Source organism: Saccopteryx bilineata, chromosome X, assembly GCF_036850765.1.
Source record: "Saccopteryx bilineata isolate mSacBil1 chromosome X, mSacBil1_pri_phased_curated, whole genome shotgun sequence".
Taxonomy (NCBI): domain Eukaryota; kingdom Metazoa; phylum Chordata; class Mammalia; order Chiroptera; family Emballonuridae; genus Saccopteryx; species Saccopteryx bilineata.
Window position 1 is genome coordinate 5,251,373 of NC_089502.1, and position 72,089 is coordinate 5,323,461.

The following is a 72,089-nucleotide window of genomic DNA, read 5'->3' on the forward strand; positions in this document are numbered from 1 at the left end:
TTCTTCTTTGATCTCATTCTTTTTTTTTAAATAAATTTTTATTAATGTTAATGGGATGACATTAATAAATCAGGGTACATATATTCAAAGAAAACATGTCTAGGTTATCTTGTCGTTAAATTATGTTGCATACCCCTCGACCATAGTCAGATTTTCCTCTGTCACCCTCTATCTAGTTCTCTGTGCCCCTCCCCCTCCCCCTAAATCTCTCCCTCCCTCCTTCCTATGTCCTCCCTCCCCCCACCCCTGGTAACCACCACACTCTTGTCCATGTCTCTTAGTCTCGTTTTTATGTTCCACCAATGTATGGAATCATGTACTTCTTGTTTTTTTTTCTGATTTACTTATTTCACTCCGTATAATGTTATCAAGATTCCACCATTTTGCTGTAAATGATCTGATGTCATCATTTCTTATGGCTGAGTAGTATTCCATAGTGTATATGTGCTATATCTTCTTTATCCAGTCTTCTATTGAAGGGCTTTTTGGTTGTTTCCATGTTTGATCTCATTCTTAATCCATTCATTATTTAACAACCTGCTATTTAGTTTCCATATATTTGAGAATTTTTGAGCTTTTCTTTTGTGGTTCATTTCTAGTTTCATGCCATTGTGATCGGAGAAAGTGTTTGATATGATTTCAATCTTCTTAAATTTATTGAGACTACTTTTGTGCCCTAACATGTGGTCTATCCTAGAGAATGTACCATGAGCACTTGAAAAGAATGTATATTCTTCTGCTTTAGTGTGAAGGTTCTGTAGATATCAATTAAATTGAGTTGATCTAGTGTGTCCTTTAAGTCTGCTGTTTCTTTGTTAATTTTCTTTCTTGAGGATCTATCTAGTGATGTTAGTGGGGTATTAAAATCCCCTACTATTATAGTGTTGCTGTTGATCTCACTCTTTATATCCATCAAAGTCTTCTTTATATATTTAGGTGCTCCTATATTAGGTGCATAGATATTTATAATAGTTATATCTTCCTGTTGGATTGCTCCCTTTATCATTATGTAGTGGCCTTCTTTATCTCTTACTATATTCTTTGTTTTAAAGTTCATTTTTTCTGATATAAGTATTGCTACCCCAGCTTTTTTTTCATTTCCATTTGCCTGAAATGTTTTTTTCCGTCCTTTTACCTTCAACCTATGTGCATCTATTGTTTTAAGGTGTGTCTCTTGTAGACAGCATATGTACGGGTCCTGTTTTCTTATCCATGCAGCTACCCTATGTCTTTTGATTGGATCATTTAAGCCATTTACATTTAGGGTTATTATTAACATGTAGTTGTTTATTGCCATTTTATTTTTTAAACCTGTATTCCTCTTTTGCTATAAAGAATTTCCCACTTTGATCTGTTTACACCATGCCCCTTAACATTTTCTGCAGCATTGGTTTTGTTGTAATGAATTCCTTGAGGTTTTGTTTTTGTTTTTTTTTTTTGTCTGGGAAACTTTTTATTTCTCTTTCAATTTTAAATGGCAACCTTGCTGGATAAAGTAGTCTTGGTTGTAGGTTCTTGTTCTGCATTACTTTGAATATTTCTTTCCATTCCCTTCTGGCTTCAAGTGTTTCTGTTGAGAAGTCTGATGTCATCCTTATGAGGGCTCCTTTGTAGGTGATAGTCTTTTTTTTCTCTCACAGCTTTTAATATTTCCTCTTTATCACTTAATTTTGGTATTTTAATTATGATGTATCTTGGTGTAAGTTTCTTTGGGTTTCTTTTTAGTGGAGTTCTCTGTTCTTCTTGAATTTGTGAGCATTTCTCTTGCATTAATTTAGGGAAGTTTTCAGCTATGATATGATTGAACAAAGCCTCTATCCATTGTTCTTTCTCTTCTTCTTTAGGAACCCCTATTATGTGGATGTTATTTCTCTTTATGTTGTCACAGAGCTCTCTAAGAGTTTCCTCAGACTTTTTGAGTCTCTTTTCTTTTTTCTTCTCTGCTTTCATGCCTTCATTCCAGTTGTCCTTCAACTCGCTGATTTGATCCTTAGCTGTATCCATCCTGTTTTTAATTCCTTCCATTGTGGTCTTCATTTCTGATATTGTATTTGTCATCTCCAACTGATTCTTTTTTAATATTACAATATCCTTTTTTATACTTGCTATTTCCTTATTTAGGTGTTTGTGATGACCATCTATTGTTGTTCTAAGATCCCTAAGCATCTTTACAATCATTATTTTAAACTCTGCATCTGGAAGTTTGATTATTTCCATATCACTCAGTTCATGTCCTAAAGATCTCTCTTGTCGTTTCATTTGGATTGTACTCCTTTGTCTTCTCATTGTGCCTACCCAGGGTGTTTTCTTTGTAGAGCTGGTTGAGTCTAGGCTTGGTGTGTTCTGCCTCTAGTTTTTACTTGTGTTGTTTCTAAGTCTTCTTGGGTTGGCATCCGCTATTATTTGTAATCCACTTTAAGATTTGGGCCACGTTGAAGTCTTGATTTGTTGTTTTCTTAACAGGTGATTGTCTTTTTTGCTGATCTCAGCAGGGGGCTTATTTGAAACTGTATGCAGGAATGCGGTGGGTATGACCTGAGGTTCTGAAGTCCTCTTCTGCCAGTTAATCTCACTGGGGGCGGGTTGCTTTCTCAGCTTCAGTAGGGGGAGGTGTATCTCAGATCTCCAAGGAGACCTGAGTTACTGCCCCTCCTCCCCACTTCTTGTTTTCAGCTGTGTCTTGTGGTGCTGATTGGAGCTGGAGAGATGCCTGTATCTCTGTGACCTGGAAGTACTTTTGTATTTTGCTTTGTGGAAGGATCAGCCCCTCCCCCAGTTATGGCCACCTCCAGAACTGAATGAGTCAGCTTTTTGTACCATCACCTATATTCCTCTCCCCCTCACCATCTGTCTTTCTCTTTCTCCTCTTTTTGGAAGACAAACAGGCCCTTTCAAAACATCTCATTCCCTGGTCACCAGGTAAGTGGCTGTGAGCAGTACTTACTGCTCTGCTCCTTGGAACTGAGATCCCAGCGTCACCCCCCCCCCGTTCCTATAAGCAAGGGAGATTCAGGCGCTCCCTACCAGGTTTGTTGTGGCTTCTTCTTTGGTCCTTGATTTTTGAAAGCTGTTCTTGTTGTCTAGATTTGGTTTTTCACGCTGATTGTTCATAAATTAGTTTATAATCCAGTTTGGTGGTGTGAGCTGGGAGTCTGTGCATCTGCCTACTCCACTGCCATCTTCAGGTCTGTAATGCAACTATTTATATGTCAAATGATAACAACAGTTTTCATGAGTTGATTTAAATTCTATTTTTTTAGATTTTATTTATTCATTTTTGGAGAGAGAGGAGACAGAGAGAAAAGGGGGGAGGAGCAGGAAGCATCAACTCCCACATGTGCCTTGACCAGGCAAGCCCAGGGTTTCAAACTGGTGACCTCAGCATTCCAGATTGACATTTTATCCACTGTGCCACCATAGGTCAGGCTGATTTAATTTCATAGGAAATATTGACCTAAAAATATAATGAGAAAAGTAAGATATTTCACACACTGTTATATTTATTTCTAAAGAACAAAATAAGGGCTAAATAATAAGTGCTCAATAAAATTTGAATAAATAGTCAAAAGGTAAACAAAAGAAGGATGAAAGAAGGAAAGTCAGAAGAAAGAAAAAAATGAAGGAAAGGCAAAAGTGGAAAATAAGTAGAGAAGAGGAAGAGAAAATAATTTTTATAACTGATACGGCTATGGCACCATGATGACAAAGCAAAATGCTTCACCTTGATTTGGCTGTTACTGCTTCTTTGTTTTGCTTTTACTAATTCGACCTTTTTAGCTTTTGTAAACCCACTTTAGCAACCTGCATACCTAGGTACCCCACGCAATCATGTGACCTTAAAACAGCAAAGACCATGCCATTCTGCTCAGATTTCAGAGAATTAACTCCTCTGAGCTTGCTGGTGTAGTAAACTGGTTCTCCAATTCTTTGAGTATCATTTGGCTTCTTGGACATTCCAGTCTGCTGCAACATAACTATGGATCTGGACTTTCTTTAAACTATTTCAAAAGATTGTTTCAAATTTAAAAGTTTTATTTTACCAGTGTTGAATTCAATCTTAATTTATAGATACATACCATGTAAAAACGTACTACACATATCCAAAAAGTAGATGCTAGTAAAAATAGCTTACTTTTACTCAGAGGGTCTATATCAAATTCTATAGATTATAAATGTGAATTATTTCCTCCTACTTCCACTTAATTATTTCTAGGTCTCACTTAGCTAATTCAGAAGTTTAATCTATCTGTCCCAGATTGGAAGACCAAGGAGATATAACAATGTCAAGGAAGAAAGTTTTTCTATGTCCTTTTAAGTTACTACTTGGAGGCCTGTGAATTAAATTAACAAAAGACAGAATAACAAGATCAAATGTATACAATTTTTATTAATATTTTACATGCATGGGAGTTCCCAAAAAATAGTGAAACTCAAAGTGACTTGACCAAGGAGATCATATATACCATTTTAACAAAAGAAAACAAGTTTGGGCTTCAAGGAGCAATAAATTGTAAGAGCTTAAGAATTATATGGGAGGATCTAATGAAAGATAAAGATTATTTTAGTAAGGTTTGTTTATGCAGATTCATCTCAGTGATGAGGTGAATCTCAGTGCCAACTTTTTATCTCTGGTGATGAGTTATTCTCCTCCTACTAATACAGGAGAGGAGGACACCTTCCAAAATGAAATATATGCCATGCTTTTAAGCAGGTAAAGGGAAAGCAGAGAACTCTATACTTGTTGTCTTCAACTCAAAATAATCTTAATGCCAAAGTAGCATAATTTGAAGTGGTATATCCTGATCTCCTTCACCAACCAAATGCTATGTGGTTTCTAAAATTGGATTATGGAACAGAAAAGTGATATTAGTGAGACAACTAACAAAATTTGAATTTTGTATCTGCATGGTGCAATATAGCCATTACCAACCACAAATGACTGTTGAACATTTGAAATGTGGATAGTTAAAATGGAGATATGCACTAAGGGGAAAGTATACACTGGATTTTGAAGATATAGCATTAAAAAGGAATGTAAATACATGATTAACATTAATTTTATTTGTTTCCTTTTTTAGTTAAAATATGACTGCTAGAAAATTTAAGGTTACATAGATAGTTTACCTTATATAACTATTGGACAGAGATGGTCTAGAAATTCATGCCAAAGAGTTTGTATTTCATCTTGCACATCCATTGGTAGGTCCTTGAGCAGAAATCTGAGATTGGTGTTTTGAGAAAATAGTCTGGCTGTGTCTTGGAAGATGCACTGGAGGGAAAGCCATATTTACTGGCAGTGCATTATGGAACTATAAGAGGGAGGTGATTTAGATCTGGGCTAATGACACTGCTGTGGGGATAGAGAAAATAGATATAATTCAAAAGACACCTAGCTTCTCATGGACCCCTGTTCCCTTTAAGAAAACAGAAGAATGATCCCAAATGTAATCTAGAGATCTTCATGACTACCATTTCCACCACCAGTTAAGGAACAAGGCTGGTTCTCCTTAGGTTTCAAAGAGTCAGGCTCTCTCTCCAAATTGATAGGCCATAATGACCCTGTTCAGTGTCTCAGGGGCCAAGGTCCCTACAGAGATCTTCAATGTGAACAGTGCTCCACTGAGCTTTAGGAGTAATGTTGACACCACAGTAGTCTTAAGGAGCAAAACATTTGACCAAAGAAGCTTAAGATTTCATGAAATTTGCCTTACTTCATTGTAGACTTGTTTGACCTCAATCAACACTTTCTTCCTTTCAATGTCTACCTTTGGGAATGTGAGTGTCTATCCTATGCTTGTTCTACCTTAGATTTTTGAAGCATACAGCTCGTGTAGTTTCATAGATTCATGGGTGGAGAACAATTTTGCCCAGTCTCACTTATATCTGATATAGATTTAGGTATTTAGATGAGACTTTTGACTTTTGACATGAAAGTTGATGCTTCAACAAGTTAATATTTAAGAGGTTATTCAGGTGGAGTGGATGTATTTTATGTACAAGAAAGACATGCATGACTGACAAGTCAGTGGCACAGTAGATAGAGTGTCAACCTGGGACAGTGAGGATCCAGATTCAAAATCTCAATGTCGCCAGCTTGAGTGTGTGTTCATCCGGTTTGATTGTAGCTCACTAGCTTAAGTGTGTGGTCACCAGCTTCAACATGGGATCATAGGCATGATCTCATGGTCACTGGCTTGAACCCAAGGTCACTGGTTTGAGCAATGAGTCACTGGCTCAGCTGGAGCCTCCAAGTCAAGGCACATATAAGAAAGCAATCAATGAACAACTAAGGTGCCACAATTATGAGTTAATGCTTCTCATCTCTTTCCCTTCTAGCCTGTATGTCATGCATTTTAAGGAGCCAAAGATGAAATGTTAAGAGTTAAATATCTGTGCCCCCCCTTAAAATTCATATATTGAAACCCAAGCTTCCGTTGTGATGATATTTGGAGGCAGGCTCCTTTAAGAGTTAATTAGTTTTAAATAAAACAAAGTGGTATGTTTTTTGTCAAGATGATGGTGTAGGTAAACACTGTCTTCACCTCCATCTACAATAACATCAAAATTTGACCTAAATTAACAGAATAACCATCACTGAGAACCACTGGAAATCTAGCTGAACAGAAGTCTTAAATCTAAGGCTATAGAGAAGTCACATCAAGACTTGTAAGGAGGGCAGAGACTCAAAATGGGCTGTTTCTACACTCACATGTGGTATTAAAAATTTGGATGATTATCTCAGTTGCAGAGGTACCCCCAGGGGAGCCAAAGGTCTCAGTCTAACACCAGGCTTCTCAGCCCAGAATTCCAGTACCATGAAGAGAAATCTCCATGACTTCTGGCTATGAAAACCAGCAGAGGTTGTGTCTAGATGAGACAAAGGACTGCTGGCATCCCAAACACTCTTCTTAAAGGGCCTGTGCACAAATTTAGTCACTGATAGACTAATTTGTTCTGAGAGCCATTGCTGGGGCAACATCTCAAAAAGCACCAGGGACATATGGGGAAGCACTGAATTGTCTGGTTTCAGAATGAAGACTTGAGGGGCAGCTTTTTCCAAGACAAAAGTGCTGACAGAAACATTGTTTCTTTGTTGATCTCTCACCTCAATAATCCTTCAGGGGTGTGTCATATATGAGTCTCCACCAACATACCCAGTACTGTTTTCCCACCTTGGTCATTCCCTATGACCACATCTCACCCAACTTTTGGGTTTAGCCAAACCACTTCCAGTGATTTTTCCATAGAAGCAGCATATATTTGCTCATGCTGCAGATTTTCATAAATTTTTCAAAGTTCAAACCCCAAACAAGCACCATCCAGCCTCACCATACCCTGTAAATTTTGTTAAGGAGGCCCAAGACCAGATTTAGGAGAAGTCAACATCAGTTGCAGCTTAATTTCTGACAGGTACCTTCAAGTCTAGCACAAGGGGCAATCATCTCCAGATCATTTTGTAGTTCATGCCAAGTTACCCTGAGCATGACACTAGCAGCATCTGATCTTGGCCTGCATCAGAGTCTCTCCCAAAAGGCCCCAAAATCAACTCATTGAGTGCTCAGATTCATATCACACCACCCAAACAACACCCAAGCACCTCCAGATATAACACCCAAAGGGCAGACTTGGCAGGCACCAGAGTCCAGCTAAAACAAATCTTGATCTGTAATCTTAACCCCTACACAACAGCTCCTCTACTATAGTTATGGCCAGTTTTGATAGCCAATAACCCTTAGAGTGAATCCTTCCCATTGACATGTCAGCTGCAATCAAAGCTCAACTACAACAAAAGGACACATACAACGCACACATGGGATACATCTATGGTACCCAGCTCAAGAAACCAGGGAGATTTCACCACTGGACATCACAGAGCATCTATTGCATAAGGCCACTTTATCAAGACCAGAAAACATAAAAGCACTACTAATACAGACAAATACAGGGAGGCAGCCAAAGAAACATATCCCAAATGAAAGAACAGAACAAACTCCAGAAAAGGAACTAAACAAGATGGAGACAAATAATCTATCAGATGCAGAATTCAAAATATCAGTTATAATGTTGTTCAATAATTTTTAGTGAGAAATTCAACACAGATAGGAAACATAAAAGTGGAGATAGAAAACATAAAATAAACAACCAGTTACAAATGAAGAAATCAATAATTAAAATAAAGACTACATTAGAAGAGCCTGGCCTGTGGTGGCGCAGTGGATAAAGCGTCGACCTGGAAATGCTGAGGTCGCCGGTTTGAAACCCAGGGTTTGGCTGGTCAAGGCACATATGAGAGTTGATGCTTCCAGCTCCTCCCCCATTCTCTCTCTCTGTCTCTCCTCTCTCTCTCTCTCTCTCTCTCTCTCTCTCTCTCTCTCCCTCTCCTTTCTAAAATGAATAAATAAATAAAAAATTTTTAAAAAGACTACATTAGAGGAAATCAACAGTAGATTAGATGAAGCTGAGGATCGAATCAGAAAATTTAAAGATAAGTTAGCAGAAAGTGCCTGACAGAGTGTAGACCTAGCATGCTAAGGACCCAGGTTTGAAATCCTGATGTCACTGGGTTGAGCACAGGCTTATCTGGCTTGAGCACAAGCTAAACAGCTTGAACACGGGATCAGAGACAACCCTGTCTTGTTCCTGATTTAAGGGGGAAAGCCTTCAGTTTTGTGCCATTTAGTATGATGTTAGCTGATGGTTTATCATATATGGCCTTGATCATGTTGAGATATTTTCCTTCTATACCCATTTTGATGAGAGTCTTAAACATAAAATTGTGTTGTATTTTATCAAAAGCCTTTTCTGCATCTATTGATAATATCATGTGGTTCTTGTTCTTTGTTTTGTTGATATGGTGTATTATGTTAATCGTTTTACGTATGTTGAACCATCCTTGAGATTCTGGGATGAATCCCACTTGATCATGATGTATTATTTTTTTTTGATATGTTGTTGTATTCGATTTGCTAGTATTTTGTTTAGTATTTTAGCATCTGTATTCATTAGAGATATTGGTCTGTAGTTTTCTTATTTTGTGCCATCCTTGCCTGGTTTTGGTATAAGGGTTATGTTTGCCTCATAAAATGTGTTTGGAAGTATTGCTTCTTCTTCAATTTTTTGGAAGACTTTCTGTAGAATAGGAACCAAGTCTTCTTTGAAGGTTTGATAAAATTCGCTGGTATAGCCATCTGGGCCTGGACTTTTTGGGGAGGTTTTTAATGGTTTTTTCTATTTCTTCTCTACTAATAGGTCTGTTTAGGCTTTCTGCTTCTTCTTGACTCAGTCTAGGAAGGTTGTATTGTTCTAGGAATTTATCCATTTCTTCTAGGTTGTTGAATTTAGTGGCATAAAGTTTTTCATAGTATTCTACAATAATTCTTTGTATATCTATGATGTTCGTGGTGATTTCTCCTCTTTCATTTTGGATTTTGTTTATATGAGTTCTTTCTCTTTTTTCCCTGGTAAGTCTTGCCAAGGGTTTGTCAATTTTGTTGATCTTTTCAAAGAACCAGCTCCTTGTTCTATTAATTTTTTCTATAGTTTTTCTGTTCTCTATTTCATTTATTTCTGCTCTGATTTTTATTATCTCCTTTCTTCAGCTGGATTTGGGTTGTCTTTGTTCTTCATTTTCTAGTTCCTTAAGGTGTGAAGTTAAGTGGTTCACTTGGGCTCTCTCTTGTTTGTTCATATAGGCCTGAAGTGATATGAACTTCCCTCTTACAACTGCTTTTGCTGCATCCCATAGATTCTGATATGTCGTATTGTCATTTTCATTTGTCTGTATATATCTTTTGATCTCTGCACTTATTTCTTCCTTGACCCATTCATTCTTTAAAAGTATGTTGTTTAGTTTCCACATTTTTGTGGGATTTTTTTTTCTCTTTTTTGCAGTTGAATTCTAGTTTCAAGGCTTTATGATCAGAAAATATGCTTGGAAAAACTTTGATTTTTCTGAATTTGCTGATGTTGTTTTTGTGGCCCAACATATGGTCATTTCTTGAGAATGATCCATGTACATTGGAGAAAAATGTATACTCAGTCACTTTGGGATGAAATGTCCTGTAGATGTCTATCATATCCAGGTGCTCTAGTGTTTTGTTTAAGGCCGCTATATCTTTGTTGATTCTCTGTTTGGATGACCGATCTAGAGCCGTCAGCGGTGTATTGAGGTCTCCAAGTATGATTGTATTTTTGTCAGTTTTTGTTTTAAGGTCAATAAGTAGCTGTCTTATATATTTTGGTGCTCCTTGGTTTGGTGCATATATATTAAGAATTGTTATGTCTTCTTGATTCAGTGTCCCCTTAGCCATTATGAAATGGCCATTTTTGTCTCTGAGTATTTTCGCTGTCTTGTAGTCAGCATCATCAGATATGAGTATTGCTACACCTGCTTTTTTGTGGATGTTATTTGCTTTGAGTATTGTTTTCCAGCCTTTCACTTTGATTTTGTTTTTATCCTTGTTACTTAGATGAGTTTCTTGTAGGCAGCATACAGTTGGATTTTCTTTTTTGATCCATTTGGCTACTCTGTGCCTTTTTATTGGTGAGTTTAATCCATTTACATTTAGTGTAATTATTGACACTTGTGAGTTCCTTATTTCCATTTTATAGATTGCTTTCTGTTAGTTTTGTGCCTTGTTTGATTCTTCTCTTTCGTTTTTCTATCTTTTCTTTTATTTCGTTGTGTTCCATACATCTTTCCTCTGTTGCTATCTTTTTTATCTCATGTGCTTCTGTGGTGGTTTTTTCAATGGTGGTTACCATTAAGTAATGAAAAGGGTTCCTACCCTGTTCATTGTAGTGCACTATTTTGTGAGTACTTTTGCACTCCATCGCCCTTTGCTACTGTTAATCTCCATCCTCTCCCCCCCTTCTTATTGTTGTCACAGTTTAAAGTTGGTTTTGTTTTGTTCTTCTTGGAGCTTTTACTTGTGGCTTTGTTGTTGTTGTTTTTTTATTCTTTGTATCTGATTGGAGAACTTCCTTTAGTATTTCCTGGAGTGGGGGTTTTCTGGTGATAAATTCTCTCATCTTTTCTGTATCTGTGAATGTTTTTATTTCTCCTTCATATTTGAAGGATAGCTTTGATGGGTATAGTATTCATGGCTGAAAGTTCCTCTCTTTCAAGACTTTAAATATTGGAGTCCACTCTCTTCTAGCTTGTAGAGTTTCTGTTGAGAAATCTGATGATAATCTAATGGGCCTTCCTTTATATGTTGTATTCTTCTTTTCCCTGGCTGCCTTGAGAATTTTTTCTTTGCTGTTGGTTTGTGCCAATTTTATTATGAAGTAGGTTTGTTAGGGATAAGAAAATTTGGAGTTCTGTTTGCTTCTAGGAGTTGAGGTTTTAATTCTTTCCACAGGCTTGGGAAGTTCTCATCTATTATTTGTTTGAGTATGTTCTCCATTCCATTTTCTCTCTCTTCTCCCTCTGATATACCTATTATTCTTATGTTATTCTTTTTGATGGAGTCAGATAATTCCTGTAGGGCTATCTCATTTTTTTTTAATTTTTGAATCTCTTTCTTCTTCTCTTTGTTGAGCCTCAAGTTGCTTGTCTTCTATTTTGCTAATCCTCTCTTCTATCTGGCCTGTTCTATTAGCTAAGCTTGTTACCTCTTTTTTCAGCTCATGAATTCAGTAATTCAGTTTTTCATCTCTGTTTGATTTGTTTTTATACTTTCAATTTCCTTGGAGATATAATTTCTGTGTTCATCGAGTTGTTGTCTGAGCTCCCTAAATTGCCTTTCTGTGTTTTCTTGTATATCTCTGAGTATTTTTAGGATTTCTATTTTAAATTCTCTGTCGTTTAACTCCAAGGTTTCCAATATCTTAAATTTTTTCTCCATAGATTTTTCCTCATCTCTCGGTGTTACCTCTCTTTCTTTTGTATCCATGATATTTGATTTTCTCTTCTTTAATGGCATATGAGGGTGGTTTTCTTGATAGTATTAATGAGATTTTATAAGGAATAAAAAGATAAAAAATAAAAATAAAATTTTTTTTTAAAAAATTAATCATTAAATAACAAAAAATAAAATAAGATAAAAATTTGAGAAAAAAAGGTAATTATTCCTTCCCCTCCTTTTTTTCTCTCCTCTCCTCTCCTCTCTTTCTTGAGAAAATCTTGTGATGAACTGTGAATTATATTGTACTAAATAGAACAAACAATACCTGTAGTGGAGGGCCTGAATTGGGGAGAAGTAATAAAGGGGTAAAGAAAAAAGAAAAAAAAGAAAATAAAGAAAAATAAATAAAAGAAAAAAATATATATATATAAAGGGGGGGCAGTATAGACCCACAAAAAGCAAATATGGAAAAAATTTGGGACAAGAATAAAATGATTTGCTTTTAGGTGTTGGCTGACTCAGAGTTATGATGAGAGGAATAAGAGGGAAACAGGAAAAAGGGGTGGAAAATTAAAAAATTACTATTATATTTAGTGGAACAAGAACTAGATAAAATGGAGAGCCAGGGATGGGAGCACTGCTAATGTGTTAAAAAGGTGAAGTAAAAACCCTTCAAAATGCCACAAACTTAAGTTTGAGTCCCAGATAAGATAATTTGTTCGCTATTGAGGTTTGAATCAGGGAAGATGTAAAGGAGAAAGGAAGAGACTAATATAGAGGGAGAAAAGAGAGAGAGAGAGAGAGAGAGAGAGAGAGAGAAAAGATGGAACCACTAAAAGAAGAAAAAAGAAAAAAGGAGGAGAGAGAAAGAGAGAGTTAGGGGTTTTGGATTGCAACCCTCATAGAGAGAAAGGAGGAGGAAAGAAAAGATAATGGGAGATGTATAACACTTATGGGTAGTGTAGTTCAAAGAGAGGCAAGAGTAAGACTGAGAGAGAATTAAATGACCAAATTGGAATAGAAAAAAAAAAACAAAAAATCAAGAATGAAGAAAAGAGACACAGACGAACAAATATAATAAAATGGGATAGGTTATAAAGTCTGCAGATTATTCTTGATTTTGAGAGGTTATCGTCTTGCTTTTTCTTTTCTGTCTCTCTTCCTGGTCGGTGACTTTGTACCCCAGGTTCTGCCCCTGTGGCACGCTCTGGAAGAGGTTTGCAGTTGATAATTCTCTATGGCGATGTCATGTATTGGGCTTCAGTCTCGTTAGCAGTCGAGGCTCATTAGTGTTAATAGGCTCCAACAGTGAGAGGGTCTCTCACTGTGAGAGTGTTCCTGGAGCCTCTCTCCTAGTCTTTCCTTCCACAATTAGAAGCCTGATAATCCAGCTATGGGGTTGCTGCTGCCTCTGCCTGTATAGTAAGAGGCTCAAAGAGCTGGCAATTCCCCACTCTATTCCCACTCAGCACAGGGCTCTGAGTAAGGCTCAGTCAGTCAGAGCTGCTAGCATAATCAGGCGGGGCTTCCACCCTCACAAAGACCTCTGGCTCTGCCCCTCTGTGGGATAACACGGGTGCCCACTCCTGAGGCGTTCAGAGGAATCTCTTGCCCACTCTCTGTGCGCGCCCACCAGGATGTCAGACCAGCCGTGTCACACTTTGAGTGAAATCCCTATCCACACGGAAAAGATCGAGCATTGGAATTGGATCTGGCTCTATCACTGTGTGCGGCCCCCTCAGGGTGCTGGGGCAGCTCAGAGATTCCTCTCCTGACCCGCTCACAGGCCTCTGACTCTACTCCTCTGTGGGAAAACACGGGTGCTCACCCCTGAGGAGTTCGGAGGAATCTCTTGCCCACTCTCCGTGCGCGCTGACCTGGATATCAGGCCAGTTGGAATCAGGCTTTCTCTCACTCCGAGAAAGCCCTTTGCCGCATGGAAAAGTTACGGCATTGGAATTGGCTTTCGCTCTGTCCCCGTGCGACTTTCCCGGGGTGCTGGGGCTTCCGCTCCTGGCCCGCTCACAGGCCTCTGACTCTGCTCCTCTGTGGGAAATCACGGGCGCCCACCCCTGAGGAGTTCAGAGGAATCTCCTGCCCACTCTCTGTGCACGCTGACCAGAATATCAGGCTCAGGTGGGACGCCTCTCACTCTGAGAAAGCCCTCCTCCCGCACAGAAAAGTTCTGCCGTTGGAGTTGGCTCCAGTTCCCTCCCCGTGCCCGGTCCCCTCAGGGTGCTGGGGCTCCTAGGATATTCTGCTTTTTGCCCACACAGAGGCCTCTGACTCTGCTTCTCTGTGGGTTAGCACGGGCGGCACCCACCCCTGAAGTGTTCGTAGGAATCTCTTGCCCACTATCCACGCGCGCTGACCAGGAGATGCAGAAAATGGCTGCCCCACTTTTCTTCCTTTGTCTTGGTTTGGCGCGCTTGTTAGCTTGAATTGCCCAGGTTTTTCCGCGGCTTGGATCTCCATGCCACAGCCTGGTTTGGCTGTTTGTACCGCAGCCTGGATCTATTCACTCTCTATGCCCGCCTTAGTTTCTATATTCTCAGTTCTCAGTGAAAGCCGTCCTGTTTGGATTAGAGAGGAAGGCGGAGCATTTCTTACTCCCTATTTCCCCCGGGGTTTGACCATATATCTAGCCAATCTTTCGCTCGACCCTACCTTCAGGTGTGTTGTGAAGCATCTGAAGACTCCAAGGATAGGTTTTTCTGTTTCTGGTTGCAGAACTTGTTGAGTTTATGGGGAGATTTTCGGTATCACTTCCTACCGTGCCATCACTCTGACGTCATCTCCCTAATTACATCTTTTATATTGAGCAACAAACTCTAAATTAATTCTAAATGTAGTCAGATGAATTATAAATGTAAAGCAACAGAATGTTCAGTAAAATCATTAGAAACCCACAGAATGCAAATATTACTTATAAATAAGGACTTTAGTTCTTTTCTCTTTTTTCTATGACTAATGTGACTCATCTCACATAACCCTATCATATTTAAATTAGAAGAATAGGATAGAATAAAGGGAAGATAACTAAATTAGTGCAATATTTAGAATGGGGACTGAAAGATATTAGTGGGAAGTGGGAGGTAGGTAGAGAGATGGGAGGAGCAGCTTTGTGGCTGTTTATAAATAATTGTGTCCTGTTTGACAACATATATGAATAAAAAAAGAATACATTTTGTTATAATTTAGAAATATGATGAGTCTAAGCAGGCAATGGTACAGTGGATAGAGCCTTGGCCTGGGATGCAGAAGACTCAGGTTTGAAACCCCAAGGTCACTGGCTTGAGTGTGGGTTCTTCCGCCTTGAGCACAGGCTCACCAACTTGAGTGCAGGGTGGTTGGCTTGAGCATAGAATCATAAACACGATCCCATGGTCACTGGCTTGAGCCCAAAGGTCAGTGGTTTGAAGCCTAAGATTGCTGGCTTAAGCCCAAGGTCACTGGCTTGAACAAGGGGTCGCTGACTCAACTGGAGCACCCCTGTCAAGGCACATATGAGAAAGCAATCAATGAACAACTAAGGTAGTACAATGAAGATTGATGCTTATCTCTCTGTCCCTCTCTGTCTCTCTGTCCTTATCTGTCTGTCCCTCTCATCTTTCTTTCCTTCTTTCTCACTGTCTCTTGCTAAAAAAAAAGAAAAAAAAGGATGAAATTTTAAAACGTTTCAAATGAGCAATTTTGCCTTCACATTAGTACACTGGGACTACTAGGGCTTCTCTTTTGTCTCTTTCTGTTGCCTTGAATGGTGATCTGCATGCATGATCAGCCAAGTGATATCTGCTCTAATTCTATCATCATATGCCAGCCAGAGGGGATGTCAAAGGAGAAATAAGATTTGCCACTGCAGATGCCATCTCAATTAATAAGTATCTGAGACACATCAGGAAAGAACAAAATCTCTTTTCTTCTTTCTGCATATATTGTCTTTGGGGTTATATTACTTGTATAATAAACCCTCATTTAGAGCCTTTTGTGTTTCCAGGCAGCTGACAAGCAGATAAAACCTAAAGGAGGGTCATGTTTATCACTCTTTCAAACAGTGATCTAAAAATGTATTCTAACATGCTTTTGCAAAGGTATAATTCAAATGATTACCACATGTGTTTCAAAAGGGAATTGAGTAGTGTCTTGTTTCTATAGCACTCAATTTCACAACATTTTGCAAAACTGTTCTATGTGATGTCTTCCTTCAAAAGTAGCGATATCACAACCATAACTTACTAAATTTGGGTCTGCAGTAATGACAGACTTTGAATGAATGAATTCCTATGGTATGGAAGAGAAGCTCAAATTCAAAAAGTTAGACTTTTCCTACCTTTAAGCTCTAAGCTATACAACGGTAACTGTCTTTATTTTTTTTTCAGAGATGGAGAGAGAGTCAGAGAGAGGGATAGACAGGGACAGACAGACAGGAACGGAGAGATGAGAAGCATCAATCATTAGTTTTTCGTTGTGAATTGCAACATCTTAGTTGTTCATTGATTGCTTTCTAATATGTGCCTTGACTGCAGGCCTTCAGCAGACTGAGTAACCCCTTGCTAGAGCCAGCGACTTTGGGCTCAAGCTGGTGAGCTTTTGCTCAAACCAGATGAGCCCGTGCTCAAGCTGGCGACCTCGATGTCTCGGACCTGGGTCTTCATCCCAGTCTGACGCTCTATCCACTGCGCCACCACCCGATCAGGCTTTATTTTGATCTCTGTGAAATACCTAGCCTTTGGTTAGATTGAAAGCTGAAAATTCACTCTTTTTTCTGCTCTTTTTTGTTGTTTGAATATTTTTACAATGATTACCTTTATAAGCAGAACAAAATAGAAAAAATATATTTGAGAATATATTTCCTTGTATACATGTTACTCTTTCATATTATAGAAAGATTCCTGTCTAAAAGAGGTAAAAATGAGAGTGAAAAGACATCAGTTCAAATTCAGAGTCTGACAATAACTAGCTTAGCTTGTTTATATTGAGCTCTTCAAACCCAGATTTCCTCCTAATCTGCTAATAAAATAGGTCTCTAAGGACTTCTCCAGCTTAAAAAAAAGGTAGTAAATAAGATGTGAGTTTCCAGATGTAATCTAATCTGAAATTTAAATATATTTGATATGGTGTTTGTTTGTTGTTTAGGAGTAAAAAAGAATGTTTTTTATTCAGGTATTTCAAATTTGTCACAATTCTCTTGAAGGATTAACTAATTCTGAGTTGTCAAGGAGATTTTTTTTACTCTTTTTACCTTAGTTTATCTAAAATGGTAACAATAAAATAAATGCCATTGAAGTCAATGATTTTTTTTTTTGCATTTTTCTGAAGCTGGAAACAAGGAGAGACAGTCAGACAGACTCCCGCATGCACTCCACCGGGATCCATCCGGCACGCCCACCATGGGGCGATGCTCTGCCCATCCTGGGCGTGGCCATGTTGCGACCAGAGCCACTCTAGTGCCTGAGGCAGAGGCCACAGAGCCATCCCCAGTGCCCGGGCCATCTTTGCTCCAATGGAGCCTTGGCTGTGGGAGGGGAAGAGAGAGACAGAGAGGAAGGCGCGGTGGAGGGGTGGAGAAACAAAGGGGCGCCTCTCCTGTGTGCTCTGGCTGGGAATCGAACCCAGGTCCTTCGCACACTAGGCCGACGCTCTACTGCTGAGCCAACCGGACAGGGCAAGTCAATGATTTCTGCTCAGAAATTATCACACAAAAATTTTTTTCATCAGAAAATTTTTCAAAATATTTTTATTAGAAATTGTATGTGTAAAAAAGAGCTCAACTAAACTATAAAACAAATTATTATGATTTTTGTATATTTTACTTTATAATAAAACTCTATTCTGCAAATCTGTGTTCTTGTATCCTATATAATTAACAGAGTTATTTGTTTTTTGTTCTTTCTGGTGTCTGGTAATTATAACTAAAAGACTGATCCAGGTATTGATTGAACCAATAAATTCCAAGAAAAGAAAGCAAAAGTAGATTTCCAAATACTATCCCTTAACATAAACAGTGAAAATGCCTATATCACCTAACAAGCAAAACAGGTCTCTATGATTTTTATTCTTTTGCATATAAATAACTATATATAATCACCATGTGGAGATACCATGTTTCAAACTAAGACTAATGAACTTTTACCATCTAGGAAACAACTATGGACATCATAAAATATGTCAGACTATTTTATTTTTATTTATAGATTTGAGAGAGAAAGAGACAGAAACAGAGAAAATCATCGATTTGTTTTCCACTTACTTATGCATTCATTAGTTGACTCCTGTATGTGACCTGACAAGGACAACCTGCAACCTTGGCATGTCAGGACAATGCTCATTCAGTTAGTGGAATGAGCTACTTCATCAAGGCTGTCAGACTATTTCAAAGCAGTCTAAATTGTATTAATTACAGCTGATTGCATGACACTATAAATATACTAAAACCAATACATTGTACACTTTAAATGGGTGAAGTTTATGGTATGTGAATTATATCTTAATAATACTTTTGGCCACAAAATAGTCTACTGGAATTCCTTGACTAAATGTGGTTGGCGTTAATGGAGATGGAGATAAGCCAATGACTTTAAGAAAGATTTCAGAAATCTACTCAACAAGACATGCTGATGAATTCATTGGAGAGTTTGAGAGAAAGAGAAATGAAAATGTCTCAGGTTTTCTGTTTGCACAATGGAGTAGATGGTTTTGTCGCTCACTGTGATATTAAGCACTGATGGAAGAGCAAAAATAGGTGAAGCAATCATGAGTTCACTTGAAAGCAAGTGGAATTTGAAATGTCTTTGAGTTGCAGGCAGGGGTCTACCACTCAGACAAGAAAAAAACCTGGGTTGGAGATATAATTTTTCTGAATTTTTTTTTGTTTTAGTTATAGGTGACACGCACTATTACATTAGTTTCAGGTGCACAGGATCTACATCTTGCAATCTGCAGTATAAAGGTGATATGTTAAGCCATGAAAATAAATTAAATCCCTCAGATAAAGAGTATAGAATGAAATGGTAAGAACATCTAGAACAGTATCTTGATTAAATCAGTATTTAATAGCCAAGTAGAAGAGTCTAAACCCACAAAAAAGACCAAAAAAGTGAGCAAAAAAATCCTCAGAAGACTGTAGTTTCATACAATTCATTGACATAATGTACTCCAAAAAAGAAAGAGTAATTGTCAGTGTCAAATGTTGCTGAAAAGTCAAAAATGATGACTGAAAAGTACTTGTTAGATTTAATGACCTGATGGTCATTGATAACCTTAGTTAGAGCTATTTTAGAAGAGTGATATGGCTGGAAGTTTCAAGAACTATATATTCAAAAAACACACTATTTGTTTAGGGCTGGGAACTAGGAGAAAGAATCAGCCATAAATAACTAAGAAGAGCATATCACTGTGGAAAATGTCAATGAGTTATTGACATGGGTATAGAATTTCATATGCAGGGTCTTAATATCAAAACATTGTTTTTGTATGCATTCATAGGTTTATCTTATTATAAATAGTGTACTATGAAATAACCTACAGACTACCTTGACAGGCCTTTATAGATAGTTCATCTGTTTCCAGAATACTCTGAAAAACACTTATTTATGTATCAAAAACCTGCTTGAAAATTAAAAGAAATTTAATTATTGAAGTCCAAGGAGAAAAATTGCATCTTTTATTGGTCCTCAGTCTTCAACTAAAAAATGATAACCATGAACTAGGTTATTGTTGAGGTCCCTTCCTCAACAAAGTGATTACATTTATCAGCTTTATCTATATTTATTCAACTGATATGTAAGCAGCCCCATTACCTCAGTGTTTTCACAGAATATATTCTACCTCCTGTCCTAACAGAGACCTGACTCTATACAAAGACAATCAACCTCACTATGCAACTCTCATCAACTGAAGCTGTTTGATCTCTACATTTACAAATTCTGGAGTAGAGAGGGTAGGATAGAGTAAAGAACCATCACACTCCAGCCTCCTCATTTTCCTATCAGACCATTGCTCCAGATCCAGGAAAGGTCCCTCTGTCTATAACGTTTATACCATCTGCAGATACCATGTTTACTCTTTCCTGGCATAACTATTTACCCATCTCCTGTATATTCCCATTTATTTATTCAGGAATCTGGTATCTGTCTCACTGCACACTCTCTACCCCAATTTCTGGCATGATGGGCTAGTTAGAAAAGACATCCACATCCTAGTCTCACATTCATTGACTTACTCAGATCTCATGGTCGCATCCTGAATAGTGTCATCTTTTAGAATGGCTTCACTTTAAAATCATAAATTTATGTACTTCCTGACCAAGATCACTTACCTGCTAGACTAGGCCTTTTCCCTAATCAAGCTCCAAGTTCTGAGCTTCCAAAGTTCCTTGGTTGTGACTCTATCTTATTACTTGTTTGGTAATATTTAAACTCTTAGCTATCATGTCTATTTCTTATGACATTTTGAGGGCATAAACTGTTTTACTCATTCTGCAAATGCAGTGTCTGATACATGGTAGGCACTCAAATCTGAATGGATGTTTCTGAATGGCTCTTATATTCAAAGCACTATGGTTTGTAATTGAGGAACACCCAAAGTTAAGTGAAAATATGTTCTGCTTCCAGGAAATATAAAGACTACCAAAAGACATAAGACAGATACATTTAAAAACTAAATTTCAAGGCGGAAAATGAGAGAAGAGCCTTAAGAAATATAAAAGCAAAATGTTATGGGAATACTAAGGTAATGAAGGTGAGGATAGAGAAACAAGATAAAAATATAGTTTCTATAAGAAAATCAGAGAGCATGCCCAGGCGATGGTGCAGTGGATAGAGCATCAGACTGGGATGCAGATAATCCAGGTTCAAAACCCCGAGGTTGCTGGCTTGATTGTGAGCTTATCCAACTGGAGCGCATGCTCACCACCATGAGTGCAGGGTTGCTGGTTTGAACATGGGATCACAGACAATAACCCCATGGTCGCTGGCTTGAGTCCAAAGTTTGGTGGTTTGAAGCCCAAGGTCGATGGCTTGAGCCCAAAGTCACTGGCTTGAGTGAGGGCTCACTCACTCTGATGGAGCACCCTGGTCAAGGCACATATGAGAAAACAATTAATGAACAATGAAGGAGTTGATACTTCTCATCTCTCTCCCTTCCTGTCTCTCTGTCCCTATCTGTTCCTCTCTCTGTCTCTATCACAGAAAAGGAAAGAAAGAAAGAAAGAAAGAAAGAAAGAAAGAAAGAAAGAAAGAAAAAGAGAGAGAGAGAGAAAAGGAAGGAAGGAAGGAAGGAAGGAAGGAAGGAAGGAAGGAAGGAAGGAAGGAAGGAAGGGAGAAAGAGAGAGAGAAAGAAAGAAAAAGAAAGAAAGAAAGAAAGAAAGAAAGAAAGAAAGAAAGAAAGAAAGAAAGAAAGAAAGAAAGAAAGAAAGAGAAACAGAGAAAGCTTCATAGAGGATGTGACACCTGAGTTAGCCTGGAAGAATGGGTAAGGATTTGAATGTATATGACAAGAGGAAGAAGGAATTCTAGGAAGAGAAACCAGCCTGAGCAAAGACAGCAAGTTAAGAAAGCATAAGTTTTATATGAGGAGCAACTGATTTAGTGGGTACAAAAAAAAAACCATAAAGGAGAATGTGAAAGCAACTGAGTTGACCTAATTTAAGAGCCACTTAGCTATCAATTTTGATTTTATTTTGGCAGTGGGTAGACATAGGTGCAGTAGCATGGTATCCAATTTATCAATTAACCCTTAAGTCATGAGTCTTTTTTCAAAAAAATATTTCAAGGATTAAAAAAATAATTACAAAGAATTTTCATTCAAAATAATAGTTATTTATTATTTTTATCTAAGCTTATCATTTTTATCAACACAGACATTTTTTCCTGTGAAAAAGTTATAAACAGTTTTGTTTGTTTTTTAAAGGAAGGTAAGGCCAAACAACAAAGATGAGATTCATTTTCAATTCTTTAAATTCTTTAGATGATATTTTATTTTCATGAACATATTTTCCTGTTATTGCAAATTTATACTAAATAAATAATGATGACATTGAATGGCATTCTTGAGGTGCTTTTGATCATCTTTCTCAAAAAGCGACTGCCAAGAGAACTTCCTAACAAACACCACTTAACCACTAAGTGGCTGTTAGTGTTAAAAGCAGTTAGGCCAAGGCCCTGGCCGGTTGGCTCAGTGGTAGAGCATCGGCCTGGCGTGCAGAAGTCCCAAGTTCGATTCCCAGCCAGGGCACACAGGAGAAACGCCCATCTGCTTCTCCACCCCTCCCCCTCTCCTTCCTCTCTGTCTCTCTCTTCCCCTCCTGCAGCTGAGGCTCCATTGGAGCAAAGATGGCCCGGGCGCTGGGTACGGCTCCTTGGCCTCTGCCCCAGGCGCTAGAGTGGCTCTGGTCGCGACAGAGCGATGCCCCGGAGGGGCAGAGCATCACCCCCTGGTGGGCAGAGCGTCGCCCCCTGGTGGGCGTGCCGGGTGGATCCCGGTCGGGCGCATGCAGGAGTCTGTCTGACTGACTCTCCGTTTCCAGCTTCAGAAAAATACAAAAAAAAAAAAAAGGCAGTTAGGCCATTGTTATTTAAGAAGCAGAATGAAATTTACCCACTTTCTCTGTTAAAGGACTATATATATATATATATATATATATATATATATATATATATATATACACACACACACACACACACACACATACATATATACATATACACACACACACACAACAGAATTATTGAAATAAAATCTTACAGTACCTCATTTTAGAAACTGTTCAGATATTCATTCTCAGAGTTGGTGGCTTTAGTCTTTTGAAAAGCCCTCACGCCAGGGATTCACTTCAGAATTTTGGATCTGACATTTAATGGTTGTGTGACTTCAAGCAAGATTCCTAACCACTCTGAGCTTCAGTATCCACATCAGTAAAAAAGTAGATAACATCACCTACTTCACAGGGTAGTTGTGAGAATAAAATTAGACAATGCATGCAAAGTGCTTATCACCAAGCCTGGCGAATAAATCAGGCTCAGTAATTGGTAACTGCATTATTACTGTACAAAAAAATAAAATTTTGGTAAACCAATCTATTCTGTATTATGGATTTATACCCATATGTAAAAACATCTCTTTGTATGTATACTGAGCTGTTTTTAGTTCTTAAACTGAGCTCAATCTCATGTTCATTTCCTGTTCCTTTTTGTTACTACACAACTAATCCATTGCCAGATTTCAGACAAGCTTAGTTCTAACATCGTCTGGTATTACTCTAGTTTTAAACAATCTTTTATGTTTTAAAACCCAGCCTGGATGGAGCACATATTCTTCTGTTAATGGTACATCAAGCTCAAAATTTTTCAGTTTATTTTGTCTTTTAAATCTCATGGAACAGGTACCTTCTCTCCTCTCATTTCAATTCAGTATCAAAACAAAGTGGAATTTAGTAGTCTCTGATCTGATCTATATGCTAGACTGCCAGTCCAGACCTAAGTATACAAGCAAAACTGCTGAACTCTTTGCAACCACTGGCATATGTCCCAGTTCCCAGTGAGAGTATATAGTTCTCCCTCACTGCCCAAATAGGGAGTTGCGGTAAGGCACTGATGACACTGGATAAGTATAAATTATCAAGTACTCACTTGTCTCCCTTGCTGTTAAGAAAATAGTACATACATATTTTCACAAACTAAATGTATTATTGAATGAAGTAGTCGGGGTAGGTGGATCACATTTCCCTTCCTATATAGGACTTAGAAAACTTATGGCAGCTCCCCTCCACCCGCTTCAAACATACCCATGGACTCTAATGAGCAAACAGTTGCACCCTAAAATATATGTAGAAATTTGGAGTCGCCCTGTCTGGCTAGAATGGGCATAATCACATAGTATCTTGGGCTTTAGAAATTGACCTCAAGTCAATTCAGCATTTATTGTGCATCTACTCTGTAAGGGTATTCTGTATTTTAAACTGAGGGGAATGCAAAGCTATGTGAGGTATGATCGCTATCTTCAAGAAATATGACAAATGTTTTTTTGTCCTAAGCAGGAATGTATTGTTCTTGCTTCCATTAGTGGACACATGTTTGAGCCCTCATATCCCCTGTATCAAGTTAACATGTGAAGGCAGCAGGAAAGCAAGAAGATGTGCCTTAACATCCCATCATATTGCAGTGTAAGCAGAAATTGTCAATATAAAAACTCGCCTTTAGAGAAAACACAGTCTGGCTCTAGAATCAGGCAAACCTGGGATCAAATTCCAACTATACCACTTATTAACTATGCAGTCTCAAGTAAATGACTCAACTTCTCTGAATCTGTATTTCTTTTTTAACTGAGAGAGAAAAGGGGGGCAGACATACAGGAAGGGAGAGAGATGAGAAGCACCAACTCATAGTTGAGGCACCTTTGTTGTTCACTGGTTGTTTTCCCATATGTGCTTTCACTGGGGGACTTCAGGTGAGTGAGTGACCCCTTGCTTAAATCAGCAACCTTGGGCTCAAGTCAGTCACCTTGGGCTTCAAGCAAGCGACCTTGGATTTTGACCCAGTGACCTTTGGGCTGAAGCCAGTGACTACTGGGTCATGTCTATAATCTTACCCTAAAGCCAGTGACCTCAGAGTTTCAAACCTGGGTCCTCAGCACCCCTGGCCTATATTCTATCCACTGTACCATCACCTGGTCAGGCACCACTGAACTTATATTCTATCTGCAGATAATAATAGCAATAATATAATTCTTTGTTTGATAAGGTTGTTGTGAGGCTTAAATAAAATAATTCAAATAAATTATGCACAGTAATAAAGGCTTTAAAGTTTTATTAATATTATTATTATTATAATTTCTGAATAAGAAGATTACTGCTTAACAGCTCATTTCAGCAAAAGAAGCACTTGTTTCTGAGACATCACTATTAGTACAAAGCCAAGAGAGTCTACCAATTGGTCTGAAAGTAGCAGTACTTAAAAATTGAGTTACACCCAGAAAGCCCAAAAAGTAAGGCACTACTTTTTTAAACTTTTAAATAGAGGTTGCCTCAAGATTCTGTCCCAGTATAATTTATTCTAACCATCACAACCCAAACAGAATAGCTTAATAAAAACTTCCATAAATTTTTCTTAGCATTACCCTTGAAACATCTAAAATATGAATTATGCTATCCAATCATTTTATCTTCTCCACCTGCATTTCTAGCGTGGAGCTTCATCACTTTACCAATATCTTCAGCACACACACACACACACACACACACACACACACACATTGAGGTTCTGTCACTGTGCTGGTCATTTTAATCCCAAATATTTGAGCTTTGGTCCCTGATTTAAGGTAATTCCTGTTCAATTTGCAAGGCAGGATATACTCAGCAAACAATAGCTCAGAGTAGGTTAGTGTACCCATGAATCCAAAAAACACTATAGATTTCTGCAGGGCTTCAGGAAAAACTGATACTGAAATTCTCCCTGGCTCAAAGAACCTCCCACCCACCAAAACACTTCCCATCTCACTTGGATGTAATATCTTCATCACAGCTTGCAAGGCTTTGTATGATCTACCTCCTTCTCTGTTCTCCAACTTTGTCTTCTCCCACTCCCTACCCCTGACTGGACTTCAGTCACAATGATCTTAGCATGGATGATTCCTTGTCTTTGCCCAGGAGTTAGTTCAAGTCCTCAGACAGGTCTTCCTTGACCCTCTATTTAAAAGGACCAGTCCCTTCTCCCACTCCTGTCACTTTTTATTACATCACCCTTTTATTGTCTTCACAGCTCACTATTCCTAAGTCAAAATGACCTTTTCTCAAGTTGTCTTTCTTGCTTCTGGGTCTTTGCATATGCTTTTTATTCTCCCTGGAATGTTCCTCTCCTTCTCTTCATGGGTCTCTTTCCCAAAGTTTAGATCTCAGTTTGAGTAACATCTTCAGAAAGGACTGTCTTGATCACCATCTCCCTACCCCCCACTACTTTTAGTCTTGATTAGGCTCCTGTTCACTTCCTTCATAACACTTATGGCAATCTTCAATATTATAATATATAGATATAGATTATATAGATATAGATATACAGTTTTTGTTCATTTTCTTTCTCCCCTCACTCCAAACTGAAAACTTCATGAAGTCATAGATTTTTGTCTGCTTTGTTCACCCTTGGCATTGTTTGAGAAAGCCTCACTTATAAGATGAAATTTGAGTAAAGACCTGAGGAAGAAGCTAGCACTACTGGTCTAACATATTGAAGTTAAACTTTCCCAGCCTTTTACTATCTGGATCACTTAGCCTAGACTATCCACTTTTTCATTCAACACTTCCTAATCTACCCAGGACACAATATATTCTAATTGGAACTGTTTCACACATCCCCACTTGGAAAATCTTTCATACTTATTTATCACAATCAATGCAACACTATGATATCGGTACTATCATTATACCAATTTTACAGTTGAGGAATCTGAGGTTCGGATAAGTTAAATAAATTGTCCAAGGTTATTTGTTAAAACAATATTGAACTGCAGAGCCAATGTGACTGCAGAGCCTGTGTTCTTAAATACTACCAATAATTTAAATTATGACACCAATAATTTAACAGAGTAGGCAGAATGGAAAAGATAAAAAAGGAGTAGGGGATCCAGTTCAGGACATGGTGCAGTGGACAGAGCATCAGACTGGGACACAGAAGACCCAAGTTCAAACCCCTGAGGTTGCTGGCTTGAGCGCAGGCTCATCCAGCTTGAGCATGGGATCTCTGACTTGAGCATGGGATCATAGACGTGACTCCATGGTCTCTGGCTTAAGCCTAAAGGTCTCTGACTTGAGCCCAAAGGTTGCTGGCTTGAAGCCCAAAATCGCTGCCTTAAAGCCCAAGGTTGCTGGCTTGAGCAAGGAGTCACTCTCTCTGCTGTAGCACTTATGAGAAGGCAATCAATGAACAATGAAGGTGATGAAATGAAGAATGTATGCTTCTCATCTCTCTCCCTTCATGTCTGTCTATCCCTGTCTGTCCTTCTCTCTGTCTCCCTCTCTGTATCTATCACACAAAAAAGGAGTAGAGGAGAACATAAAATACCTTCAATTAACTCAAGTTTCTCTGACACCAAAGCATGTGCTCATGACCTCTGTGTAGGGTATATGTCCAGGTTTATCTGACACAGTCCTTACTTACTTCTGTTTTCTCAAACTAATTACAACATTGTACTCTTTTACTTGTGAATTGTTGTCATTTTAAAGGAGATTTTGTATTTTAAACTTGCAGCACAATTTGCCTTCTCAGGAGTCACAGTGACATTTCTTTCACTCTTAGGAAGTAAAGAACGATTAAAAAAGAAAAAAAAAGTGTGACTGTATCCTTTAACATGCAATTTTTATTATGGGCATTACTTGTATTGTTCACATGTTCCATTCACTAAAAATTATATTTGACAATGAGGGTAGGGAAAGAAATTCATCTGTTTAACTTAACTAATGTTAATTGCTCATATACTATGGGCAATAAACATTAGTTGAATTCTATTAGAAGATGGTAAATATAAGTCCAAATTTGGTCTCAATTAAATAGTCTAGTTATTGTTATAATTACTAATATTCAACAAGATTTTTGTATATGTCAGATAATTTGCATGCATCACTTCAAAAATAATAATAGCCTGACCAGGCAGTGATGCAGTGAATAGAGCATCGGACTAAGATGCTGAAGAGCCAGGTGAGAAACCCTGAGGTTTCCAGATTGCACATGGACTCATCTGACTTGAATGTTGGCTCACCAGCTTGAGCGTGGTGTTGCTGGCTTGTGCATGGGATTATAGACATGACCCCATGGTCGTTAGTTTGAGCATAAAGTTTGCTGGCTTGAGCCCAAGGTCACTGGCTTGAGCACGTGGTCACTGGCTCTGCTGCAGCCCCCTAGTCAAGGCACATATGAGAAAGCAACCAATGAACAACTAAGGTGCCTCAGTGAAGAACTGATGCTTCTCATTTCTCTCCCTCCCTGCCTGTCTGTCCCTCTCTGTCTCTCTCTCTTTCTCACTAAAAACAAATAAACAAATAAACAAAAACACTAATATCATTCCCATTTTAAAAATGAGGGAACTTGGTTTCAAGGAAATTAAGTGACTTATACAAGGCCCCATAGTTGACAAGTGGCAAAGCTAGAGTTCAAATCCAAATAACCCTGATTCTAAAGCACATGTGTTTAACCACAGTGCTTTGCTACTGTCTTCTACTTCTTTGTCTCATAAGTGCATTTAACAGTCAAACTATTCTCCCTAGTTTGTTGGATCAGTGGGTAGAGAACCAACTTGGCATATGGACATCCCAGGTTTGATTCCTGGTCAGGGCACAAAAGAGAAATGACCATTTGCTTCTCCCCTCTTCCCTCTCCCATTTCTCTCCCTCTTCCCCTCCACAGCCAGTGGATGGGTTGATTCACCTCTGCCTGCTCAGAGACACTTAAGGATAGCTCAGTTGGTCTGAGCCTAGGGCCTTGGGTGCTCGGTTGATTCATGCATTGCCCCAGACAGGTTTGTCAGGTAGATCCCAGTTGTGGCACATGCAATAGTATATCTCATTATCTCCCTTCCTCTCACTTAAAAAATCTTTACAGAATACGCAGTGTTTACCCTAGAAATGGAATATGAAAGGAAATGACATTTCTAAAATTCTACCTAAGTACTCCTTTATTGGTATATGAAAATTTTGATGAACAAAGGAAGTTCAAAACTGACATTCTCTCCCCAAAGCATAGAAATGCAGCTAATATAACAGAAAAACCCACATTAAAATGTTGAGTATCACACAAAACACTAATTCAAAAAGATATATGCACCCCAATATTTGTTACAGCATTATTTATAATAGCCAAGATATGGAAGCAATCTGAGTGCCCATCAAAAATATGAATGGATAAAAAGTGGTGGTTCGTTTACACAATGAAATATTATTCAGCCATAAAAAAGTAAAATATTTCCATTTGTATCAACACAGATGGAGGGGGTATTCTACTAAGTTAAATAAGTCAGATAGAAAAAGACCAATACCATCTAATCTCACTTATATGTGAAATCTAAAGAACAAAATAAATGAGCAAACAAAACAGAAATACATACATAGATGCAGAGAACAAACTGATGTCTGCCAGAGGAGAGGGGCACTGGGAGTAATGGTAAAAATTTGAAGGGAGTAAGAAGTACAAATTGATAGTTACAAAATAGCTACAAGGATAAAGTTTAACATAATGAATGTAGTCAATAATATTGTAATGACTGTGTAGTTCCAGGTGGGTACTTGAATCATTGGAAGGAATCACTTCCTAAATTATGAAATTGTCTAACCAATTAGCTGTAAACCTGAAACTAATATAAAATAATATTGAATAACAACTGTAATTAAAAATAATTTAAAAATAAATAAAATGTTGGGTTTAAAATTTTTTTCTGCCTATGTGACAATATCTCCAACAAAGGCCATACATGGGAAGGAACACATTGCAGTTGGAGAGTGAGTGGTGCCTGGTGTGGAGCAAATTCCAACCATAACCTTTTCCCTAAAACAGTTACTGTATTCAATTCCACCCACATTCTTTGAGCACCTGCCATGTGCTCACAACACTGGGCCAAGCACTGAGGATGGGGGTAGGAGGAGCAATGCAAAAAGTGAAAAAAAAAATACAAGACCTTTTCTTCTTCTGAATATTTTTAGCACTTTTGCTGTACCTCTCTTATGACACTTCCATTTGCTTTCTATCTGGTGTTCTGTAGAGAGGCAGTGTAGTATAGTAGCAAGCAATGAAATTGGAAATCAGATTTTGCCTTAAATCCCAGCTCCTCCATTTAAGTAGCTGTGTTGAATAAGCCATTTAATTTACTTTGACCTCAGTTTTTTCACCTGAAAAAATGAGATTTACAATATCTCACAGAACTGTTAGACAAAATCAATTGAAAAGATGCTGTAAAAATTATTGTCACAAGACTTTGCCCATAGTAAGTATTAAATAAAGAACCCTTTTTATTCCTATTAATATGCCTAACTTATTTTTTTTCTAATTTTTCTTTAAGATTTTATTCCTTTATTTTAGAAAGGAGAGAGAGAAAGAGTGAGAGAGAGAGAAGGGGGGAGGAACAGGAAGCATCAACTCCCATATGTGCCTTGACTGGGGCAGCCAGGGCCTCGAACCGGCGATCTCAGCATTCCAGGTCGCTGCTTTATCCACTGCACCACCACAGGTCAGGCCAATATGCCTTACTTCTTTTACTGAAGGATGAGCTCCTTGCAGGCATTGTCCAAATGTATTTATCTTGCTGCTCACAGAATATTCAGCACATTGCCTTGCACATGAGAAACTCTCAAAAAAGCTATGTAGAGATAAAGGGATGAACAAATTAATGTAGTTCATTTGTATTACAATTGTAGGTAATTTGTTTTGTTTGTTTGTTTGTTCCTTTTGTGACAAAGACAGAGAGAGAAATAAAGAGAGGGACTGATAAGAACAGACAGATGGGAAGGGAGAGAGATGAGAAACATCAATTCTTTGTTGCGGCATCTTAGTTGTTCATTGATTGCTTTCTCATATGTGCCTTGACTGGGGGGCTACAGCAGAGCAAGTGACCCCTTGCTCAAGCCAGTGGCCTTGGGTTCAAACTGGTGAGCTGTGCTCAAACCAGATGAGCCTGCGCTCAAGCCAGCGACCTTGAGGTTTTGAACCTGGGTCCTCTGTGTCCTAATCCAACACTCTATTCAACATGCCACCACCTAGTCAGGCCGTAAGTAATTTATGATAAAAGGAAATACAAAGTACTTTAGAGATTCAAAGAAGGACAATAACTCATTTATAGAACACAGGAAAGAAAACGAAGGTCAGGAAATGTTTTAAGAAAGAGAGATGGAAATGGCGCCGTGAGCAGCGCGTCTGACAGATCTCCCCAAAATCTCAACAAATTTATCAACTAGAAACAGAAAAATTTATCCTCGGAGCATCCCGGAGTTCCACACACACACTGAAAGCGAAAGGACTGTTGCCGAGGAGGGAATACGCCTGTGGTGAGTCAACCCACACGTGCAGCTGCCCGCGCCGCGTCCCGGGGAGTGCCGGCAACCACCGGCGCGCTCTGAGAAGCCGCGCGTGCGCCCCGTGCAGTCCAGGAGGGGCGCCAAACCTGTCTTTCCTAGTCAGGAGATTCTCTCCAAGGACGGGGCACCTCACCCAGCCATTCGAGCTAACAATCAAGCGTTGGGGGAGGGGCGTGCAGGCAGCCTGAAATACTCTCTGGAGCACAGCTGCGGATCCAATCACTGAAATTAGCTTAACCCACGAAATCTACGCACCCACGGGGCTCTAATTGATAAGATCTCTCCCAGTTCAGCGATCCAAGACAAGAGGCATAATATTTTTCAGTGCCTTTCGCTAAAGGGGCGGGGGCAACATCTGATTGACAGAGCCTCCATATTCAGGGATATACCTAACAAGAGGGACTTGGCAGATATTAAGATATATATAGCAAGCAGCATCTTCTTTCCAGCCAAAACAGGCTACAAAGTGTGGAAAGCCTGGATTGAGTGGTCCAACTGAATGGTAGGCGCTGAACAGTCACCTTGACAACAATTGACTCCCAGCCCCACCTGATTACGCTGGAGGCTCTGACTGCCAGAGGCTTATCCAGAGCCTTGCGCTGAGTGAGGATAGAGTGGGGATTTCCCAGCTCTTTGAGCCTCTTACTCCCCAGACAGAAGCAGTGGCAGCCTCATAGCTGGATCACCAGGCTGCTAATTCAGAAGGGGAGACTAGGGGAGAAACTCCAGGAAAGCAAACTCTCTCTCATTGTTGGACTCTACAAACGCCAACAAGCCTTGACCACCAGCGAGATTAAAGCCAATTATATGACATTGCCATAGAATCCCATCAACTGCAAATCCCTACCTAAGCATGACACAGGGGCAGAACCTGGGGTACAGAGTCACCGACCAGGAAGAGGGAGAGAAAAGAAAAAGGAAGAAGTTAACCTATCAATATCAAGAAAAATCCACAGACTTTATAACTTGTTCCACTAATTCTTTGTTGTTGTTGTTTCTCTCTTCTTTCTTATTGCCTTTATTTGTATTTCCTCCACCTCGGTCCTTTTATTCTCTGCCCATCTTATGCTACCCTTTTCTTGAACTACACTACCCATGAGTGTTACATTTTATTTCTTTTCTTTATCCTTACTCTCCCTTAGGGTTACACTCCAAAACGCTTAACTCTCACTCTCTCCCCTTTTGTTTTCTTTTTGTTTTTTTTTGTTTTTTCCCCTTTCCTTTTTTTCTTCCTTTGTTTCTCTCTTTTTCTTATTTTTTCCTTTCTATTCGTTCCTTCTTTTCTTCTTTTACTTTTCCTCTCATTTAATCCTCAATCACGAACAAATTATTTAATTTGGGACTCAAGTTTTTTTGTTTTTGTTGTTTGTTCTTTTTTTTTTCTTTTTTTTTCTTCTCTTTTCTGCTTTTGTTCTTGGTTTTCCTTTATTTGTTTGTTTTTGTGGCATTTTGGGTACTTTTTACATTGCTTTTTAACTCACTAGCATTCCTCCCAACCCAAAGTCTCCATTGTATTTAGTCTTCACTCCACTTGATACAACAGATTTTTACTTACTATTTTTATTTTTTTCTTCTTTAAATATTTTTTCTCTCCTTTTTTCGGTTTCCCTCTTATCCCTCTCACTATATCTCTTAGTCGACCATCACTTACAAGCAAATCATTTTATGTTTGTCCAAAATATCCTCCTCTTTTTTTTTTTTTTTGCATTTAGTAGGTCTCTACTCCTTTTTTGCCCCTTGAACTCTTCAACCCAAATCAGGCCCTCTGTTATAGGCAGTTTTTGTTCCATTTAGCATAATATAATTCACAGGTCATCATGATATTTACCTAAAGAGGTGAGAGGAGGGGAGGAGAAGAAAGAAAAAAGGGGAAAATAATAAATCATTACTTTTTTTGTGTGTGGAGTGTTTTTCTTTTTTTCTCCCTTTTTATTCTTTATTAATTCTAATTAACAATATCAACAAGACCACCTTCAGATGCCAATAAGAAAAAGGAAATCGAATATTATGGATACAAAAGATAGAGAGGTAACACAAATAGATGTCGAAAAATCTATGGAGAAAAGATTTAACATACTGGAAGCCTTGGAGCCAAATGACAAAGAATTTAAAATAGAAATCTTGAAAATACTCAGAGATATACAAGAAAACACAGAAAGGCAATTTAGGGAAATCAGAAAACAACTCAACGATCACAAAGAATATATTACCAAGGAAATTGAAACTATAAAAACAAATCAAACAGAAATGAAAAACTCAATTCACGAACTGAAAAATGAGATAACAAGCTTAGCTAATAGAACAGCCCAGATAGAAGATAGGATTAGTGAAATAGAAGACAAGCAACTTGAGGCACAACAGAGAGAAGAAGAAAGAGACTCAAAAATAATAAAAAACGAGAAAGCCCTACAGGAAATGTCTGACTCCATCAGAAAGAATAACATAAGAATAATAGGTATATCAGAGGGAGAAGAGAAAGAAAATGGAATGGAGAATATACTCAAACAAATAATAGATGAGAACTTCCCAGGCCTGTGGAAAGAACTAAAGCCTCAAATTCAAGAAGCAAACAGAACACCGAGTTTTCTTAACCCAAATAAACCCACTCCAAGGCACATCATAATGAAGATGACACAAACCAATGACAAAGAAAAAATTCTCAAGGCAGCCAGGGAAAAGAAGAATACAACATATAAAGGAAGACCCATTAGATTATCATCAGACTTCTCAGCAGAAACTCTACAGGCTAGAAGAGAGTGGACCCCAATATTCAAAGCCCTGAAAGAGAGAAACTTTCAGCAAAGAATACTATACCCATCAAAGCTATCCTTCAAGTACGAAGGAGATATAAAAATATTCACAAATACAGAAAAGATGAGAGAATTTATCATCAGAAAGCCCCCACTCCAGGAAATACTAAAGGGGGTTTTCCAACCAGATTCAAAGAACAAAAGAAAACAACACCACAAGTAACAGCTCAACCAAGAAAACAATAAAACCAAACTTAAACTGTGACAACAAAAGAAAAAAAAAGGGGGAGAAAAGATGAAGATTAACAGTAGCAAAGAACGATGATGCGCAGAAATACTCATAAGAAAGGGTACTACAATGAATATGGTAGGTACCCTTTTCATTACTTAATGGTAACTACCCTTGAAAAAAACACAACAAAAACACTTGACTTAAAAAAGGTAGCAACAGAAGAAAGAAGTATGGAATACAAACAAACAAAAACAAATGATAGAAAAACAAAAGAGAAGAATCAAACAAGATACAAAACTAACAGAAAGCAATTTATAAAATGGCAATAGAGAACCCACAAGTGTCAATAATTACACTAAATGTAAATGGATTAAACTTACCAATGAAAAGACACAGAGTAGCAGAATGGATTAAAAAAGAAAATCCAACTGTATGCTGCCTACAAGAAACTCATCTAAGCAACAAGGATAAAAACAAATTCAAAGTGAAAGGCTGGAAAACAATACTCCAAGTAAACAACACCCAAAAAAAAGCAGGTGTAGCAATACTCATATCTGATAATGCTGACTACAAGACAGAAAAAGTACTCAGAGAAAAATGGTCATTTCATAATGATTAAGGGGACACTGAATCAAGAAGACATAACAATCCTTAATATATATGCACCAAACCAAGGAGCACCAAAATATATAAGACAGCTACTTATTGACCTTAAAACAAAAACTGACAAAAATACAATCATACTTGGAGACCTCAATACACCGCTGACGGCTCTAGATCGGTCATCCAAACAGAGAATCAATAAAGATATAGTGGCCTTAAACGAAATACTACAACACCTGGATATGATAGACATCTAAAGGACACTTCATCCCAAAGTGACAGAGTATACATTTTTCTCTAGTGTACATGGAACATTCTCAAGAATTGACCATATGTTGGGCCACAAAGACAATATCAGCAAGTTTAGAAAAATTGAAATTGTACCAAGCATATTCTCTGATCATAAAGCCTTGAAACTAGAATTCAACTGTAAAAAAGAGGAGGAAAAACCCACAAAATTATGGAAACTAAACAACATACTTCTAAAAAATGAATGGGTCAAAGAAGAAATAAGTGCAGAGATCAAAAGATATATACAGACAAAAGAAAATGAAAATACGACATATCAGAATCTCTGGGATGCAGCAAAAGCAGTAATAAGAGGAAAGTTCATATCACTTCAAGCCTATATGAACAAACAAGAGAGAGCCGAAGTAAACCACTTAACTTCACACCTTAAGGAGCTAGAAAAAGAAGAACAAAGACAACCCAAAACCAGCCAAAGAAAGGAGATAATAAAAATCAGAGCAGAAATAAATGAAATAGAGAACAGAAAAACTATAGAAAAAATCAATAAAACAAGAAGCTGGTTCCTTGAAAAGATCGACAAAATCGACAAACCCTTGGCAAGACTCACCAAGGAAAAAAGACACAGGACTCAAATAAATAAAATCCAAAATGAAAGAGGAGAAATCACCACAGACATCATAGATATACAAAGAATTCTTGTAGAATACTATGAAAAACTATATGCCACCAAATACAACAATCTACAAGAAATGGATAAATTCGTAGAACAATACAACCTTCCTAAACTGAGTCATGAAGAATCAGAAAATCTAAACAGACCAATCAGCAGGGAGGAAATAGAAAAAACTATTAAAAACCTCCCCAAAAATAAAAGTCCAGGCCCAGACGGTTATACTAGTGAATTCTATCAAACATTCAAAGAAGACTTGGTTCCTATTCTACTCAAAGTCTTCCAAAAAATTGAAGAAGAAGCAATACTTCCAAACACATTTTATGAGGCCAACATAACCATCATACCAAAACCAGGCAAGGATGGCACAAAGAAAGAAAACTACAGACCAATATCTCTAATGAATACAGATGCTAAAATACTAAACAAAATACTGGCAAATCGAATACAACAATATATTAAAAAAATAATACATCATGATCAAGTGGGATTCATCCCAGAATCTCAAGGATGGTTCAACATACGTAAAACGGTTAACGTAATACACCATACAACAAAACAAAGAACAAAAACCACATGATCTTATCAATAGACGCAGAAAAGGCTTTCAATAAAATACAACACAATTTTATGTTTAAGACTCTCAACAAAATGGGTATAGAAGGAAAATATCTCAACATGATAAAGGCCATATATGATAAACCATCAGCCAACATCATATTAAATGGCGCAAAACTGAGGACTTTCCACCTTAAATCAGGAACAAGACAGGGTTGTCCACTCTCTCCACTCTTATTTAACGTGGTGCTAGAAGTTCTGGCCAGAGCAATCAGACAAGACAAAGAAATAAAAGGCATCCATATTGGAAAAGAAGAAGTAAAGCTATCACTTTTTGCTGATGATATGATCCTATACATCGAAAACCCAAAGGACTCCACAAGAAGATTACTAGAAACAATAAACCAATACAGTAAGGTCACAGGATACAACATCAGCATACAAAAGTCCATAGCCTTTCTATATGCCAAAAATGAAATATTAGAAAACGAACTCAAAAAAATAATCCCCTTCACGATTGCAACAAAAAAATAAAATACCTAGGAATAAACATAACAAAGAATGTAAAGGACCTATATAACGAAAACTACAAGGCATTGCTAAGAGAAATAGAAAAAGACACAATGAGATGGAAAAATATTCCTTGTTCTTGGATAGGAAGAATAAATATAATTAAAATGGCCATATTACCCAAAGCAATATATAAATTTAATGCAATTCCCATCAAAATTCCTACGACATTTTTTAAAGAAATGGAACAAAAAATCGTAAGATTTATATGGAACTATAAAAAACCCCAAATAACTAAAGCAATCCTAAGGAAAAAGAATGAAGCTGGGGGCATTACAATACCTGACTTTAAACTATATTATAGGGCCACAATAATCAAAACTGTATGGTATTGGCAGAAAAATAGACACTCAGACCAATGGAACAGAATAGAAAGCCCAGAAATAAAACCACATATATATGGTCAAATAATCTTTGATAAGGGGGCCAACAACACAAAATGGAGAAAAGAAAGCCTCTTCAACAAATGGTGTTGGGAAAACTGGAAAGCCATATGCAAAAGAATGAAACTCGACTACAGCCTGTCCCCGTGTACTAAAATTAATTCAAAATGGATCAAAGACCTAAATATAAGATCTGAAACAATAAAGTACATAGAAGAAGACATAGGTACTAAAATCATGGACCTGGGTTTTAAAGAACATTTTATGAACTTGACTGCAATGGCAAGAGAAGTGAAGGCAAAGATAAATGAATGGGACTACATCAGAATAAAAAGTTTTTGCTCAGCAAGAGAAACCAATATCAAAATAAACAGACAGCCAACTAAATGGGAACTGATATTTTCAAACAATAGCTCAGATAAGGGCCTAATATCCAAAATTTACAAAGAACTCATAAAACTCAACAACAAACAAACAAACAATCCAATAAAAAAATGGGAAGAGGACATGAACAGACACTTCTCCCAGGAAGAAATACAAATGGCCAACAGATATATGAAAAGATGCTCATGCCTGACCAGGCGGTGGCGCAGTGGATAGAGCGTCGGACTGGGATGCGGAAGTACCCAGGTTCGAGACTCCGAGGTCGCGCGCGGGCTCATCTGGCTTGAGCAAAGAGCTCGCCAGCTTGGACCCGAGGTCGCTGGCTCCAGCAAGGGGTTACTCGGTCTGCTGAAGGCCCACGGTCAAGGCACATGTGAGAAAGCAATCAATGAACAACTAAGAAGTCGCAACGCGCAACGAGAAACTGATGATTGATGCTTCTCATCTCTCTCTGTTCCTGTCTGTCTGTCCCTGTCTATCTCTGCCTCTGTAAAAAAAAAAAAAAGAAAAAGATGCTCAGCTTCATTTATTATTAGAGAAATGCAAATCAAAACTACAATGAGATACCACCTCACCCCTGTTAGATTAGCTATTATCAACAAGATGGGTAATAGCAAGTGTTGGAGAGGCTGTGGAGAAAAAGGAACCCTCATCCACTGTTGGTGGGAATGTAAAGTAGTACAACCATTATGGAGGAAAGTATGGTGGTTCCTCAAAAAACTGCAAATAGAACTACCTTATGACCCAGCAATCCCTCTACTGGGTATATACCCCAAAACCTCAGAATCATTGATACGTAAAGACACATGTAGCCCCATGTTCATTGCAGCACTGTTCACAGTGGCCAAGACATGGAAACAACCAAAAAGCCCTTCAATAGAAGACTGGATAAAGAAGATGTGGCACATATACACTATGGAATACTACTCAGCCATAAGAAATGATGACATCAGATCATTTACAGCAAAATGGTGGGATCTTGATAACATTATACGGAGTGAAATAAGTAATTCAGAAAAAAACAAGAACTACATGATTCCATACATTGGTGGAACATAAAAACGAGACTAAGAGACATGGACAAGAGAGTGGTGGTTACCAGGGGTGGGGGGAGGGAGGACGCAGGAGGGAGGGAGGGAGAGAGTTAGGGGGTGGGGGAGGGGCACAGAGAAAACTAGACAGAGGTTGATGGAGGACAATCTGACTCTGGGTGAGGGGTATGCAACATAATTTAATGACAAGATAACCTAGACATGTTTTCTTTGAATATATGTACCCTGAATTATTAATGTCATCCCATTAACATTAATAAACATTTATTTAAAAAAAACAATAAAAAAATAAAAAAAAAGAATGTTACACTCAAAAAAAAAAAGAGAGAGAGATATTGATAAGAAGAAATAACATAAAAAAAAAACTTTTCTTACTTAACTGGGTTTGAATCCACATCTATCTAGCCTTAACGGCCCAGTCTTTCTAAGCTTACACTAGGCCATAACTGACATTATCGTCCCTTTCATAATGTAAATGGAAAGTTCTGGTGTGGTAAATATCCAAGAAGCCCAAGTCTTAAGCAGCCAAAGCTCATTGTGTCATCTTGAGTCTCGCCCTTTATCTCTCTAAGTCCCAGGTTTCTTACCTTTAATTTGAGACTTGAAATAAAAAAAAAGGTATCTATTCCAAGAGTTGTAGAGAAGCATGTGTTCACCAAATGGCAGCTGCAATTTTTATCCCAGGCTTCAAATGAATCTGCTCACATACTCTTCAAATTTGGCAAAACAAGCCCAACATATAGATATACTGAGCTGGCCAGGCATCCCAGTTGCCAGGAATATTAGATTTCCCATAAAACTTTGTTTATCACTTTTTAGTCTTAATAAGTGCTATAAGATCTGGGGCATCCTAACTTTTTTGGTATTATTGGAACTTCATAAAGCATATAACAGTTTTGGTAAAATGTGTCTGCTAGATAATTTTTAAAACTTGAGGATCACTAACAAACTTTGGGAAATATGTCCTACAAAGAAAACTAAGTTGAACTAAAAACTGGCTAAAATTTTAATTCAGTGTGCTCATAACAAAGGTCTTGAAGCAAACAAGGAGCCAGGCCTAGAAAGTGATGACACAGGGCATCAATGGAGAGCTTCGTTTGTACGTGATTATATCTAACATTTTTGGTATAAAGGTAAACAAAGTTAGAGACTACATCAGAAAGAAGAAGGGAACTTCCAGAACCATGCTGACATATTAAATTCCACTCTAGGCTCAATAAACTATGACTTATAGGGCTTGTAAATTCTTTACAGGGTTCCTGACAGCTCCACATGTGCTGATGGCCAGAGGAATAAAACCTTTTACAAAACATCTGCTAAATCATGTATTTTGGCTACAATTTCTCTGTCTGCCCAAGAAGACAACATACAGAGGGGAGTGGAGTGCACTGAGATATGAGGGACTGGATGTGGATGTTTTGCACAGTATAGGGGCTACTTATTTAAAGCAGCATTTCATCATAGCTTCCATCTATAAGACCCATTTCTGACCATACTGAATAAAAACTGCTCTCTCCTAATTTTAATCATGCTTGAGCAACGTGACTTTGTTCATCACGTATTGAGTTCCATTAAGGGTCTACTAGAAGTCGTGAAGCTCCTGGTAACTTATGATGGACATGAGCTTGAATAGATTACATTCAGCATGCTAAAAGAGTTTCCTAATAATTTTAACTGGGGTTCATGTACAGATGGCAAAATATGACTTTTGTAGACAAACAAATAATTGTCCATTGTCCAGGAAAGTTGCAAATCAGAGTGACTGGTTTCATATTAACGCTGAGTTTAACTTTGGAACTCAAGTGCTTGTAGAGTGAGAACATGGAGAAACAGGCTGACAAAAAAAAAAAAGCTTTCCTCTTTTATCTTTTCAGTGCTATGTTTTGGATTTGTGAGATTTTTTAATAGTGTATTGCTCAGATAACTTGAATCTGAGTAAGGAAACAAAAGGAATAATAATGGTGTTCTTTCTTTAAGCTTTTACAAAATGGTTTTCTAGCCCATCTCAAAGGACTAACTGCACATTGCGGGAGAAGAAACACTACAAAGCAAATAATGGTACCACCTTCCCAACTCCACTGAATTTGGTTAATGCTTACTTTCTAGAACAGGAAAAGATGTTTTTGTTTTTGTTTTTTCTTTCTATGTCTAATTACAATTACACAGGACAACGCTCACTGACCTCTACCTCAGGTGGGTGTCTGCCCTTATGGATTCCAGTAGAGTAAATAAGAAAACAACAAGATGAGTGAAAGACAGAAAGATAACTGTTCTGGCAGGGAATGCAAAGGTAAAGCATACATGGTTTGTGCTTATGGGGAGCTCACAGCATAGTGAGTGAGACACAATAGTAAATCATCAATTACAAGGTAGTGATTGTCTGTGGGAGAAGGGAGCATAGAAGAGATAACTCATTCCTCTTCCTGGGGAAGATAAGGGACTTCACATAAGAAGTGTCATTAAATCAGGTCCTAAAGGAAGAAATGGCTGAAAAATCAGTTGATCTAGGTCTCCAGTGCACTAGCAGTCACAATTTTCCACCTTCAAGTCACTATGACCTTTGAGTTAAGACTAATATAATTCTCACACAGTAAGTAGTAACGAGTTAAAGCTCTTTTCTGCTAGTCCTTTTAAGGTTCTTGAAATCCCAGGGGAGGAAGAACTCTAATCCTGCCTCATAGTAGTAGGAATGCTTTAAAGGGAGGAAATTAGGAAACATCAAAGACAGGGTGTGTTTCTGGGTGATTGCGAAAAGCCCTGGGTTTGATTCTTGGCTCCACCACTACTAACTAACTAACTAACTAACTAATTATTTGTTCTTCAAGAAAAACTTAATTCTTTATCTGACTCAGTTTTTTTATATGTAAAATGGTAATAATTATGTCTCCCCTTAGTGTGATTATGAGGATTAAGTAAGTGCAGTGATAAAAAGCAGGTGCTTTGTAAACTATAAAGCCTGATACAAATGTCAGCGATTGTTTCCTAGGAGAGTGATGGCAGGAGGTTGGAAGAGCAATTAAGATTTATTCCTGTGTCCTCTGCCAGAAAGTCTGTCTTTTCCCTATGAAACAAGCAGGCTTCCTGTAGGGAGATACACAGCCCTTTCTACCACTTATGCAGAAAGTGAGAAGGAAAACAGTGACCTGCTTATCCAGGCAGCCTGGGTAGGTGTTTTCATGGTATGCAGTGAAGCCTGATTTTGTGGTCGAAGGGAAAGGAGAAAAATACAAGGAAATCCATGCAGCATATCAAAGTCTGGTGAAAGCAACTCAGAAGAAAAGGAGAACTTGTATGGGAGATCTGCAACAGAGAATAGCTGAAGAGGTAGTCAAGGGACTATGTATATGGAGGGAAGTAAAGTCCTTCCAGAGATAGAGACAGAAGAGCCTAATGACTAAGAACACAGACTTCGAAGTAGGAAACCCTGGACCTCAAGTCCTATCATACAATCTTAGATAAAATGGTAAATTATTTTACTAGTTTATTAATTTACAATGATTAATTCCCTCCCAGAACATGACTTCCCAAAAGCAGCATATACTTTCCCTCCCCATTGACTTTGGACTTGCCATGTAACCCACTTTGGCAAATGGATTGTGGCCCCGACATAAACACAAGCAAGTTTTAAGTGAGCTTGACCGATTTAGCTTTGCCCGTCATTGTTCCGCCTGTAAGAACAGCATGCCATACATTATGACTGCTTTTTCAGCCTGGGTTCCAGATTAAGAAGAACTACAGAACCAAGCACACCTAAACTGAATAGAGCCCAGCAATGCTATATCTGATCTGCAGCCTTCACATAATGTGAGCAAGAAATAAATAGGAGTTTAAATTAAGGATCCACAAACTTAGTTGATTTTGTATAGCCTGTGAACTAAAAAAGATTTTTTTTACATTTTTAAATAGTTGCAGGCACATGAATAGTATTTCATGATGTATAAAAGTTATAGAAAATTCAAATTTATGTGTCCATCAACAACGTTTTTTTGGAACACAACCACGGTTATCTGTTTGTACAGTTTATCTGGCGTTATTTGTGCTTTAATAACAGAATTGTGTAGTTGTGACAGAAACCATATGGCCCACAATGTTGTAAACATTTATTGTCAGAACCTTTACAAAAAAAATATATACCAAACTCTGGTTCAAACCCCAGGATACTAAAGTTATTTCTTTGTAAATTAAGCAAAAGATGACTCATACAGCAAAGTACTTAAGTTCACCAATCCTCAGTTTCCTTATCTGCTAAATGGAAAGAAAAAATAAAACCTCATTTATTGGGTTTTTAAAGAATTAAATCATATAGTGCATCTAAAAAATAGAATCTGGCACATAGCAAATATTTTCAATTAATAATAAAGAGCCATATGATTCCTGCAGCAAGCACAAAAAAAAGAAAACTCAAGATTAAGACAAGACAAAATGCAGCAGGACTGAGACACTAGTCTAAGTATCTGTGGCTAGATAATGCCCCGAATAAAGTAGTCACACAGAACGAGCTGAAGCACAATAAGTTTATAATAAATTGTAGAGTTGACATTTACTGCTTAGTAAATCTGTTTCAAAGTCATCTACAAGGTGTAGCTTTTTGAGCAAATATCTTCACAGTATAAGCCACATCTAAAGATCCCCCAATGGTTTATTGTTATTTTTTTAAATGTCCTTTCTAACCATCCTTCTGTTGTTTGGGTTGGTACCCAGACAGTAATCCACCTGGGTTCCTCTACTTGCTAGCTAAAAATTATTGAAGAATCAGATGAGTAACATCCTGAAAAAAGACAGTCACACTGAGCCATACTCCATACTGACTTGGGGTTGGTTGAGCATCTGAATTCCAGTGACTAACAAATTGCATAAACCTTGTTTAAACATAGTTCAATAATAGTTCAATATATATACACTTTCCCTCCCTGTGTTGATATATATATATATATATATATCAACACCGACTCATTAGTATAAATCCTGTGTGCTATGTTGAGGTCGTCATTCCCTGGACACCAAAAGAAGAAACCAATAAAAGGTAAGATAAAAAGGGTGATTTTAAAATAGGGCTTCAAAAGGTATTTCAGAGCCCCTTCAGATGTTCAGGAGAGGAAATAAATTAACCTCCTTCAGAAAAGAACAAAAATGCTTCCCCTTTCTGTTCTACTCCTTCTGCAGCCCTGGGAGGCCTTCCTGAAATTGAATGAATTCCCTTTCTCTCCAAAAGCTGAATCAGTGACAAGTCTATGTGGCTGAGCCACCTGATTCAACTCTACGTTTTCCCCAATGTACTCAATAATAAGTAGAATATTGAAAAGTATTCCCAAAGTAGTCAGAGTTTGAATTAATTACTTAATTTATTTAAATCTTACAGTTCTAAAACTGAAGTGTCTCATAGGTGATCTTTCAAAGGCTAGATAATATGGAAATATTTTAGTCATTGACCAAATATTTTATTCTTTTCTCCCTTTCCAGATGTAAAAACAATTAGTTGCAAAGGCTGTCTCTGTGTTGCTGTACAATGGGAACCAGAATTCTTTTCTCAGAAATATTAGATACTCCAAAACTTCTTTGGAAGCTTGCCATTCAGAGCATCTTTAACATATGGCTGGAACCTCAAAGGTTCCTTTCCCTTTATACATGCTATGAGAAATTTATCAGGTTCTTCTGAATCTGCTAAATAATCTTGATAGCATGCTGCAGCTTTTTCAAAAATGCATACACCATTTTCCATGGAGCTCATTTTTTATTTATTCTTTTAAAGAGTCCACAGAAGCCAAAAAGCTTGCAAGTAATTTGGGACTAAGGAGAAACACATTTCAGAAAGGACCCAGAGCAGCCTCTCTGCTGACACCACAGGACTGGCGCCCCTAGACTGACTGGTCAGGCAGTAGAACTGATTAGGCTGGTCTCAAGCTTCCATTTCTTCTCAGAAGCTTCATCATACTTTCTAACCCAGGTTTCTGATCCTCAATTTCTTTTTCTGTCAGCATCAGTTTTGGTAGAACCCCAAAGACTTTTATTTCCTATTTTTCTCTATGAATAGATCATGAAAAAATATACCACCATTTTTCAGGTTTCCTGTCACTTAATCTGAGCTCGTCGGTTTTTGCCTATCAGCATTTCCTCTTGATTTCCCTACAGTGTTTAGGGGACACAAAGAGTTCTCATTCTCATCAGTGGTGTGCCAAAATCCTCAATGGCTCCCTTATAAACATTCTCACAGAATTTGTCTTTTTCACTGCTCCACCAGATAACTAGAGCTCACCTTTTTCCCTTGTATTGTCATCATCCATTAACTTATGCATCCCACTGGAGTAGGAACTCCTTATGTAAAGAGAGAGATCCACATCTTATTTTTCTTTATATCCTCAATAATTCAGATTGCCTGGCATGTGGCAGATGCTTAATATGTATATATTTATAGAATGAAGGAATGAGTGAATGAACCAATCTGTCAAAAAGTTCATTTATTTTAAAAGTATAATGAAACTTCATATATCCAGAACCTATGACAGAAGTGACTGTTCTTTGCAGTGATTTGTAAGTGCTTTCAAGCCTCCTTAGGGCAGGGATCCTCAAACTACAGCCAGTGGGCCGCATACAGCCCCCTGAGGCCATTTATCCAGCCCCCACTGCACTTTCGGAAGGGGCAACTCTTTCATTGCTGGTCAATGAGAGGAACATAATTCCCATTGAAATACTGGTCAGTTTGTTGATTTAAATTTACTTGTTTTTTATTTTAAATATTGTATTTGTTCCTGTTTTGTTTTTTTACTTTACAATAAGATATGTGCAGTGTGCATAGGGATTTGTTCATAGTTTTTTTTTTATAGTCCGGCCCTCCAATGGTCTGAGGGACAGTGAACTGGTCCCCTGTGTAAAAACTTTGAGGACCCCTGCCTTAAAGTTTTGTTGTTGTTGTCGAATCTTTGGTTCTTTGTGTTGATTTTGCAAAGAATTGCCAAGCAGTGAACCTGTAGGGTTATGAGTAGATAATGTATTATTCTATTAACTGAACAACTGAAATATGTTAGGATTTTACTTAACAGAGTCAATTCTAATTGTGAATTATTCAAACAATGGGTTGCCTACAGGAAGTTTTAAACTTTAAGATGGCTTCTGCCTTCTTCCCTAACCTTCCAACCACCTCCACCTCAACACATACAGACACGCACACATACACACACCTACCTTGCCTATTTTCTCTTCATTGGTATGACCTCAAGCAACATGAACCAATTTTATCACTAACCTAAGAAAAAATAAATGGATGTCAAATCTATTTCCCAAAACTTACATAATCCAATTAAATGTTTAGACCAGAATTCTTTGTTTGTATATGAGGTGATAAATACAAAATAAGTATATCAGATACTTTGTGAGTTGTTCAAATTTCTGAAAAATTACTGTATACTCTGTAAATTACTATTGCAGTTCACTAAACAGAGCCCTGGTAGCCCTGATAAAGAAATGTTTCCCTGAAAATGTCAGTTTACTAAGGGTATTAACTTTCCCAGGTTGACAACAATTAACATGCAATTTACTTCTACAAGTAAGGAATATTTTATACTATATTAGGTCCATTGTTTATTTTACCAAATGTTATTTGAAATTACTTAAAATAAATTTACCATTATTTTTATTTATTAGTCTCTATGATTTAAATTAATAACTACATATTCAAATGTAAGTGAAGTCAAAGTATTGGTGCAGCAGATGCAGTTCAATATTCAAGAAATAATATTTATTTAAAAGTTTGAGATATCTTGAAGCCATTAATAAGAGTAGATAATTATATGGACTCCTTAATCAAATTAATGACTTGAACATATCCCTTAATCAATCAGCACATTATTTACATGAAGTAATCCTAACATGAATCATCTCTCTTAAGGGGAATCCTACTTTATCTATCAAATTTCAACCCAGATGCTGACTTTATGAAGACTTCCTGAATCTCCTAAAAGGACTATCCAAGAAGTGAGAATAGGGTACACAGATGCCCAACTATAGGAGAGTTTGGCTTATTCCTTTTGCTGGAAAATGGGGAACAAATGTGAAAGTGGGAGCAAACAGGACTGGCATAGTAATGGAGTCATTCTTTATTCTGGGAGTATTAGAAAGTGATTAAAATATATACTGAAGGCATAGATGGGAGTTGAATAAAGTGGGAAACAGGATATTATTTGCTTTCTCAGAAGATCATTCCTACTGCAGTTTAGAGTGCAGAGAAGAAGATAAGAATAGAAACAAGACCAGTTCTTTAGTTTATTAATGTGTCCAGGCAGTGGTGGGAGTCATCTAGTTCGCACCAGTTCAGCAGAACTGATACCTAATTTTTTGTTGAGTTCAGCAAACCAGTTGTTAAATGGGTTTTCTCTAAGGTGGGCACCTGGGCAGCCGCCCAATGTGGAAATCACACATTTACATTCCTTACTCTTTCTTAACATTCATCTGGCAACAACGTATTCTAAGTGCCTGTAGTAATGTTCATTCCGTCCATAGGTGAAAAAAATTGGAAGTGAGGATGCCAATCAAGAAGCAATGTGGAAATAACAGTTTTATTGTTTTGTTTTTTTTCTGGTCAGGTATTATTTAATATATTTTCATTAATATTTTAAAATTCTTTCTTATAATCTAGTATTGTATACCTCTTTCATTGTTCTTATTTAAGTATTAAATGCCTGAAATAATAAATTATCTTTCAGTATACTTTTTTTATACTTAAATTGGTCATTAGGACAAAGAACCAGTTAAATTAATTTAATCCCACTACTGTGTTCTGGTGAGAGATGATGGTACCTTACACTAGTGTTGTGGCAGTAGAGATGGTAAATGAAACACGTTTATTTCATTTTGGAGGTAAAAATGTGAGGACTTGTTGAACAGAACACAAAGGGGTGAAGTTTGAAAAAGAACTATAATGCATCGCTTCCAGTATACAGGCTTTGGAACTGGTCATGATATGGAGATGGGGAACCCTGAAGACTCAAAATATTTTTGAATTAAGAGATGTTTGTAAGGTAAGGGACTATCAAATCTCATCTCGGTGCTAAAGCATCTAGGATGAATTTCAGTCCAACTAGTTTAGCTCACCCTTCTTAGTGAATATTTAACCAATGAATTTATAAAAATTATTCACAGAAAGTCTACCATCTGGCCAGCACTGTCCATGATCACTATGGGGCAAAATGTAACTTTGAAATTGTAAACCAGAGCTTTTTTAACTGTCATTTAATAACTAGCATCTCCGTTTGCAGTATACAACTTGAAAGAACAAGGAAGTTAGAAATGATATTCAGGGTCAAGTAACATAGTTAATGTTAATGATGAGAAAAAATATTTTAGAAATAATATATAAATTAGACAAATCGTTTAGTAGATGAAAATTAACTTGGATGTGGTGTTGAATATCAGGAATTATGGAAAATGTTTGAACAACCTGGCCTGTAAAATTGACAATGTATGTTGTATTTAAAGCACTAACCTAGGAGTCAGTTGAAGTCCCAACTCTGTTCACAAATTCACTTTTTAATCTTAGGCAAAAGTCCCTATGTTTTCATGGTTATAGTTTCCACATTTACAAAATGAAGAAGTTCGTTTGAATAATTTCTAAGATTTGTTTGACTTCAACATGCTGTAAGCCTAGATCAGAAAAAGTCAAACTGGGAATCTCAAGGCTAAGGATGGAATTAGGTTACATTAACAAGCTTCTCATAAGACAATAAGGAGAACTACACCCAACATAAAATGATTTCTTAAAATTATATATTGTCAAGGCACAAAAGAGTTAGAAACATGCAAATTAAACATTTTAGATTCAACATGTAATCCAGAAAAAAAATGTATAGTATAAGAATATAGGAATTTCTTAATGTTTTTACAATATAATGATGAGAAAATGATCAGTTCTAGGCAGAATTTTAGTTGTTTAGATAGAAATATACCAAGAGTGAAGAATTTGAATCTTTAGGATCCCAAAGCATGACAGAAATCCAATTTTGTTTTTTCTTTGCTGTGATTCTGAATGGTGGATTACATTACCAAGTGGAGTGCCTATCACACAACTGGTCTCATTTCTCATCCTAGATACCACTCTTGTAGTAAACTAATTAACCACCTTTCTAATTTACATTTAGTCTCTTGTGAGTTTTTCTTTTAAGAGCGCATTCATTCACTGAAACAAGAATATCCCTTGGTAAAAAGGATAAAATATGTACCTGTATCCACAAAGATGACAACAGCCCCTCTAACAGAAGTGGTCTCAAAAGCATAGGAACCATAATGCTCCCAAAGGAAGTAAATATATCACATGTATCAGAGTTGTGTTATATTTGTGTTGAAATGCAATATGTTAGGGTGGTGATTATTATTGTGCCTAGATACTGACACACTTTGGCTTCTCTAATTTTTCAGGCGCTCAAGAGCATCATTTTCTCCTTTCCACTCGAGTCTACATATTCCTATGGCACTGAGTTTCCATTAACTTTCAAATTGTGAGAAAAACACAGTATATACTAGTAAAAATCAACCAACAATTTTTCTTCAAAGTGGAAAAAAGCACTTGGAAAACATCATTAATTCATTCTCATTACATTTCTATGAAGTAAGCATCATACTCATTTTCTAGGTGATAAACCAGAACTTGTCTTACAGGAATATGAAAGTCTCAGTATATGAAATTGATCTCAAAATATCTTTCTTTCTTACTTAAATTTCATATTCATTATCAGAGGCACATTAAGGTCGGTTGAGGCCCCTGGTGCAGAAGAAAATATTGAGTCCCTTAAAAAAGAGAAAGAGACGGGAAAAATAAAAATACATGTTAACCATATTTTTAAATAAATAAAAAATACTATGTACTATTAGTGTTAAAATTGCACATATGAAACCAAACTTGGTGTCATTAGAAAAAGTGTAAAGTTGGGGTTTTGCGGTGCCCTTCAGAAGTTGGGGCTCAGGATGCACACCAGTGTGCCCGCTGTTAAATCTGCCTCTGGTTATTATTAGAAAGCAGCTAAATTCTCAGAAGTCTTTTCATGTTTACAAGTAGTTTACATGTTATAAGGTGATTCACCCCATTTGTCAAATATGCAGACTGATTACTAAACAATGCAACTAGAAAGAGCAGTTTGGTATCTAGGCTCTGTCCCTTAAAATTCTAAAATATTTGGAGAACAATATTGGGAATTATACTGCACTATCAGTAAACTTATTGTGAAGATAGTATTAGAAAAATAATTCTAGAATATAGCTTCAGCATGTCTTTATGCAAGCAGCTTCAAATTTTCATCTTAATACAATGTTTTATTATCAGAAGTTGATGGATTTGGTTCAGTTAAAGCAAAAAGTGACAAAATGAAAACCAATTAAATAACATGTGGAAGGGATTGTCTGGGAACATCTTGTTTAAACTGTGCAATAAACATGGTTTCTAAATCTCTTGGTCACTCTGTTCTCTAAAATAGTGAGAAGCACTTGCTCCCAAGTTCCCAAACACAATCCTTGTTCTATTTTTAGGGTTAGCTAAGCCTTAATTATTCTACAGAAAGAAGAAAACAAAAACAGAGAAATTTTTAAAAATCAAATTAAAAACAGTTTAAAGGTATGCTTTTGTACAATATATTATTAAACATGAGTGTGTACCCAATAGTATATAAATTGAAGAGATTTTTAAAAATTACTTTAAAGGAATTTAGCCCATGAACTGACTGATTCTACTAAATTTCTAACTCTCCTGATCATTAAACTAGACATTACCGCTCCATTTTGTGAACTAGGAAAGCAAAATGCAAGTAGGTTAAGTAATTTTCCAGCAGTCTTACAAGTGAACAGCAGAATTAGAATTTGAAGTCAATTCTGTTCAAATCTTATTTAAGTTTGCTTTTCCTTTTTTCAAGGAAAATAAACTACCCAACAGTTTGATGTCTGAGCTCTGGGACCAAGAGTTTAAATTGGATAAGCTGACCTAAAAGTACACAGACTAAAAATGAAAGGTGGGCCAATCCAGAATAAGCCATGCCAGAAGTTGAGCCCTTGAGAGTAATTAAACCACAAAAACACCAAAAATACTTCTTCTAGATGGAAATAGAAACACAAAAGTATAATCTCTCTCCAAACAGACTGATCAACTCTTGAATAGTGAATGCCCTGTATGATCATTCAATTTTCCAATTGTTGCACTTTTCCTCAGTTTATTTTAAAGGAAAAGTTCAAAGTCTACATTTTGTTGCTGTCAGACATACTTTCCACACCTTGAGGAAGGGAATTCAAAATTGGTTTTGAAGTGTCTTGCAGACTGAAACTCTTTTTTTTTAACCACTTTAGTCTTGTTCCTCTTAACAATTAGCTAATTATTTAGGAATGGATGTGGAAAAGAAAACAGTACTCCCCACAGAAATAAAACTGTGCTTCCACTTTTGAGGCTTTTAAGCTACTTTGGACTCTACTTCAATGAGCATATCAAAAGACCTATCTGAAATGTCTTTCGACCTTTAAAGAAGTCAGAAATTTATAAATTAAACCATAAAGAAGTAGGAATTTATAAAAAAATTTATAGGTCCCAGGTCAAATCCATAAATAAATACAACTGATCTACCTTCAGGAACTGTTCTAAACCTTCTGAAGAGAAAGTATGCAACTACTTTAGCAATTAAATAAATTGTGAATTGGAAATGTATATTTCCAATCTCTATATTATATAATACAGAGATAGATGTAAAGTTATTAATGAATAGAGTTTATTTAATGAATTCTTAATCAACACATGGCTATTCTATTTGCAGAACTTCTTAATGATTTCATATAAAAAATTCATTTCATCAAATGTGTTTATATAATAAAAAAAGGGAAAAAGGCAGAATAGTTTCAGATTTCGGCATTAGCTTCAGGAGTTCAGTAGATTGTAGCCAGGTATAGAACTCTGGAAGTTGTCAAGAAAACAGAATGGCTTTCTGTGTCTGGTAAGCCCCTCTTCTGGCTCCACATTCACACTTCTTCATTTATGCTAACTGAAATAATAATATCTGTGCCTTATGAAGGTTCCAAATCATGTGATACACTTGCTCAGACTACACTAACTGAAGTAATAATGTCTGTGTCTTATGAAGGTTCCAAATCATGTGACACTTGCTTGGAAATACACTAAAGAAAGAATATTTCTTTTTTTTTTTTTTTTTTTTTTTGCATTTTTCTGAAGCTGGAAACAGGGAGAGACAGTCAGACAGACTCCCGCATGCGCCTGACCGGGATCCACCCGGCATGCCCACCATGGGGCGATGCTCTGCCCACCAGGGGGCGATGCTCTGCCCATCCTGGGCGTCGCCATGTTGCGACCAGAGCCACTCCAGCGCCTGAGGCAGAGGCCACAGAGCCATCCTCAGCGCCCGGGCCATCTTTGCTCCAATGGAGCCTTGGCTGCGGGAGGGGAAGAGAGAGACAGAGAGGAAGGCGCGGCGGAGGGGTGGAGAAGCAAATGGGCGCTTCTTCTGTGTGCCCTGGCCGGGAATCGAACCCGGGTCCTCCGCACGCTAGGCCGACGAGAATATTTCTTAAATACCAAGACATATCTAGGGAAAGCCTAATTGAAAATATACACTTCTTTGAAATGCTTTTCAGATATTCCATTTTCCTTAAACCAAGACTCTCTTGAATTTACCGGTAATCCTTAGTAATGATTGTAAAACTTTTCGAATAGTAGTCTTTAATTCTCTCACTACCTGCTCTTACAAAAAAGATAAAACATGATAATCCTTCTCTTTAGTCATCACAAAGTTTTATAATTAATTAAAAAATTACTGATGGTACTTCAACCCATTAATGTATAAAAAAACTGTGGTAATATATCAATCTCTATAAAAGGGAATACTATTCAGCAATAAAAAATGCTTCTTAATCAAAGTATTATGTTAAGTGCAATAAGCTAGACTCAAATGGCCACAAATTTTAAGCTTAGGAACGGCAAACTATAGAATAAAAAACAGATCAGTGATTCCCATAGGTTGTGTGGAAAGGGAATAGTTTACATAAGGATATGGGGGAATTCAGGGGTGGGGGTAGTGATGGAAATACTAAGTATCTTGATTTGAATGGTAATTAGGCATTTGTCAAAACTCATAGAACTAAACACAAAAGAGGGTGAATTTTACTGTATGTATATTATATATAAGTAAACCTGACCTCTAAAAAAACCTTTACTTTTTATTCTCTCCTTCTAGAAAAACCCGCACTGGTGGTAATTTAGGTCTAGTATATTCGTTCTCTATATAGCCTTACAACAAATCACACATAACATTATTATATAAAACCAACACACATATTGAAGTTATTCTAATACAAGGTTCTCTGAAACAAAATTTCATTATAATAATCTCTGTAATAATATTTTTTTAACCAAGAAACGTTTCAAAGTACCAGTGGAAATACTATAACACTAAAACTTTTGCTTATATGTCCAAAGTAAAAATAACCTAAATTTATCTCCAAATGAACTATACAGAAGTAGGAATTTATAACTGATATGTATCCAAATCTAGATTAAAATTTCCTATTTATGATATGCTGAGCATCAATAATGTGACATTTACAACTTATTTTTTTTTCACCATTTTGTCATACTATACTTCTGGTAAGCCAATATTTTATTCTATTTTTATTGGTATTATGATTATATTATGAACTTAAAAATATGCTAACCCAGAATTAACATAAAGGGGACAAACACATATATTCCTACAATATGACCAGGATTATACTACCTCTTTGTTATCACATTTAATTTTAAAAATGACCTTGTTAAGTAAGTGTGACTGTCTTTATTTTATGGATATGGAAAGAAAGGTTGAGAGAGATTAAGTGATGTGTCATAAATCATGCAGATAGTTTATGATACAATCTGGATTCCAACACAATTCTGGTGTCTCAAAATCTAAAAGGTTGCCATTTTAAGGTGATTGTTCAATGATCAGGCTTTTGGAGGGTCCACTGGGTGGTGAAATAGGCCTCAGACTATTAAAGGTTTATACTATCAATTTGGAACACCAATATTTTATTGAAAACAGAGCCAAAACAATTTTGATTTGCTCGATATCATTTTTTTCTCTTTTAGACTTTTTGCATTCATTTTTTCTGGAGTGGGGGGAGAGAGAGAGAGAGAGGAAAAGTGAGAAAGCAGGAGGAGAAACAGGAAACATCTATTCATAGTAGCTGTTTTCTGTATGTGCCTTTACCAGGCAAGCCCAGGGATTTGAACCAGTGACCTCAGCATTTCAGATCCATGTTTTAACCACTGCACCACCACAGCTCAAGCTCAAGACATCTTATTTAAAGAGTTTTCTTTGGTTTGACTGCTCTAACTTCATTCATTTTTTTCCTCCATCTTTAATTGATTACCTACATTTAATAGGGTATTTGAAAATATCTTTAATTTTCCAAGCCTGCAGAAAGAGTTAGGCATTTGAATGTTATTTAATTATTTGTTTGTAAGGGTAAAAACCAGGATACTGATTTAAAGACCCCCTTATAATGCTCAGTGTTATACTTATTGTCACACTTAAGATAGAGAACTAACAAAGATAAGTGGGGAGAAGACAACATTTTCACAAAATCCTAAGCTTACATATTCTTACAGAAAGTAGCTAACTACAACATAAACATTATAGTATGAAAAAGAACACAATTTTAGCCCTGGCCAGTTGGCTCAGCGGTAGAGCGTCGACCTGGAGTGCAGGAGTCCCGGGTTCGATTCCCGGCCAGGGCACACAGGAGAAGCACCCATCTGGTTCTCCATCCCTCCCCCTCTCCTTCCTCTCTGTCTCTCTCTTCCCCTCCCACAGCCAAGGCTCCAATGGAGCAAAGTTTGCCCGGGCGCTGAGGATGGCTCTGTGGCCTCTGCCTCAGGCGCTAGATGGCTCTGATTGCAGCAGAGCAACGCCCCAAGATGTGCAGAGCATCGCCCCCTGGTGGACATGTCAGGTGGATCCAGGTCAGGTGCATGTGGGAGTCTGTCTGACTGCCTCCCCATTTCCAGCTTTGGAAAAATACAAAAAAAAAAAAAAAAAGAACACAATTTTAAATTGTTTCCCTTCTTTTCTTCACATGATTAAAAGATTAAAGGAAACATGACAGCCTTTTCCTTGTACTAAGAACTCTTTACTTATGCAGAGAAGTGTGGCCCACATAACTTTTTAAATTATCCAGTAGTTTAAATGATAAAATCTATACAGGGGAAGGATTTTTACGTCATTTCTGTTTTCTTAAAATCTTAAGGTATTTTGTTTCAGGATATTACTAAATCTCTAATATTTTAAAATAAGATAAAATTACTAGGCTTTGTAATTAAAATTTTGAGTTACTACCTTTTCAAACTAAATTGTATATTTTATCTGACAAATGTGTGTTTGAAATGTGTCAGAAGGGCACACCACAAAAGCCTATTAAAACAAAGTGAGAGCATGCTGGTTTTTAATATTCTGCTTTTGGAATTCAAAACCCAAAGTTGCTAGACAAAATGTTTATGTAAGACTGATCAGAACTAATTACTTTTTTTTTCTAAATGATATGCTAAGGAAAAAGGGAATGAAAATTTCTAAATGAATTTCTTGGAAATAAAACAGAAGCATCATGTGTGGTTATGTATACTCTGATTTTTCACAAATGGTTATGTAGAAGAAGCATTTCAGCTTTATAATGACCTTCAGCAAGTAGCCCTATTTTAAAGCAACTGAACTTTCAGCTCTGCAATCCCTACCTTGTTTCCACAGTACTTTGCAAATTATTTCTTTTACAGCTAGCAAAAACACACAAGGAAAACAGCCAACTTCACACTATGTTTGGAAACTTCCTTTTAAGTGTTTTGAATGCTCATTTAACACTGTTTTGAACCCATTTTTAGTTAGTTTGCTTTCACAGTTTTTTTTTCAATTTGAAAAGGAAATTTTAAAAGCCAGTTAGTTGTGAAGTCCCTCCCATAGGCAGTTTTAATTACCTGACAAATGTTTCCCATACTTATCATATCCTTCTCCAGCTTAGATAATAAGCTCCCCTTGAAAGAGTGATAACTAGGTATATTTGTGTGAGGATGTGTGTTTGTGTGTATATAGGTCAAGGGAAAACTATTTTCTTGATGTAGACAACTAACCTAATGTACAGAACAAAAAATTCTTTTAGGTTGGTCAGATACTAAATTACAATTATTGGTGTTTTCAGCACTTTGTATTTTAAAGTACCTAACTCAAATATTCATTTCCTTTAGGATGTTTTTGTATGCTAGAACTATTTCTGGCAACCAGATGCCATATTGCATTGTTTTTAAAATCTCATTAGGTGGCCTTGTTCTCATCTCCACTGCACTGTATCCCTTGGATCCTTAGGAGAGGGCCAGATGCTCAAAAAAGATCCAAGGGATAAGGTATTGAGACTTGTTTTTTACAAAATAGTGCTCAACAGTTAGCTTACTAAACAATGTTGTTTAAAAAGCTGTTTATTGATCACAATAAGCATGTTCAGAAGAAAAATAAATATATACATAGAGACATAATAAAGTAAATTAAAATAAAATGCTAAGATTGGGAATATGAAAGACTTTTTTTTTCTTTTTCAAGCTTCTTTTCTAATTTTCTATAATAAGCATGTATTTCTTAAAATGGGAAATTAAATTCTAAAAATATAATTTATTTACATCATAGAGAAAACAACTATGTATTTATGGCCAGATCATTTTTTTGACAAACAATTTTTCAAAGCCTACATGGGAACACTTTGGTTTTGCTGATAGGTATTTCAGAGCCTATTTATTCCATATAATTAACTATAATTCCTTGCTTTCAGCAATTAAAGCCTATAAATTCATTCTATCAATAGGAATAAAAATAATTATTTCCATTATCAACAACACATTTTCACAGGAGAGCTCCAAGGTTTCTCCCTTTTTCACTTCTATAGAGCTTATTGTTTGTGAAGCTTTTTTGATATTTACCATTATTATGGACTATATATATTTTATGCACACACTTCATCTATCAATTACATAATAAACTCCTTGAGAGAGCAGTGATGTTTCTTGTCCAAAACATCACAATATTGTGTCTTTGAAATGAGATTTACGCAGTGTGATCTATCAGCCTTATGCACATACCTAGACCAATCAATAGGTGGAATGAGCATGATAGATTAGAACCAATCATGAGTCACTCCTTTGGAGGTGAGAAAGGGGTCAGTTTTCCTGAGCAGATGGTAGAAAGAACATAGAAACAAAACAGAGCATCCACCAAGGAGGAGAATGGAGCTGAGAATGGAGCTTTCAAGAATGGCTGAACCTTTAGTGACAACTGATGATGGTGCTGCAGACTTCAACACTGAGAGAATTAAGTGAAAAAACTTTGTGATCTAGAGCATGGAGAAAAAAATGGACAAATTAATTAGAACTGTATAGTTTATTATAATATCTAGCATGATATGTAAACAACATCAAGTTTATAAACACATACTGGTAACTATAATAAACACCTACCATATAGCAAATATAAAAGAATCAGTTATGTTCCCTGTGTGATATATTATGCTGTGCTATAAAAAGTACTTATCCCAGAAACTTTTGTTTTGAACAATCATTTTATTTCTCTTATGTGTATAATATGAGCAGCAGGTAGAATAAGAAAATAATTTCTGCTGTAAGTTTGACAATTATGATTTGATAAACCAAAGAGTATAAATTAATTCAAAATAGAGATTCCACTGATGTGTATCAGCATATTTGAGTCCATTTTAAAAATGTGGATTTTTTTGTCTTGTGTAGTTTTGTATCTTCCTTGGGGCCTACACAGGCCCTTTCACATGATAAACACTGAATAAACATCTGATACATGAGCCTGAACAGGCAGTGGTGCAGTGGAAGACCCAGGTTTGAAATCCCGAGGTCACCGGCTCGAGCACAGGCTCATGAGCTTGAGCGTGGAGTGGCTGGTTTGAGTGTGGCATCATAGACATGACCCCATGGTCACTGACTTGAACCCAAAGGTCTCTGGTTTGAAGCCCAAGGTTGCTGGCTTGAGACCAAGGTCACTAGCTTGAGCAAGGTACACTTGATCTACTGTAGCCCCCTGGTCAAGACACATATGAGAAAGCAATCAATGAATAACTAAGGTTCTATAATGAATTGATTCTTTTAATCTCTCTCTTGTCTGTCTGACTCTCTCTCTCTCTGTCTCTGTCTCTGTCACAAAAAAAGAAGAATATCTGATGAATGATTTAATGAGTGATTGAAAAAATTAAATTGTAAAAAGCAGCAAATATAATTCTCATGTTATCATATTATTAGATTTTCTCCTGGTGACACTTAATATAATTTTGACTTTTTTTTTTTTTGATCTATGAAAAATATACCAAGATTTAGGGAACATGTGAGACTGTACAATGTAGATGGGAGCCAATCTAAGGTCAAGTCAGCAAATTTCCTTTCTTTCTCATGAAAAAAAAGAGAAAAGATAGTAATTGAAAAACATGCACTTCTGTCCTTGCTGAGTAATTCAGTTGGTTCAATTCGGAGCATTGTCATGATGCACCAAGGTTGAGGGGGCACATGCAAGAATCAAAAAATAAATGCTTAAATAAATGAAACAACAAATTGATGTTTCTCTCTTCTCTTTGTCTCAAATTAATACATTATAAAAAGGCATATACTTTAGGAAACTTTTTGAATGTAGAAAGATATTTTCCAACTAGTTTTCAGTAGTCTAAAACTTATTTTGTTGAATTACAAATGAGGAGCACGATAGCAACATCCAGGTTGATTAATCATCGGTGAACATCTCATTCACAAAAAATAGAACACACACACAAAGTAAAGCGAATTCATATAAACATTTATGTTAAACCTCTGTACATTAACAGGACAAGAGAGTGAATACAAAAAAAACAGTTAAGGAAATTTCAGGAGGGAAGATGCAAAAGTAATTTTACTAAAACATATCAATTACCCAGGAGAAAAAGACCTGGTACCTCCAGAAGTCTACAGGACCATTCCGTAAGAAAGAGAAAATAAATTGAAAATGTACATGTAGCTGTGCAAATACTCAAAAAAAGAATAAACATTTTTCTTTAAGGACAACCAGGAAATCACATATTTTCCTGAAATTTACACTAAATATAAACAAGATTTCTGTTAACAATGTGCAGATAAGAAGGCTTTTATTTAGAAAGTAGTATTGTGTAAGAGATTGTTTATAATATGAAAAATAACAACAGATATAACATAACTAGAAGGTAAGTTTATCTCCCTTAACCTACATTTATAGATGCATCTTGAGACATAATGCTTATCACCAATCTAATCAATTTTTCTTTTTTACATTTTATTTATTGATTTTTGGAGAGAGGGAGGAGAGAGAGGGAGAGTGAGAGTGAGAAAGAGGAAGGAGAAGCAGGAAGCATCTACTAGCAATAGTTGTTTTCTATATGTGCCTTGACAGGGCAAGACCAGGAATTTGATGTGGCAACCTCAGCATTCGAGGTAGATGCGTTATCTACTGCACCACCACAGGTCAGGCATCAATTCTTAAGAGAATGTAAAATTGGGCTTTTAGAAGGCAGCAACAGAAGGATGTGTAGGCATGTTACTAATTAACTGCGGAAGCCATTCATTTAACAAATTTTTGCCAAACTTCCCCTAGGCATGTGATGGGAATGAAGAATCATCTGAATGGAAAAGATAAGATAAATAAATAAATAATTTTAAAAACTTAAGTCTTTTTATTTATTTATTAAATTTAATGCAGTGACATTGATAAATCAGGGTACATATGTTGAGAGAAAACATCTCTACATTATTTTGACATTTGATTGTGCTGTATACCCCTCCCCCAAAGTCAAATTGTCTTCTGTCACCTTCTATCTGGTTTTCCTTGTGCCCCTCCCCTTCCTCACCCCCTCTCTCCTTTTCACCATATCCCCCCTCCCTCCACCCCCATCCCTGTTGCCATCACATTCTTGTTCATGTCTCTGAGTCTCATTTTTATGTCCCTTCTATGTATGGATTCATATAGTTCTTAGTTTTTTTCTGATTTACTTATTTCACTCTGTATAATGTTATCAAGGTCCCTCCATGTTATTGTAAATGATCCGATGTCATCATTTCTTATGGCTGAGTAGTATTCCATAGAATATATGTACAAAAGCTTTTTAATACACACGTCCTTTGACAGACACTTGGGCTGTTTCCAGATCTTGGCTATTGTGAACAATGCTGCCACAAACATGGCAGTGCATTTCTCCTTTTGGAGCCCTTCTATGGTGTTCTTGGGGTATATTCCTAAAAGTGGGATAGCTGTGTCAAAAGGCAGTTCGATTTTCAGTTTTTTGAGGAATCTCCATACTGTTTTCCACAGTGGCTGAACCAGTCTGCATTCCCACCAGCAGTGCAAGAGGGTTCCCTTTTCTCCACATCCTCGCCAGCATTTATTCTGTGTTGTTTTGTTAATGAGCGCCATTCTGGCTGGCACGAGGTGATATCTAATTGTGGTTTAAATTTGCATTTCTCTAATGATTAGTGATGTTGAGCATTTTTTCATACGCCTATGGGCCATCTGTATATCCTCTTTGGAGGAGTGTCTATTCATCTCTTTTGCTCATTTTTGGATTGGATTGTTTCTCTTACTGGAGTTGAGATTTACAAATTCTTTATAAATTTTGGTTATTAACCCCTTATCAGACGTATTGTCAAATATGTTCTCCCATTGTGTAGTTTGTCTTTTTATTCTGTTCCTGTTGTCTTTAGCTATGCAAAAGCTTTTTAGTTTGATATAGTCCAATTTGTTTATCCAGACTTTTATTTCACTTCCCCGTGTAGATAAATATATTGCTCTGAGAGATGTCAGAGAGCTTACTGCCTATGTTTCCTTCTAAGATGCTTATGGTTTCATGGCCTACATTTAAGTCTTTTATCCATTTTGAGTTTATTTTTGTGAGTGGTGTAAGCTGGTGATCTAGTTTCAGTTTTTTGCAGGTAGCTGTCCAATTTTTTCAACACCATTTGTTAAAGAGGCTGTCTTTACTCCATTGTATTTCCTTACCTTCTTTGTCAAATATCAGTTGTCCATAGAACTGTGGGTTTATTTCTGGGTTCTCTGTTCTGTTCCATTGATCTATATGCCTGTTCTTATGCCAGTACCAGGCTGTTTTGAATACAATGGCCTTGTAGTATAACTTGATATCAGGAAGTGTGATACCTCCCACTTTATTCTTCTTTTTTAAGATTGCTGAGGCTATTCGTGTATCTTTTGGTTCCATATAAATTTTTGGAATATGTGGTCTATATCTTTGAAGTATGTCATTGATATTTTAATTGGTATTGCATTGAATTTATAGATTGTTTTGGGTAATATAGACATTTTAATGATGTTTATTCTTCCTAACCATGAGCACGGTATATGCTTCCACTTGTTTGTATCTTCCTTGATTTCTTTTATTAATTCTTTGTAATTTTCCGAGTACAAGTCTTTAGTCTCCTTGGTTAAGTTTACTCCTAGGTACTTTACTTTCTTGGTTGTAATTGTGAAGGGGATTGTTTCTTTAATTTCTATTACTGATTGTTCATTGTTGGTGTATAAAAATGCCGCTGATTTCTGAGTATTGATTTTATATCCTGCCACTTTGCTGAATTCATTTATCAGGTCCAGTAGCTTTTTGACTGAGACTTTAGGGTTTTCTAAATACAATATCATATCATCTATAAATAATGATAGTTTTACTTCTCCTTTTCCAACGTGAATGCCTTTTATTTCTTCTTCTTATCTGATTGTTGTGGCTAGGACTTCCAGGACTATGTTAAGTAAGAGTGGTGAAAGGGGGCACCCCTGCCTTGTTCCCGATCTTAAGGGTATTGCTTTTAATTTTTGCCCATTGAGTATGATGTTGGCTGTGGGTTTCTCATAGATGGCTTTTATCATGTTGAGGTATGTTCCCTGTATTCCCACTTTGCAGAGAGTTTTTATCATGAATGGGTGCTGGATTTTATCAAATGCTTTTTCTGCATCTATTGAAATTATCATATGGTTTTTTTTCCTTCTTTTTTTTATGTGATGAATCACATTGATTGATTTACGAATATTGTACCAGCCTTGCCTCCACAGAATAAATCTCACTTGATCATGGTGTATGATTTTTTCCATATATTGTTGGATCCAGTTTGCTAATATTTTGTTGGGGATTTTAGCATCTATATTCATCAGGGATATTGGCCTATAATTTTCTTTCTTTGTGTTGTCTTTGTCTGGTTTTGGAATCAAAATTATGCTCGCTTCATAAAAGGAGCTTGGATGTCTTTCTTCCTCTTGAATTCTTTGAAATAGTTTGAGAAGGATAGGAGTTAGTTCTTCTTTGAATATTTGGTAGAATTCTGTTGTGAAGCCATCGGGCCCCGAACTTTTCTTTGTTGGAAGTTTTTTGATAACTTTTTTGATCTCATTTGTTGTAATCGGTCTGTTTAGGTTTTCTAATTCTTCCAGATTGATTTTTGGAAGATCGTATGTTTTAAGGAATTTGTCCATTTCATCTAGGTTGTCTAGTTTTTTGGCATACAGTTCTTCATAGTATTTTCTTACAATATTTTGTGTTTCTGTTGTGTCAGTTGTTATTTTTCCTCTCTCATTTCTAATTTTATTTATTTGAGTCCTCTCTCTCTTTTTCTTGGTGAGTTTAGTTAAAGGTTCATCAATCCTGTTTACCTTTTCAAAGAAACAGCTCCTAGTTTCATTGATCCTCTGTATTGTTTCTTTAGCCTCTATGTCATTTATTTCTGCTCTGACTTTATTATTTCCTTCCTTCTACTACATTTGGGCTTTACTTGCTGTTCTTTTTCTAGTTCTTTTATATGCAGGGTTAAGTTGTTTATTTGAGCTTTTTCTAGCTTCTGAAAGTGTGCCTGTAGTGCTATGAACTTCCCTCTCAGTACTGAGTTTGCTGTGTCTCATAAATTTTGAGTTGTTGTATGCTCATTGTCATTCATTTCTAGAAATTTTTTATTTCTTCTTTGATCTCATTCTTAATCCATTCATTATTTCACAACCTGCTATTTAGTTTCCATGTATTTGAGAATTTTTGAGCTTTTCTGTTGTGGTTCATTTCTAGTTTCATGCCATTGTGATCGGAGAAAGTGCTTGATATAATTTCAATCTTCTTAAATTTGTTGAAAGCACTTTTGTGCCCTAACATGTGGTCTATCCTAGAGAATGTACCATGAGCACTTGAAAAAAATGTTTATTCTGCTACTTTAGGGTGAAAGGTTATGAAGATATCTATTAAATCGAGTTGATGTAGTGTTTCCAATAGGTCTGCTGTTTCTTTGTTAATTTTCTTTCTTGAGGATCTATCTAGTGATGTTAGTGGGGTAATAAAATCCCCTACTATTATAGTATTGCTGTTGATCTGACCCTTTAAATCCATCAAAGTCTGCTTTATATATTTGGGTGCATAGATATTTATAATTGTTATATCTTCCTTTGTATTACTCCCTTTATCGTTATGTAGTGGCCTTCTTTATCTCTTAGTATATCCTTTGTTTTAAAGTCCAATTTGTCTGATATAAGTATTGCTACCCCTGCTTTTTTTTCATTTCCATTTGCATGAAATGTTTTTTTCCATCCTTTTACCTTCAATCTATGTGTGTTTTTTGTTCTAAGGTGTGTCTCTTGTAGATAGCATATGTATGGGTCCTGTTTCCTTATTCACACAGCTACCCTATGTCTTTTGATTGGATCATTTAATCCATTTACATTTAAGATTATTATTGATATGTAGTTTTTTATTGCCATTTTCTTCTTTAAAGGTGTATTCCTTTTTTGCTATATTCTTTTCCCACTTTGATCTGTTTACAACAGGCCCCTTAACATTTCCTGCAGCATTGGTTTGGTTGTAATGAATTCCTTGAGTTTTTTTTTTTTTTTGTCTGTGAAGCTTTTCATTTCTCCTTCGATTTTAAATGATAGCCTTGCTGCATAAAGTAATCTTGGTTGTAGGTTCTTGTTCTGCATTACTTTGAATATTTCTTGCCATTCCCTTCTGGCCTCAAGTGTTTCTGTTGAGAAGTTGGATGGCATCCTTATGGGGGTTCCTTTGTAGGTGATAACTTTTTTTTCTCTTGCAGCTTTTAATATTTTCTCTTTATCGCTTAGCTTTGGTATTTTAATTATGATGTGTCTTGGTGTAGATTTCTTTGGGTTTCTCCTTAATGGAGTCCTCTGTGCTTCTCGGACTTGTGAGAGTTTCTTCTGCATTAATTTAGGGAAATATTCAGCTATGATATGATTGAACAAAGTCTCTATCCCTTGTTCTTTTTCTTCTTCTTCAGGAACCCCTATGATGCGGATGTTATTTCTCTTCATGTTGTCACAGAGCTCTCTAAGAGTTTCCTCTGACTTTTTGAGTTTCTTTTCTCTTTTCTTCTCTGCTTTCATGCCTTCATTCCAGTTGTCCTCCAACTCACTGATTTGATCCTCAGCTCTATCTATCCTGTTTTTAATTCCTTCCATTGTGGTCTTTATTTCTGATATTGTATTTGTCATCTCTGACTGATTCTTTTTAATACTTGCTATTTCTTTATTTAGGTGTTCATAATTGCCATCCATTGTTGTTCTAAGATCCCTAAGCATCCTTACAATCATTATTTTGAATTCTGAATCTGGAAGTTTGATTATTTCCATATCACTCAGTTCATCTCCTGAAGATGTCTCTTGTGGTTTCATTTGGATTGCACTTCTTTGTCTTCTCATTGTCTGTTTTATTTGTAAAGTTGGTTGAGTCTAGGCTTGGTGTTGTCTGCCTCCAGTTTTCAGTTGTGTTATTTCTAGGTCTTCTTGCGTTGGTATCAGCTATTATTTGTAATCCACTTTCGGATCTGGGCAGCTTTGAAGTCTTGATTTGTTTGTTTTCTTAAGGTGATAGTCTTGTTTACTGATCTCAGCAGGGGGCTTCCTTGAAACTGTATCCAGGAATGCAATGGGTGTAACTTGAGACTCTGAAGGCCTCTTTAGCCAACTAATCTCTCTGGGGGCAGGGTGTTTTCTTAGCTTCAGTAGGGGGAGGTGTATCTCAGATCTCCATGGAGACCTGAGTTACTGCCCCTCCTCCCCACTTCTTGTTTTCAGCTGTGTCTTGTTGCACTGATTGGACCTGGAGAGATGTCCAGAGATCTCAGATCCAGAAGTAATTCAGCTCTGTTTTGTGAAAGGTTCAGTCTCTCCCCCAGCTATGGCTGCCTCTAGCACGGATGAGTTAGCTTTTTTAGGTCGTCTCCTTCATTCCTTAGCCCCTCACAGTTTGTCTCTCTCTCTTTCCTTTCCACTTGGGAGATAAGCTGGTCTTTTCAACACACTTCGCTCCCTGGTCACCAGGCAAGTGGCTGTGAGCAGTAGTTTCTGCTCTTTTCCCTTGTGTGAGATCCCCTCTGGGCTCTCAGCCTCACCCCCCCCCATTCCTGTAATCAGGGGAGATTCAGGCGCTCTCTGCCAGGTTTGTTGTGGCTTCTTCTTTGCTTCTTGGTTTTTGAGACCTTTTCTTGTAGTTCAGAGTTGGTTTTTCATGCTGATTTTTTCTAAATTGTTTTGTATTCCAGTTTGGTCATGAGAGCTGGGCGTCTGGGTGTCCACCTACTCTGCTGCCATCTTTATAGTACATCTAAAAGCTTAAATCTTAAAAAAAAAAGTACAGGAGAAACAAGAGGCAAGATAATATAATGTTAAAGAAACAGAATTCTAGAGCCAGATTGCCCAGATTCAAATCATGTTTCCATTTGGTACCTGGGCAAGTTTCTTAAACACTCAGACTGGATTTATTTATATGTAAAATGAGAGAGAAAGGAAACACTTCTTTCATATAGTTCTTGTGAGAATTCACAGAAAACACCACACCTAGTACATGGCACATAGTATAGTACTTGATAAATGTTAGGTTTTCTATCTACTATTATATTCATGAATAATAACAATATTTTTCAGTAACTGCTGTATTATATGGAATATAAGTAGATAGTTGTATTTCTCACATATTATAATCAACCTCTTTCAGATTGAATGAACTAATCTAAATTATTCTAAATGTTTCAGCAGAATAAATGAAATTGCTCTTTATAAAGTAGTTTTTTATTGAATTTAGTAATTACTCTAAAACAAATTAACTTTATGGCTTGTAAATTTTTCACCTTGAATTAATTTTGTATCTGTGGCAAAATACCAGTATTCCCATTTTTAATTATTTTATTGGGCCATCCTTTTTAACCAAGAATCATAAATTGTGTACTATAACAACTGGAACTGATTTTTACCATGAAGGTGACTAGAACAGAATTCACAAGGATGAAGTAAATGGTATCAGCATCAGTGACATTTGGTCAGGTCCTTCATGTGATCCTAATAACATTCTTTATGAAAATGGACAAAAGAACAGAAAGCCCAGATTTAAAGACAAGAGAGGAGAAGGAAAAACAAGAAATAGGAAAAAAATTTCAATGAGGATATTTATTAAATATTGTTTTTTCCCTACCTTGAAATATACCTGTGCAGGCTCACACATGTATGAACATGCACATGTGCACAGACATATACACATACACAGAAATTCTGTCCACCATCATCTCCAAACTTAAAACATAGACAAATATTTTGTAAGATGTAGCCACCCTTACTCACTATTTGTTCATTTTATTTATGACAAATCTGTGCTTACAAGATAAATGAAAATAGTTGCTTTAGGAGGTGAGAAGGGATAGTCATAAGAAAAGTGCCATCTAGTTTGTCATTTAGTGATCTTTTTTTGTGGATTACTTGAGTCATAAAATATTTGAGAAGATTAAAATAGAGCAAATTGGGAGATAATAAAGTATAGTGGTTAATGTGGCAATTATAAAATGTAACGTTTAAATTAGATGGATATAAACAATGTTTTGCTGGTAAGTGGGAGGGGGAAAAATAATGATTTATAGAATTTGACAATTTCCACTGTGTAAACACACCTGCCAATTTCAAGTTTCCAAAAGCTCAAAAGTTTTTTGAAAATTTAAAAACTGACTCTCGCAAGCTCAGAAAAATTAGGAGATATTTCGAAATAAAAATGAAGTGATTAAAAAAAGAAGCATTTGAATATTTCATTAAACAAGGACATCAGAAAAGCAAACAACAATTCAAAGAAAGTTGTTCAATTATGCAAATGGATGCAAACTCAATTATCATGATTGAGTAGCAAGTGACATATTGGTAGGGTGAACAGAAGCATGTCAAACTGTACAAAAGGGTCACACATTGACTGTTCAGTAGGGTGTATGGTCACCCAAGACTGTCAAAACACACTGACAGTGATGGGGCAGGACAGGATCAGGCTGTCCAGCAGTTCTTGTGGGATCGTCTGCCACTCTTGCTACAGAGCAACTTCCAGCTCAAGAAGTGTTGTGGGAGGCATTGGATGGTTTGCCAGATGTCTTCCCAGTGCATCCCAAGCATGTTCAATGGAATCCAGGTCTGGAGAATGTGAAGGCCAGTCCACACATTCGAATCCTGCCTCCTAAAGAATGCTGTTGATGAGATGTGCACGGTGGGGCCTTTCATTATCATCCATAAAAGGAAAGTTGTTTCCAACTGCTCAAACATAGGGTACCACTATAGGGCGCAGGACCTCATCTGGATATCTGACAGCAGTCAGGGATCCATTTCTGATTACGTGGGGCCATCACCAATGCTGATGTCAGCCCACATCATGATTCCACCACTACCAAAGGAGTCCCTTTCTCGCATGAAATATGAATTCTTCTATGGTCCTTGTTCATGCCAGATCAGGACACGATAATTGTCAGGCTGCAGACTGAACTGTGCCTGCCTCATCAGAGAAGAGGATAGTTGACCACTCATCACGAGTCCAATGAAGATGCTCATCAGCCCACCTTCTATGGGTTCTATGGTGTTCAGCAGATAACAGCATGCATACCATTGATAGCCAGGCATGCAGTCCAACACGGAGGAGCTAATTTCGTATGGTCTGGGTGCATATCCATTGTCTAGTGGCTGCAAGAAACTGTCCCTGCAGCTCTGTTGCATTGCTGCACCTGTTTCTTCTTGCCAATAAGGTAAAGTGGAGGTTATCTCTTGCTGTTATGGCAGATGAGCAACCCTGCCCTCATCTTCTTTGTACTGTGACAGTCTCTTGAAAGTGATTCCATAGTCTGCTAATCACACTTTGGGATGTTCCAAGTGCTGTTGTCACTGTCGTCTCTGACCAGATTCAAAATATCCTATGACACTACAGGCTTCACATTCGGGTAAATCATGTTTCAGAAGCATTGCAAGGGCTGGAAAATTGCAGGATGTGCACTTTCAAGATCAGGGAACATGGAGATACTCCAGTACTCTCAGCATTTTCATCAATGACATAAAAGTTGGCTTTCTGTCTCATTTGCATAATCAAATAACTTGCTTTGATTTGTCATTTGCTTTTCTGATGTTCTTGTTTAATAAAAAATATTTTTATGGCTTCATATTTATTTTGACATATCCTCTAATTTTTGTGAGCAGTGTGCTACATACAAGCTAGCTCCAACACATCATTGATTATAGCTATATAACCATATGGCAAGTCTTAATTTTTCTGAGCTTTACTTTCCTCTTCTGTAAATCAAAATCACCATAATTATTAACAGTTTAGTATAGTATATTTATCACAATCATGACTATTATCATTATTATCTCTATTATTTCAATCCCACTTAAAGTCATAGCTTCTAATTCTCCTGCCAAAGACACATATAAATTTTGTAAGAAACACTATAACTTTCCAACTCATGATAATCAAATTGGCATGGACAATGTCAAAATTTGAAACTATAGTGCTTATTGTAGAGTATTTCCCCAGATGCTCCTTATTGATAGTTTATCTCCAACTAGAGGGAAAGGAGAAAGGGGAAAAAAAGAAAGAATGAAATAATATTGGCTTGACAAATATATCCTTATTTTTTCAAATATCTTCTGTTTATAACCATCTATTAAATATTCTTCTCTGTATTGAATTGATATCAACTGAGTACTTATCATGTGTAAAGCATTATGCTAGACACTGGGTATCCAATAATGGGAAAAACAAGCAAAGTCACTGTCCTCAAGGAACTTACTACCTAGTGGGAGAAATGGACATTAAACAATCACCTAATAAACATGAATGCTTTGAAGAAAAAAATACATGGAAATATGTAATAAAAGAGCCTTTCCTAGGCCATGGATAAAGGGTAGAAATTTGCCAAAGATGGTTTCCCTTAGGAAGTGATGATTAATATGAAATCTGAAGAATAAGCAAATATTGATAATGTACAGGTGAATGCAGAGATGGATGATAAACAAACATTTGGGTGTCTGGTTACAGAATGTTGAGAAGAGGTCTAGATTATAGATACAATTTAAGGGTAATGGATATGTGAAACTGAACCACAGAGGCTAGGTAAGATTGCTAACAGAAAAGGTAAAAGTACAAAGGCAATCTAGAATCGAGCCTTGAGGAACTCCAACATTTAATGGTAACTGATTTGATACCTGCATTCTCTGCTAACTGGGCCTCACTTTTCTAACTACAATCTCTTAAACCAAATTGCCTCGCCCTTATCTATATTAATAAATGTCTGAAGAAACTTCCTGTATAGAGATTAAGAAGAGAGACCTCAGAGTCAATCTGACCTGGGTTCAAATTCTAGATTAGCTCTTTTTCAGCTGTGCCACCTTCAAAAAAATGATTTTAACCCTCTTTGCTTTAATTCTACCACTTATAAGTGAGATAATTATAGTATCTGTCATACAGTTGTTATGAAGATCAAATAAAATAAGGCATGTAAAGTACTTAGCACAGTGTCTGTCAAGGAGTAATTGTTCAATAAATGTAAGTTTACTAAAGAAACTGCCACCACAAGTCTACCTTTTGTGAGTAGGCTAGTGAGTAAGCATGAGTATAATCCAGTTAACCCCGTGTTTTGTGTTGGAATAACTGGAACATAGTCACTCTTTAGGTACCTTTTATAAGCCCAGCCAACTAAAAAGTTCAGAAGTGCTTGGTAATCAGAAGCAAGGTAAAATTTTGTCACCAAAAATATGTTTTATTCTATCAGCTTATCAAGATAGCAGTATCAGCCATAAAACTGCTCTGATAATAGCAGCATGGCCAGCCAGTTGAGACCACTATATTGCTGAGGAGGGGGCAGGTTTATAAAAAAAAGTAATATAAAATCTTCCATTCTAGATTTTTGAAAACAACTCTTCTATACTACTGTATTCATAAGTGTACAATGTTTTAAAAAATAGAATGAGAAAAAAAATTTCTATTTTGTGGAAATAAAACAGGAAATAATATACTTCAGGAAAAAATCACATAACAATTCAAACTATTCAACTAAATTAATTATTTTGTGATAGGGCTATTCATCCATATTCTCAATTACAGTGAAGTCCCTGAAAAAATAGAACTTGTTTGAAAAGTGTGCATGTCTTTAGAGGATTAAATTAATGTAGCTGCCTTTGACCTATGTATCAGAAATTATAACTGTGTTGATTAAAAGTGTTATTTTTGCCTTTGACTAAAAATGAAATATATGATTTGGAATAGGCTTTTAAATTTATTCAAATTATAAAGCCACCTAAAATGATAAACATAAACACAACTTTGGGAACAAATATCTTCTTTACCTATCATCTTATATTTTACTATTTCTCTCTATATACTAAATCTTATCCTAGTCATTTTCAGAAATGATTCCTATACAAGTACCTCTCTTTCTTTCAGTTCACACCACCCTCTCCAGCATTGTACATACATTTTTACCTGATCCTGTTTTAGTGAAATAGTCTTTTAACAGGTATTTCCACTCTCCAGCTCTTCCTTACCATCTATGAAGATTCTCAAAGCCAGGTTAAACTTCCAAAACACTCTGCTCTTGGTGCTCTCTTACTGATTGAGCCATACATGCATTTATTCTTATAATAAACATCCATTGAACTCTTTTTTTATTTTTTTTTTATTTTTTACAGAGGCAGAGATAGATAGGGACAGACAGACAGGAATGAAGAGAAATGAGAAGCATCAATCATCAGTTTCTCGTTACGCGTTGCGACTTCTTAGTTGTTCATTGATTGCTTTCTCACATGTGCCTTGACTGCGGTAATCCCCTGCTGGAGCCAGGGACCTTGGGTCTAAGCTGGTGAGCTCTTTGCTCAAGCCAGAGGAGCCCGCACTCAAGCTGGTGACCTCGGAGTCTTGAACCTGGGTCCTTCCACATCCCAGTCCGACACTCTATCCACTGCGCCACTACCTGGTCAGGCCCATTGAACTCTTGTTACGTGCAGGTAGCGTGCTAAGCTCTACAAATAAAGAGGTAAAAAAATGAAGCCCCAAATTTCAAGTCATTCACCAGATGTTTGTTATAAAGACTGTGGTTATCTCAACATCATAATAAAGGTAGTTGGTCCAACAATCAACACGATTGGAGAATCACCTAACCACTAATCACTATAAATCATCTATAACTGAAACATGATTAGTAAAAAAGAAAAGTTCAAAAAAATTGCATTTATAAACAAATCCCCATGAAAATACAAAATAATCCACTTTTAAATAAAATGTCCCCCAAAATAGTCACCAGGCACTAAGTAGTGTTATTCTTAAAACAGCCAATATGAATGAGATGATGGTATAAAACTAACTCACCAAATATCCAAAGACTTATGGTGAATATCTAGGTTCTTCTAAGTCCACATTTTTTCCCAAGTGTGTGTTCTGACCTGCTCTGTGTTGTAAATACTCAATTTCACATTTATTTTATGGTTGCCCACTTTTAGGTTTGAAATATGCATAATCAAATTCAAATCATAATGGAAACAGACCTTATATCTTCTTATCACAACCTCAAGAGTGATTATATGGCCACCTCAGTTGGATAGTCAAACAGTGAACAATTTAGATCAGTGGTAGTCAACCTGGTTCCTACCACCCACTAGTGGGTGTTCCAACTTTCATGGCAGTGGTAGCAGAGCAACTAAAGTATAAATAAAAAGATTTTAACTATAGTAAGTTGTTTTATAAAAATTTATTCTGCCAAACTTAGTGAAAATCTGACATAAAGTACTTGGTAAGTAATTATTATTATATGCTTTAACTTGCTGTAACTCTGCTTTATAAATTTTATAAAGTAAAGTTACTTCCCTACTTTATAAATCACCATTACTGTGGAACCAGAGGGCGGTTAGAAAATTTTACTAAAAGAGATACAAAAGTAGGTGGTAGGTATAAAAAGGTTGACTATCTCTGATTTAGATAAATAAATGCAGTGGGAATGGTTGCTCTCTTCAAATGAAACTAGAATTTTGAGAGTAAGATGTGAAAATACATTGGCAAAGAGAACAAGCTAAGTATGTGAGCTAGACCATAATTTTGTTGCATCAAATATTTCTGAAAATAAGTGGACTAATCATTGGCTGTGACTTCGATATTTTTTTATTATTACATAGACAGTTTCTTTGGCAAGGCATTTTCTGGTGATGAGATTTAATGCCAAGACTAAATCAATACATGTTAAATATTTAAATGACATATTTTTCACTAAGTTTGTTACTTAAATTTTTCAATAAGATAATATAACAACATCATTGATTCCATGTACATGAACTGTGTTATAGCTCTGCAGGTTTAAGAATACTACAAATATTTATATATAACAGCTGCCCAAACTTAATTATATTTAAAACCAATGAG